General features: G+C 43.2%; 2 protein-coding genes, 1 long non-coding RNA gene and 1 pseudogene across 13 annotated transcripts in view; 3 read left to right on the forward strand and 1 right to left on the reverse strand.

Moving 5' to 3' along the window:
• The first annotated feature begins 6030 nt into the window (after nucleotides 1-6030).
• LOC105040740 (ethylene-responsive transcription factor CRF1-like) lies at nucleotides 6031-7810 on the forward strand. Its single transcript, XM_010917408.4, has 2 exons — nucleotides 6031-6238; nucleotides 6542-7810. The coding sequence occupies exon 2, from the start codon at nucleotides 6597-6599 to the stop codon at nucleotides 7605-7607; it is 1011 nt and encodes a 336-aa protein (XP_010915710.1). The 5' UTR covers nucleotides 6031-6238; nucleotides 6542-6596; the 3' UTR covers nucleotides 7608-7810.
• Nucleotides 7811-18356: 10546 nt separating this feature from the next.
• Nucleotides 18357-32497, reverse strand: LOC105041499 (plastid division protein PDV1-like; annotated as a pseudogene).
• Nucleotides 32498-43680: 11183 nt separating this feature from the next.
• Nucleotides 43681-45065, forward strand: LOC105040739 (uncharacterized). Its single transcript, XR_831239.4, has 2 exons — nucleotides 43681-44155; nucleotides 44601-45065. It is a non-coding gene; the product is annotated as an uncharacterized lncRNA (long non-coding RNA).
• Nucleotides 45066-56613: 11548 nt separating this feature from the next.
• LOC105040738 (mitochondrial carrier protein MTM1) overlaps nucleotides 56614-71933 on the forward strand; it is a 16119-nt gene continuing 799 nt past the window's right edge. The window contains exons 1-11 of one of the 11 annotated variants that reach the window (XM_010917397.4): nucleotides 56614-56916; nucleotides 57011-57204; nucleotides 58655-58711; nucleotides 59399-59515; nucleotides 59647-59748; nucleotides 63518-63688; nucleotides 68917-69019; nucleotides 69289-69380; nucleotides 69520-69669; nucleotides 70071-70129; nucleotides 70556-71180. In XM_010917397.4, coding sequence (XP_010915699.1) covers nucleotides 57046-57204; nucleotides 58655-58711; nucleotides 59399-59515; nucleotides 59647-59748; nucleotides 63518-63688; nucleotides 68917-69019; nucleotides 69289-69380; nucleotides 69520-69669; nucleotides 70071-70129; nucleotides 70556-70688 — 1143 coding nt within the window. In that variant the 5' untranslated portion in view covers nucleotides 56614-56916; nucleotides 57011-57045 and the 3' untranslated portion in view covers nucleotides 70689-71180. Of the gene's footprint in view, nucleotides 56970-57010; nucleotides 57205-58654; nucleotides 58712-59398; nucleotides 59516-59646; nucleotides 59749-63517; nucleotides 63689-68916; nucleotides 69020-69288; nucleotides 69381-69519; nucleotides 69670-70070; nucleotides 70130-70555; nucleotides 71181-71933 lie in introns of those variants that run through there. The other 10 variants (XM_010917398.4, XM_073254524.1, XM_010917396.4 and 7 more) reach the window with 10 other exon arrangements.

Genomic DNA, 71933 nt, shown 5'->3' on the forward strand with positions numbered 1-71933 from the left:
TTTTTGATAGCATGCTTTCCTCTGTCATTATTTTAATACCTCTATGATAGACCTAGTGAACAGTAGTGATGTCCCAAAGCTTGCTGTTAATCGCTCATGAGTGAACAGAAATCTGATGAAGAGCATATCCGAAATGTTGTTGATGCACGAAATTGGGACATGACTATGAGTTCTAATTTCTTACTGAGAGCTATTGATCATTTATAAAAACAGAATGATTTAATGGAATTTAATTGGTAGACTACTACGATAACATGGGAGTGACATTTGAGATCAGCCATCGTTGAAAAATCTAGTAGGCCTGAGTGACAGATGTTTGGATTTTTTATCCCCCTTAGTATTTAGCACTCCCTAATTAATTAATAGTTATAAATATGCTTCTAATTATTACTTGTCATGTCCATTTTCTCTTTTAAGTAGCTGTGGAGAGCAAGAACATTATGATAGTGATGTCAGATTAAATTCCCTCATGTTACTAATTAATTTAGTTGAAGGTGATATCATTGGAAATTAAATCATCTAATATTAATCTTTATTCAAGGAATTATTCTTATAAAAAGAGCTCAGTATATGAATGGATTAGCCATTTTTGTTTCACATCCACATGTATCACACAATTAATTTCTTTTCACGTTGAGTGGCTTGTTTGCTTCAAATTGGCATGCACAGTAGTCATCGAGTTTAATAATTAGCATGCACTAAAAGCACCAAATTAATGGCATCTTCATTAAAGCAGGGGAATTCCATCTTCAAGTACAAATAATCAGATTTTTCTTTTTTCTTCTGTAGCTTGGATATATGGCAAACGTTGTTGGATAGTTTATTATTACACTTTTAATCAATATAATACATTGCTAGCCACAGCTGTCCCCCCTCATACAAGAAATATAAAGTTTAATTTATAAATTGAAGATCTAAATCAAAGCTTACTTGGTTGGAAAAAAGAAAAATAATGAAAGTTTCAGTAATTTTTTTGTATATTAAGATCACTAAAGAATATGATCTTATTCAAGAAAACTATGTTATCAGCCACTTTTTAATTCGGATGAATATATGAAACATCATATAGTTGTCACCGTTTAATTAATGGAAACCTACTTCAAAAAAATAAAAGCACCATTTATTTGAAAAAGAAATGAATCATTATACTAACGTGTCTCCCTCAAATTAACCATTTAAAAACTCAAGACCGTGTAATCTCACAAAATGCTAATACAAATGCCTATAAAGTATAGAAAAATGTAGATATTGTCTGATAGCATGTAGAATGATATGATTAATTATTTTTGGAATAAGATTAGTTGATCCAGGATCACAATGAATAAGGACCAATAATCATAAAGAAAAGAACTATAGGAGGAATAGAATTGAGGATGATAAACTTGGAGAGAGTGAATGAAATAAGTTTCTATTAAAAATTTACAAGACTCAAAAGAAAGGAACTATTACACTTGGTTTCAGTGGTTATTTTCTTGCAAGCCTCACAAATCTATTCTCTCTCCCTCATGACTCAAGGCCACAAGTCATAACTAAAGGATACAATGGATAATATTCAATCCTAGGAAAGGATCCATTCCTCTTAAAACTAAGGCACATCTACTGTTTGGCCCTTTTTTTCAAACCAACCACTAACATATACGATAAAACTTGTTGTTTCTACTACAATTAGATTTGCCAACGATAACTATTAGAACTACTGCTACTAATCAATAAAAATGCTTCCAATAATATTAGGACTTGGCAAATGAATCTTAGTACAAAGTACTCTTTTCTAATATTAAAAATTCTAATAATATTAGGTGTTACTTCTTGTCGTGATTTTGAATAGGCAAAGATGAAATTCTATTAATACTGATTTTAAAACCTTCATGCCACTCAAACAGCTTATTGTTTACCATGGTCGAACCATTTGCGATAAAGAATCCTATATGCAAATTGTTGGGATGAATCCTCGGATGATATCTGATTAAACTGACAACCGACTAAGTTGATAACCAATTTTGATACTAGTTGATAATCTAATTTGGATTTAGCTGACTAAATACAGCGTAACTGACTAACAGTTCGACATACAACCAACACCTCTAGGTGATTTTCGGCTAAGGACTTCTTTGATATTTAGCCAACTATTTCAACCCCGAAAAAAATTGGAGCCGAACTGCCTACAATTACAAGATCTAAGATGGGATAACCACCTATTAATGGCCCATTACTCAATTCTTACGATAATTACTAGAATAGCTATCCACTTAAATTTGGTAACACCCATGTTCCCATATTTTAAGGGACAAAGTTACAGAATAATGACAACTTTACCCTATATAAAGGGAGGTAAGCGGGAGATCAAGAATAAATTTTTTTGGATATAATTCATTGCTCTCATGCTTTTGGTACTTTCAACTATTTTCCTTCTCCGATTGACTTAAGTATAAAAAGTCTCTCACTGAATAACTTCTGATGAGAGAACTTCATTTTGTAAGTTTTCTTTTCTTCAAGATTCAGACGTTCCTCCTCGGCTCGACGCTGACTATTTCATCATAGTTTAGCAGTAACACAAATGATCTTCAATCACTAAGTGCCATCAAAGTTAGTGGTATACCATTCAAACGAAAGAAAGATTCATCTTCCTTCGCATAAATCCACCATTAGATGATCCACCGGTCATTTTGATTGAAATATACCCAGACGGATGAAAGAGGATCTTGGAGTGCTTTGAGATCCGTGCAGTGGCTGATCCAGAAGTGGATTCACACAAAGGAAGGCGAATCCTTCTTTCCTACGAAAGACTGAACCCCTCGTGCCACGAGAAGTCTCCAGGATGGGGCGACCCGCAAGCGCGCGGAGGGGGAGGGAAAGCGAAGGCCGGGCGGCTCTCCTTGTTTCATGCGCCGCTGGAGAGGATGTCATTTTTCCCGCTCGGCTTTCATGTCAAGCAACCGAACAAGCCAGCGGTCCTCTATGGGCCCGTCTTCTCGTGGCCCAGCGCCACACTCCCAGGCGGCTGGCTATTAATTATTATTATTTAAATCAAGTAAACACCAACAAAACAGTGAAACGTACTCGTGATTTATTAATTCTCTAGGCCCGTGTTTCTTGCCAAGAAGATTTTCACATTTTTGAAACATTAAGAGCACATTAGCTAGATTAGATGGACGAAAACGCCCTCGTCAGGAAAGCTAGTGATAACGAGATCTAGCTCAGCAGACCATGGGCGTGGTCAGCACGATAATAATAGTAAATTAGATATCACGAGCACGTTTACCATCCCAACGTCAGCCAATCTTGCCAACGGCTCTGATTTGTTTGACGGGTAATATATTGGCCACTCTGAAGCAAGGATTAAATCATCCATATCGGCATGATTGCAAATCCAACAATTTTGTCCATATTGTACTGTCTTGCGTCCATCGCAAGCTCTATAAGCTGGTTTGTATGGTCGATTGAACAAAGCAAGGCATGTAATAAAATGATCTCATTGTCCGTTTACACGCCCATTGTTAATTAGTGAAACTTATTTGTATCAACAACCAAGGGTTTCATTCGATACATTTAAGCAAGCAAAGCACTAGAAAGATCAAATTTCTAAATTGCTACATAATTGGTGAGCATCATCCAAAAAAGATGACCTATCAATCGGGAATCAAACCTAACTCATGCGAATTATTTTTGGGCTCGGTGTTTCAATTGTCTCACCAAGTCATAAAAGAATACCAGGAATTGTATTATGTAAATTACACTGGGTCATTCATGAATTTTATTACCAATCCAATGTTGGAGGGCTTAGCCTGACATAAGCTGGACCCGTTACTTCCCTAGCCTTCAATCTTTGACCATTCATTATACCCTTTTTGGTTCAAAAATAAAAATAAAAATAAAAAAAATCAGTTGCGTCCACCAACTACCTGCCAGCTGGAGGCCGACCCGACCCGGTCATTGGCTCTAAAGGGAGCTAGCCGGGAGAATCCACAGATACCTCGTATCGGACGGCCGAAGATTTCCGGCAACCACGTGTTCCGGTCCGTCCAAGGTGTACAGCTAACGTGTCGCGTTCACCTGGATGAAATATTGTTTTTCTTTTTTTTGGCACCCCTTTTTTTTTCTCCAAGCCCGAATGCGACCCCTGACGTTTATTTTGCCAATTTAGTAAAAAATTCCATATATGGTTCAATCCTGTGGCACTGGATTATCCTCACCATTTTAATTTCTCTGATTTCTTAGGGCCAGAGCCGCTTACGGTAAGTTGCAAGTCAAATTACCCCAATGCCCTCTGCAACACAGTTCAGGAGCCCGGGGGCATGCACCGTATTTTAACGTTTTAACATCTTTATTTGGAGCGATATGTGAAAAAACTGGGAAGCTTGAAGTTAAGAAAAAGAAATTCGATGTTACCTGCACGTCAGCAGAGTCGAAGCAGCGAATGGGAAGTGGAGGGGATGAATCTTGGTTGCAGATCGAAGGCTGGCGTACGAACTAACGGGGGTAAAAAAAAAAAACGGTCGAAGGGGCCCACCCACAGCTGTAAATGATTAAAACAAAAGACTGGGTCAGGTGCACTGAGCCAGTGACATAAGTGACACCGGCTTATAAAATTTGACTATTTATTTTAGCTGTCTCATGCATGTAGGCTTTTTTTTTTTTTTTTCTTTTTCTCTCTCTTTTCTTTTTGATGCTCGAATGTGCTGATTGGATGAGTGCTCCGAGATCCGAATATATTTGCAGAAGTTTGGATCTGGTTGGCTTCTCCTGCAATGAAACACCCGTTATACGTATTCTGTTTAACGAAGACGGATCAACGAAAAAGGCGGCCAATCTAGGGTTCTTTTTGTTGTTGATTTTAATTTAATTGAGTATAATAATATAATAGTTGTTGTTTCAATATATGAATAATTAAAAAAATATAAATGATAAAAAATTTTATATTTTTTAAAAATATAAAAACTAAATGGAATGAGCTTGTAGGTTTGGAGTCTTTCATAGCAGCATCATACTAAATTTAGCTGATGGTGGTCCAATCAATTTTGTTTAAGATAATTTTTGAATAAAAATTTAAATTTTATTAACCAACATTGTCAAGATGTGGATTTCTAATATTGAAATATTTCTAATTTTGTCACCCTTATATTCTCGGCACCTTTAAACTATATAGAATAATATTAAAATTTAATTGTGATTTTGTGATTAAGCAAGTCTGGTAGAGATCAGTTTGCAAAAAAAATTAATTTCTATTATATTACTAGAGTCAATGCTATAGGAAATCAATTCTTCAAGATGTTTTTAATAAACAATTATATTTATTATACGACTTGTTCTTAACGTCTACAATTTGGATGAATATAATTAATGGCCCCATCTATTTAATTCTGTATGAATTTTTGCTGGCACTCGTTGAGGATAGAAGCCGAAGCAGTTAATTTATCTCTCAATCCATGTATGAAAATATGTACAAAATGTAGTTATATGGTTTTATGAATTAGTAATTTTAATTGAATAATTTAAACATGACTTTTTTTTTTTCATGCCAATATACTTAACAATAAATCAACAACATTGTTAATTACCGAATTACATGGTCAAAAGTTGGTGGCCGACGAAATAACCACATAGCGTGCAGGACAACACGTGAGCACACTCCCTCTACCACATGCCTCGAAGTGGAAGGACACTCTCAGTCCGACTCAGCACCCAAACCGCACCTCACCAGTCAGCCCCGGGGCCCAGTGCCAGCTGTCAGCTCACGATACGTCGCTATCCGGATGCTGCGGCTCGTGGCGCGTGACGCTAACGGCGTACCGCCGCCGGCACCGTGGATCGCCGGAATCTCCTTGCCCTCCACGGCGATAGCCAAATTAAATAAAAAATTACAGGAATGGAAATACCAAAATATGCGAGGGGCAAAATTGGAAGATAAAAAACGGGGCCAAATAAAATGGGAAATAAAATAAAAGTTTACCGGGACCGGGATTTCCGATTTCGGCTGTTTGGGATCCTATAAAACAGCGAGTCTCGGTGTCCTCAGCATAAAGCAAAAACACTCTCCACCCCCCCCCCCCCCTCTTTCTCTCTCAACGCTGTGCTCCCTAAGCTCTCTCTCACTCTCTCTATTCCTCTTTCCCCCTTCTTCTCTCTTTTTCTTTTTTCCTTCTCCTATACGGATTGCAGAGGTTGTCTAGACTGGAAGTGCGCTGCTTCTGTGGTGATCTTGCAGCCATAACTAGGAACCGTTTGTTTCCCCTATTAGGTAACAGCTTAATTTTCTTTTGCGTCTCTGCTTTCCTGGAAATTTCTTCTCTTTCCTTACTCTTCTCCACTCTCCGACCTCTCTTTATCTATCTCTTTCCGTGAAGGTTACATGTGATCTATATCCCATCTCTCTCTGCTTAGGCATTTAAGCCGTATTTATTTGTTCCTTTCCTGGAAATTTCAAATCGCTATTTATATTAATTTTAACCCGTTCTCTCCCATCGATGCTTTCTTAATAAGCTTCAATGGAAAAAAAAAATGATTTTTTTGAAAAGACTACTGATTTGTTTTTGTGTTACAGTTCGAATAGCAAATGTGAACAGTGGAATAGAGAACAAAAGATAATATCTGGAGCAATGGACGGGATGCACTGGTCGACGGTCAAGAGAAGCGATCATGTCAACTTGATTCAGAAGCGGTTTGAACCGAACAGGTCGTCGGCGGCGGCAGGGTGGCAGACGGTTAGGATCTTTTGTGACGACTACGAGGCCACCGACTCTTCCGGTGACGAAGAAGAGGGCTGTTACTTCCGCCGCCGTGTGAAGCGCTACGTCCAGGAGATCAGGTTCCAGGACCATTCCGCCAGAGGCGCTGCCGGTGCCGCTTCCACTGGCGACAAGGGGAAAAGCGTGAAGGCAGGTGGAAAGAAGAAGAAACCGCCAGCAGCAGCCGCTGCCGGCAGACCGGGCTCGCCGGCGGCCCGGAAGTTCCGTGGCGTTCGCCGGCGGCCGTGGGGGAAGTATGCCGCGGAGATCCGCGACCCATGGCGTCGCGTCCGTGTGTGGCTCGGCACGTACAACACCGCCGAGGAGGCTGCCAAGGTCTACGACTCCGCCGCCATCCAGCTCCGCGGCCCAGACGCCACCACCAATTTCTCCACCCGCCCGGTCTCCGCCGCCCCGGCCCAACCTCCTCCTCCGCCGAGGAACCTCTCCGATGGCAACCTCCCCTCCATCTCCGGCGGTTACGATTCCGGCGATGAGTCCCACAACCTCTCCTCCCCCACCTCTGTCCTTCGTGGGTTCTCTTCCTCCGCCGAGGTGGAGGAGCCACAGGATCGGCAGAAAACGCCGACCAACGTGTCGGACGAGAAGGGCGGTTTGGTCACCGCCGGTGTGGGCTTGCCGGACGAGTTTCAGGACTTTATGCCTTTCGAGAAGGTGCCGCTGTACAACGACTTTCTCGACTTCAGCTTGTCGGAGCCGAGGATTTTCGAGGATACGACGCAGATCAACTTCTTTGCCAACAACTTGAGTGATGTGATGCTCAGTTCTGATGTAAAACTGGGCCTATCACCATTACAGGGAGACGATTTCTTTCAAGACATCGGCGATTTATTCCCGATCGACCCTCTTTCTGCCATTTAGAAAATTCTAGTAGTGGAAGGGCAAGGGGGATTATTGTTGGCCTTTTGTCTGCCGGATGCCGATTAATCGGCCAATTTTGTAATGCAGGGAGAGGAAGTGATGTTTTTTTTAATTTATTTTGTTTTTTTATTTTTTTAAAGATCGAATGGAAATGAAATTTCTTGAATAAACGGTAAATAAATTTTGCATCACAAATTAAAGAATATTTAGTTGTTGCTCTGGCGCCGCACGAAGTGCCTATATGGCATCAGGGGCAGCTTATTAGTAAACATGCGGGCACATTTGTAGAGCCTTACAGGCATTTTAGAAGTACTTTTGCTCTCTCTCTCTCTCTCTCTCTCGTTTTCCACAAGAGACCGTGATTTGCTCTTTTTAGTTCGGATCTTTCTAACAACTGGGGTGAGATTTGTAATGACTGGTAGAAATGGGCCATTTGGTTTTTAGGCCCAGTAACGTGGCTAGCCTGGCAAAAAAAAAAAAAAAAAGGAAAACGTAAGGTTAGGGTGGGGTTTCACTGTTTAATACGCCGGATGGGGTTATTGTGACAAAAGCTGGCTTTGGGTTGTTATTTTTTCTTGGGAGTTGTTCAGAGCCCATGAATTGGGTGGGGTGCGTCTCGTGCGTGGCATGGCCTGCAAAATTTTCCTTTTGAGGTTTTTTTTTTTTTTTTTTTTTTTTGCCTCTTTGGCTAATCCAGGTGCCCGTGGGGAAGTTCGGCTCCAAAACATCCACTTGCTAATTGCCAAATTAGATAGATTCATATGCCTTTGTTTTTCTTGTGTTTTTTTAAAAAAGATTGCCTCCCCCATCTGTCTATTCTCTTGGATGGAACTTTTGCATCCAGGGCGTGTAGAAAAATATCTGCAGGGCATCACGCACGCGTTTTAATCAGTTAGGGTCCCACTTTTGAGGGAAAGCAAGTTGATCAAGCTGGGAGTGGAGCGCGTGTGAACAGTTCTTGGATGAAGCCAATGGGGTTCGAGTTGTATCTTTTGCACGAAAGAATGGTCGATATTCTTCCACAATATCCACCTTTGCGTCATGCTCTCTCAAAGTATCCGAACTCTTTCATACATCTACCTGCATAGATCCGGAAGAGACCGTTGCACGGTCCAACGGTGGATTTGTGTGAAAGAAGGGAATCATTCTTTCACGCGAAAGAGACGACCCCCATCCAAATCAATCGGGTTATTCTCCTTTCTCCTTCTACACTTGGCAAGGTTACACAAGGTAGTGAAACTAGAAATAAGTGGAAAGTCTACTTGGTCTTGTGGGCCCGCATTGCATCAATTTTTAGACATGACATCAAAACACACTAGGAAGAGGAGATTGGGTAGGTTTGCAGACATGACCTCTTCCTATTTGTCTCTTCAATGCTTGGTGACATTGTCATTTCACAAACATTATTTATAATTAATTGTGGTTAATTTTCGTTGCATGCACATTAACCCTTTCATAAATAACTGTCGCATTTTAGCTTCACCTCGATACTGAGTAGCACTTTATTTGTGATAGTTCGTTCTTCCCCACGCCTACAATGTTTAATCTTTTCTCAGCAATGATTATGTCATTCAGAGGCTAAGGCAGGGCTTGGGCATGTGACTGGTTCCACTCCTTCCCATTAGGAACAATTGTCTTGGTTCAGGATAAATGGCCATAGTTGTGCAAACTTCAGGCTATCCTTTTGCATCATTTGAACGCATTGGATGGGATAAATATTTCTGTACGTTTCCTAAAAGAGTGATCATAGGTCAGCAAGGATAATTATGTCTATGTGTTTGCCAAAAACAGTAATCATGTTTCTCATAAGAGGTTGCCTAATGGAAGCGTCGCAATTAAGCATCACTTATCAAACGAAAGACCTAACAAGATCTTGGATCAATGTGGTGAAACGATAGTGATATTTGTGATTTTGTCTCTGCTTGTCTGTAAGTTTCAGTTGAAACATAGTCCGGTAACATGATTCTAACCAAAGAACAAAAAATGAAGCTTTAGAATGCAACATAATGTTTGTGTAACTTAACAATATTAAAGGAACTATTGCATTATTATTATTATTATTATTCACATCCCTTATCTCTTCTTTTGTTTTTGTTTTTGTTTTTTCTTTTAATTGCTACACTACTTTTATTAATCCACACAAAGTCGGGCCTTAATAATTTGGTGCTTTTTTGTTCTGAGTAAAGTTTCTTTATTAAATGGCATTTGTACCTTGTGTTAGTGTATGCTATCTCTCAGATAAGTTATTTTAAGCAGTTCCGTACATAACAAGATGGTGACCGGTGTTTGTCATAGCATATGAGTTTATGCCTGCCTTGCCATGTGTTACTGGTCAGTGTGGGCCTCTAAGAACCGAAAGATGAGTGTTGGTATTTCTTGGAAAGCTCCTAAGCTTTTTGTAGCACGCTGGCGGATCTATACAGAGCCATACTAATAGTGGAGAGATTATTATGCGGATCAGATCCATCTTAGATCAAGGATGAAATGAATCCATCTAATAATTTAATCCTAGGGTGAAATGAATCTATCTAAAATGATTTCACTCTAAATCCATAGTGGATTTGGTCCACCTAATAGTGGGGGACCGTATATACTCTCAGTGATGTGAGGTTATTATAGCTTGCAACCTTCTCATGAGCCTGGGCATTGATTAATCCTTCAAACATGCTTTGCAAATTTCCATATATTGTCCTCAAGGTTCTTAGGAACCATAATGTCATAAAATTCCATGCTTATCTCTTTCTTCCATTCCAAGCTATCAATGTCTGGGAGGGTTCTGAGATTAATAAAGTATAGGCCCATGAGGTGAAAATTCATACTATTCATTGCATGACTTGAATTAATAGTCTAATAAAGATCCTCACTTGAAAATTAGAAAAAAGTCCTCTTTTTTTTGCTAGTAATATAGGCCTGCTAAATGCCATGAGGACAGAGTCCGAATAATCTAGGATGATGGGTCTTCCAATATGTACATCAAAAAAAAGATAAAAGTAAAAATAGAAATGTTATTGCTGAAATCTATAGGTTCTGTATCATTTATGCCATTCATTTATTGGTTAACCAGAAGGTCCTTAGGTTGGTAACATGAATCTACAGGTTTGAATTGGATGTCTCCGGAATAACTTTATCTATGACATAAAAACTGCAAGAGTGCAACTTGAATTATAAATCAGATGTTGGTATTGTTCATAAAGTTGTTTGTAGAAAAGATTTGCTTTTTATTTTACGCTTTCTTTTATTTGACATACAGTGAACTTCTACAGGAGTTAAAATAGTTCAGATCCTGCAAACCAAGGATTTTATTTCCATAGTTCCCTAAGAAACGAAGTTAATGAGATCAGATTTGTATATATATATAAAAAATGCAGCACATATTCTATAGAGGAAGTTGGCCAATGACAAGAGCACATAATCTAGCTAATAATTGCGAACTATAGTTTAATTTGATAAGCGGTCCTGGTGAGTTAATCATGTTGGAATTTTGGCTAATTATGCCAATCTTTTGGAGCTAACTGATTGCTGTTTTGAATTATTCGCTTATTAGCACTAAGAAATTTCTTATATTTTGTTTTGGAAGTTGAAACAAACCTAGAAACAGTTTTCAATAGTGGTCAGATGTTGGTTTCCCTGAAACCCGAAAGGAGGAACCATTTGAATAAACCCTGGGACCACGAGCACAAATAGTGGTCCCTGAACCTTTTTTGTCCAGCTACTAAGATATTGCCCTTGAAAGAAATTAGAATTAAATTAATTTCCACTGGACAAGAGAACCGGACTCAACTCCGCTACCATGAACAAAAATTAGATGTATGAGTTAATGTTAGGAAACATTTCCATGTCCAAAAAAGGTAAGTTACTGGCTCTTTCTACAAGCCTAATGGAGCTCTTACAGATAGAATTAGCTGCTGTGTAGGTCCAAGAAAGTAGATAATTGCAACATTAAAGAAGGAAAATGCCTTTGTTTTTCCTTGTTTTCTCATTTCTAGATAAAAGGAAATAAATAAACATATATAAGTTCTATTAAACTCGACTTGACTAATTTCTTAAGTTCCATTAAGAGAGAATTTCCCAGAATTATATATATATATATATATATATATATATATATATATATATATATATATATATATATATATATGATGCTTGTTCTGGTTTGAAACATAGCTTTGTTTGACAAAACTTAGAAGCTTTAAAATGTCGAGGTGTTTTGATGATCCAATGGAAACTAACCGGCTAAGTTCACCAAATTTAAAATAGCTACCTAATTCTTTTTTGAGTCATAGGTTGATTGCTATTTGGGTAAGCTTTCTGAAATCCCGAAATCTGATGCAAGGTTTAGATATAGACCTAGAGAGTTTGATGCGACAGAGTCACACAGGAGCATGGATACAGATACAAACATCTGGTTATATGAGGACAAATGAAGATTGGATCATAATATGATATACACCACGAACCCAACTCAGGAATTTTTATTCTTTTTTTGCTTTTTGGACTGGTGTTCCTCCTAAACACAAAAGGAATCATTCTGCACTAATTTGACTTCAACCGAACTCTGGGTTCCACCCGAGATAGTGGCGACCATCTCTCTGAAGAGCTAGTGGAAGGTTTTTTGACCGAAGAAGAGATAGTGGGAGTCAAACACCCTTCTCATTGGTTTCAAGCTCACTTTCTTTAAGGTCTCAGCATTCAGATATGAGTGAAAAGAAAGGCTTGTAAGCTAGAAATAATTCAAGTCAACACTAGTCACCTCCAAAAGAAAGAAAAAAAGGAAAAGAAATGAAAAGCAATCAGGTGTATCTCTATCCTTCCCTAGTCTTTGGCACTATTCATGGGCCAAGGCCTGGCTATAAGGCAACAAACTCAGCCGTGTTCCACAACTGCCATCCTTGCTTGTAGGGTAGCTTTCCCATACTGCCTGCATGACTAAACTACCCCCCAATCCGTCTTTGACAAATTACAGGGCCGCCACCACCCCCTCTAAAGCTCCAAACCTCCTCAACCTTTTTTGGGGTTTCTCACCTCCCCCCTGGCATCTATCCCTCTCATTCACGATCGCATAGAGGTATTACATGTATACTAGTGCAGAATTGAAAGTAGGTCCAACTTTTTTCTCCCTTGTAAAACCACACAGATAGAGGCCAACACAACTCGTTTTTATGATGCTACAGAGGAAGTGTGAAGTATCTACTCCAAACCTTTTTTTTTTGGGTACCTCAATTAGGAGTGGGAGCTACTCAGTCGGACTCTCTTTCCCGATCTGTAGTCTGTACTTGCCCCTATTAAATGCACAGTCGGGCCAGGTCAGGTTCTTTATACGGCGTGGCCGCCGTTGTTGGTGGGCGAGATATGTGAGTTTTTACTGGTTCCAAGGGAGGCGGTACCGAGGGAGGCTCGAAAGCTAGTACTGGCCAAAGCTGGTACACTAGCTTGCGGGTGGGCAATTGGTGTGTCTCGTTCCAATCAAAGCTAAAAGAGAATTGGAGCACCATTGGTGAGGATTGTCTTGGCCCAATGACTCCCATCTTCACCTTTAATAATTACTGTTTCTGCTTAAATCCATCTACTTGCTTGGAACTCTTTCATGAGCTCAGCGACTTCTCTAGTAACTTCTGGAGCAATTTGATTTCAATCTCTTTTTAAGTCAAACCATGTGTCAAGTCTGGATGAAGAGTTTATTTAATGTGATTACCACCATTCGTATCAAATTTTAAAATAAAATCTCTCGTGATATTCAAAAAATATTATACGATACCGTACATATATTGAAACATTCATGAAAAAAAAAAAAAAATGATTATGTGATATTTATCTAAACTATTCAAATACTCTTAAAATTTATTCATTATTCTTTTCTTAGTATTTTAACATGCACGTGTAAGTGTGCACAACCACTCATTTTTCGATGAACGTTTTCGAAGTATGCACAGTATCCTATGGTACTTTTTAAGTACAGCAGAAAATCTATTGCCTCAAACTTTAGTTAGGTATTTAGAGCAATGAAAGCTTTAGTGTGCGGCCAGCCAATTTGCATCATTATGATGGCTGTGTTTGGCATGCAGTTTTTAGGATAATTTTAGTTTATTTAAGCTACAGTATAGTAATATTAATATTTGATGAGAATAGCTTATTCAAGAATTTAAAATCAATAGTTAGTTGTGCATTTTTTACTTTCAAATTTATCTCTTATTATTTTTTAAAATTACTCACGCACTTAACATTTAAGCTTCTTTCCCTTTCCTCTATTCTTCTCGCATCCGCTTCTCCCCTCTCCTCTATTCTTAATTCAAACTTAAAAAATATCACATAATTTTTATTTTTATTATTTTAATATTTATTTATTTTATAATTTAATAAAATTAATTTTTGTTACATCTATTATATTTAATTGAACTGAATATTTGAAGTGATGTTAAAAATAAATAAAATAAAATTATATTTTTTTTATATTATTTTGTATATGACAGTTTATTGATATAATAATTTTTTATTAAATATTTAGACTAACATAACTATAATTATAATTTACAGTTCAGAGATACAGCTCAATATAACTATAGCCGCAGCCATAACTATGAATGCATGTCAAACATAATCGATATCTATAATTCCTGGTGGAGCAGCCAATCGAGTCCAGGCGTGGCAAGATGCATCGCACTGCAAAGGCCACGTGTGGCGCAGAGGAGGTCCCCGCCTCCACAGTAAATGGTGTTGCCGATAGGTAGAAGACCGTTTGGTAAAAAAAGGAGGTGGGTGGGGGAATGGGCTAAAGCTTTCACCTACCGACAGGAACAGTGATACGAGTGCGAGGGTTTAAGATCTCGTGCTGAATCTTTTAGTCATAAAAGCTTGGACTCCGTACTTCCATCTCTCATGGGTTCACGGATCATTCATTCCCCCACCACGGTTTGCATGTGCTCATGCCTTGGCATGTCATGCATGTTTAATTGGTACCTTATCGCATCCATTGCTCGCCTGTTATTCTCCCCCTTTTTTTATTTATTTATTTTTTATTTTTGTTATTTATTATTATTTTTTCAAGTACTCCCACTACCCCGTGGGTTTTCAAACGGAAATCAATGCAGGGCCAACTTGTTCATCAGCATCCTGCTACCATGTACCAGAATTGTTACACCCAAGTGGCCTAATCGCGCAAAGTGTCATGTCTTTCTAACTTAGCAAGAAGCCACAATGTGTACATGCATACGGTAGACATACATAAAATTCGATGAGCATGCAGGAGAGCATTTATGCTGAACACTGGGCATGTACATCTCCGCTTCATGATGCAGAATGTGTTACAGTAAGGGCTATTGATCAATATTATCATATTTAGCACGCTCTGTATGTGATAAAGTGCTTTTTTTTGTTTTTTTTTGGATGTGGTAACTGTGTTTAAGCTTAGGACATTCTTTTGCGACTTTAAAAGTTGAAATTGACAAACTGCCAAAAAGGTTGAAATTTGTCTAGAATATTTAACATTAGAAATATATTATAAAATACTTTAATTAGTCTATATATAGAACTAGAACTCTCTGTGGAATCTTCGTAGCAAAGCTTGTTATCACAAAGGAAAGAAGAAAACTATTTGATATATTCGTTTTCTTAAGACAAACTATTCTGGTTTTATCTGTAAACAATTACAAGCACCTAAAGTAGCTTGCAGCTCCATCACATATGCCAACGAATTTGAATATTTTATCTCTCAAAGTGATATCCCTGAAGTCATTCTCAGACATGATGACAAAATACATGGCTCTTCCTAAGATGATCCAGGGTCTCCTAAAACTTTGCCAATAGTCTCTTTTGTTTGACCAGAGAAAATGAGCCAAGCGGCATTTATTTATTCATTTAGTTGTTTATTTGGTAGAAAAGAAGCTGTAGCTTCATTGCAAAAGGAGAAAATAACACATAGTTTGTAAGTACAACATAGCAAAGAGCACAACACAAATATATACAAAACATCCATCAACAAAATATAATACATAGCTTCATTGCCAATAGTCTATTTTGTTTAATACAAGTAGTCTAAGAAAGCCTAGCCTAATGTTTCACTTGGTCTAGACACAACGTAAAGGAAGAAAATATTTTCTGAGACACCCACCCACTTTCTAAAACACCAGCCATTCGCTACTGCCGCCGGAGCCTAGTGCTCCCCAGAAGTCAGTGGTCATGAAGCTGGGTGAGGTGAATATTCTAGCGTATACGAGTATCACTGCTATAAACGGGTCGGATCCATTGTGAGAGTGGTCTGATTTAAAATTTGTCCCTTTAGCCTCGAGAACATTTTTCTCGGAAACGGGTCGGATCCATTGCGATAGTGGTCCCCCTCAATAGTTGTCCCTCGAGGTTCGAGGGCATTTCTTGCCAGCCGTGCCGGAGAGAGATAACGGGTGAGAGGACCACCAAACGCATCTGTGATACGAGACCCGGACCCACCAGGATTCACCAACCAACAGAGAGTGGCTCACGGGAACAACCATTCGTGAGCTTTTGAAGAAGGGTCAAAAGTCAACATGATGGGAAGAGCCTATTGGGTGATGGATTCAATAGCAGATCAATCCTTACCGTGCTCGAAATCATAAAGTCCGCAGTGACTGATGATGGTTAGGATAATTTGCGAGCAGCACAAAGTTGTCAAATACTGTGGACTTTTTCTTTTTGTTGCTTAAGAAGACACTTTTCCACCCTTTTTATCCTTCTCCTTTTCCATTGAGACTCGAATGAGTCATTGTATACTACTTTGCCCTCCTATGAATTTTGCCAATATATCCCTGCTAATTAGTTGAAGATATCCATTTTAAAAAGTGATGAGTTGCTTGATCCATGGTAAATAGTGTGTGGAGCGAAAAACAATGATACATAAATTAAAAATAATTTTGTTTTCCTCATTGGAGAAACGGGTGGGAGTTTCTCTTTCGTCCATTAAGAAATGGTAGGATTTGTTATTTTCATATACAATTCGTAAACTAGAATGCATGTGAATTATGCTCAAGGTCAAGTATAGTGGAAGAAAGGTCTCTTTCCTAAACCCCCGGTACCAAGAGGCTCTGCCTATCTTGGCACTAAAATAAAGATGCCAAACTTTCTTGCAAAAGATCATATTACTGATAGATCTTTTCACAACTTTGATTTGATGTCTGAATTATGCAAAATTTCAGACAACAAGGAATTTCGCGTGGGATATGACATATAAGCAAGGAATAGTTTACTGTCAACTTTTTCAAGCATACATTGTAACCTTAGAATCTGTCTCCATATGTATGGAACTAACATTAACAGGCCGGGGTGGCGTGGGGGGTGGGGCGCATGCATCTCCCAAAAAAAGAGAAGCAAAAACAAGATTCCACGTTCATATAACTCGCATTCCAGAGGAGTGCACGCACAAAACTCATTTGTACTGGCACTCCGCAACATTATATCGTGTCTGGACCAACCCATTGTTTTAAGAGCCCAGTGTGGAGATTTTTTTTAACAAACCATGGTCAGCCTAAAAGCCGAATATAAACGGGAACGGGCCATGGTCTGCACTCATCGAGAACAATCCAGTGCGTGGACTTCAGATAAATCTGACACATTATTTCTAACGGACACCAACGGAAAGCGAATTCTTGCTGACTGAATTGATTAAGCTATGAAGCCATAGGTGGGAAATGATTGATGGAACTTCCATCGTTATTCTCAGAAGCAATAAATATAGGGTTGAGACGATATCCAGTTACGTACTCCCTAGCCCAAATAACCATAGCCGGCCCACCCTGCCATCGGCCACTACGTGGGCCGCGGAACCGCATGACGTGTTCCTAGCGTGTCAGTGACCGGTCTGGCAAGTCTTACATAAACCAATCGCAACAAGACTGTGTCACTTTATATGACCATTCTTTTTCTATGAAAAAAACACAAAAGTTTATCGCTAATGTGACAGTGAGAATTCTCGTAGGATACTCCGAACCATGAATTCTAGGGATGGAGATAAGTTAATGGAGGTGCGGTGGAATTCTAGAAAAGAGGCAATCCCTGAGAAAACTCAAGTCAGACTTGGTGTGAGGCCAGAGATATAGTTTAGGATCGTACCGTCAGCAATGTTAGCGTTGCAGTTATTCTCTTCCAAAGGCCACTAAAGGAATAATTGCATAAAGTTGGCCTTGGCTTCACGCCTATGTCGTTCTTTCTGTTGGTAAGCAGGCCCACAAAATTCTTCAACAACAGGAATTCGCGTGTTGCATTATCTGCCATCGAGCCATTTCGCAGTGCAGCGTCTTATAAGTGGAATCATGGACGGCAGCGATTACACCTGCTTCAAAGAATTATGCATAAAGATATGTGCAGACAAAAGGAAAAGGCCATATTAATAAAGGAAACTGGAAGAATTCCAAGGCTGAAACTTGTTAGAACAAGAACCGAGAGAGGTGACATTAGGAAAGAATAAAGAGACATGTCCTGGTTGTCCGACTGACGTAAAGAATAAAGCAAGACATAAAGCCTTTACCATACTGTCAAAGTTAAATGCCATTCCAGGAGTAGACGAATCGTATAAAGAAACCTAGAGAACATTGAGAACCGAAATAATAGTCTAAATGCTTTTGAAATTAAGCTGAATCAACACCCAGACTGCAGTACCAGATTGATGATACAACCATGATTGCATGATAACCACACCCTTCGCATCCCCCTCACATCTTATGAAATTAGTTAGCTCCAGTTTTCTTGTTGGGCATAAAACCCACAATAATGGAAAAATGTGGGTGATTAAGCAACAGATTGACATTTTGTGCAGTGTCAGACAAATTATTGACATATAGCCCAACTAAAAATCATAGATCAATGTGGGGCAAATGGTCAGCGCACCAAGGTGACCACAAATCAAACCAATACTAAGCAAAATATATTACACATTTTGTGCTACAACAATTAGAAGGTACCATCCTCGAAAAGATTGTACTCTAACGATTCCACTTAACATCACCAAAACATCATGTATAAGCATTAATCCGCTCAAAATCTTTGCCCTAGCCCCTAGCTGATAACACATCAAAATGTTTCATCTGTCTGGTCTGAGAAGAATTATCCAACTTAGAAATATTCTTTCCATTTCGCCTGTAAAATGCCTGATCTCGTATCTGCAGAGTATCACTCCGGAAAGCCACTTGATGTAGCTGAAGAAAAGCAAGCATACTTACGGCAAACATGGCAGCATTGCCTAACACATTGCCAATCCTTTCCAATCTGAATGACTTGTTGGCTAAAGCCAGACCAGAAATTAACATCTGCATCAAGACAGATGACCTTTTTCCCTCATGAATTTCTAAATTACAACCTGACCGATTCCTTGGAATCTCATAGAGGTTTTCTGGTGAGACAAAATGACCGGTATCATGCACGTAGCCAACAAACTCCATAGCTTCTTCAATGACTTTGTACTTCTTTCCCTGATGACCAGCCAACCTCATTGCAAGGATAATGCGACTTTGATCTAACCTTGCTATTGCAGCATCTCGTTCTGCTCGCTGTTGTGATCGTACAGTCTGTAAGGCAATGATACATGTAAACTTAATGTTAAAGACATCCCTAATATAGTATAAGTGTATAACCATATGCATATGTCTTGCATCAAAATACAAATTGCTCTAAGTGTGACTAATAACTTTAAACAATAATTAGCAATATCATGCCATTTGTCGACACATCTTTGAGAAGGATGGTAGTAAATATTCTAGGCTCAACTTTTTGTGAAATTTGTTCAGAGTCTTTTGAGAAGAAGATCCCTGCCTAAAGGGCTGCTTATTTCAAAACAACAGTAAATTGGATATGCATAAAGAACATCAAGGATTCCTCAAGCAAATATAAGTGATCGATGATGGATATATTAATAATGCTAAACCAAAATTCAAAAAACAATCTTGTTGGTATAAGAGCATATTGTCAGACAGCCGAATTTCAGAAAACAATCTTGTTGGGTATAAAATACCCTCAATCGAAGTTCTCAACCACAAGAAAGACTCCGCCCGGACTCCTACGGGAGCTGGGCTCCGTCACCAACTCCAACTGCGGGAAGATTCCGCCCGGACTCCTACGGGAGCCGGGCTCCATCCACGGCTTCAACCGCAAGAAGGGCTCCGTCCGGACTCCTACGGGAACAGGGCTCCGTCACTGACTTTAATTGCAGGAAGACTCCACCCGGACACCTACGGGAGCCGGGCTCCGTCACCAACTCCAACTGCGGGAAGACTCCGCCCGGACTCCTACGGGAGTCGGGCTCCGTCACTGACTCCAACGGCAGAAAGACTCCGCCCGGACTCCTACGGGAGCCGGGCTCCGTCCACGGCTTCAACCGCAAGAAAGACTCCGCCCGGACTCCTACGGGAGCCGGGCTCCGTCACCAACTCCAACTGCGGGATGATTCCGCCCGGACTCCTACGGGAGCCGGGCTCCGTCACTGACTCCAACAGCAGAAAGACTCCGCCCGGACTCCTACGGGAGCCGGGCTCCGTCCACGGCTTCAACCGCAAGAAAGACTCCGCCCGGACTCCTACGGGAGCCGGGCTCCGTCACCAACTCCAACTGCGGAAAGACTCCGCCCGGACTCCTACGGGAGCCGGGCTCCGTCACCGACTGCAACGGCAGAAAGACTCCGCCCGGCTCCCGTAGGAGTCCGGGCTCCGTCACCGACTCCAACGGCAGAAAGACTCCGCCCGGACTCCTACGGGAGCCGGGCTCCGCCCACGGCTTCAACCACAAGAAAGACTCCGCCCGGACTCCTACGGGAGTCGGGCTCCATCACCAACTCCAACTGCGGGAAGATTCCGCCCGGACTCCTACGGGAGCCGGGCTCCGTCACTGACTTTAATTGCAGAAAGACTCCGCCCGGACTCCTACGGGAGCCGGGCTCCGTCGTCAACTCCAACTGCGGGAAGACTCCGCCCGGACTCCTACGGGAGTCGGGCTCCGTCACTGACTCCAACGGCAGAAAGACTCCGCCCGGACTTTTACGGGAGCCGGGCTCCGTCCACGGCTTCAACCGCAAGAAAGACTCCGCTTGGACTCCTACGGGAGCCGGTCTCCGTCACCAACTCCAACTGCTGGTAAGCTCCGTCCGGACTCCTACGGGAGCCGGACTCCGCACCTGACTTTAATTGCAGGAAGACTCCGCCCGGGCTCCTACGGGAGTCGGGCCTCGTCCTCGATTTCAACTGCCGGTGAGCTCCGCCCAGACCCCTACAGGAGCCGGACTCCACCCCCGGCTGTGACTGAAGGAAGACTCCATCCGAACTCTTGCGAAAGCCGGATTCTGAGCTCCTCTAGGACAGATGGCTAACTACCTCTCTCCGCCAGACACTCCAGCCGGACTTCAGCCGGCAGACCTTCGCCCCCTGGCGCGCTGCAGTAACTGCTGCGATTCTGCTCTATTCCCTACGGCAGATTCTACGCAGCTCCATCACCCCACGACCCTGCTCCACCTCCTGCGACGGATTCCACGCAGCTCCATCACTCCCTGGCAGGCCGTAATAATGGCCACGGTCCTGCTCCACTTCCTGCGACGGATACCGCGCGATTCTTCTATCCTCTGGCAAGTCGCGACAACGGACGCCGCTCCGCTTCTTGTGGCAGACTCCACGTGGCACGCCCCGGTAATAGCCACGGGTCCACCCCACTACTCTCCGCAACAAACTTTTCCTGACTATGGGCGGCCCACTGCCAGACGGTTACAGGCATCACCATCAGTTTGTTGCCCCTTCCGCCTATAAAAGGGGAACCCCAGATACGTTATTTTATAAGCTCTAGTTTTTACCTAGAAACTCTGCTAAAATTTTTGTTCGAGCACTCCATTCTTGTTGAGGCAGAGAACTGACTTGAGCGTCGGAGGGTCTTGCCGGAGCAACTCCACCTCCGGTTTAGACTTCTTTTGCAGGTCCCGGCGGCGACCGCGACTCCCTCGACTCCAGCTTCTCCGGCGCAGGTGGATTTTTGCACCAACATGATTGGCGCTAGAGGAAGGGCACTGTGTCTTCGCAGTATCCTTGTTCTTAAAGGAGTGCTCAACGGGACCGCCCGTGGGCATTTCTTCCGGCGTCCCCTCCTCCTTTCTCCACTTGGTCCTTGCTCGATGCCTCCCCGCAAAGCATCCACGCGACGGTCCACGGCCTCCGCGGCCAGATCTCAGGCTCCGGCCTCACCTCCTGTTTCCCAACCTCCTCCTCCTCCGACGACGGCAGTCGGCGCGGAGCAGTTTGATCTGCTAGCGCAGCAGGTCAGAGGCCTCACTGAAGCTGTGCAGGCTATGCAGCAGCCGCAGGCATCAGTGCGCCTGAAAAGGGTGTCGCCGGAACACCAGAATCCGACGGTGGGGCGGGCCACTTGGGCCAGCCGCCCCGTCTTTCTTGGAAAAACGAACCCGAGGGTAGAGAGCCCTCAATCGGATCACGACTCCACTCCTGGAAGATCCCTGTCCCCATTCTACCAGAGGATCCTCGAGGCTCGAAGTCGAAAGGATTTTCTAGACCGGAGACTCCAAGAGATGAACCGACAGATCGAAGAACTCCGCCATGCTCCCCCCGCTTATGGTGAGGATATTTGCACTGACCCCCCCTTTTCTCAAATGATCATGCAGAAACCGATCCCGCCAAACTTCATGCTCCCCCAGTTCGAAAGCTACGACGGGACTTCGGACCCGATTGATCATCTGGAAGCCTTCCGGACGATGATGCTGCTTCATGGCGCTCCCGACGCCATTCTATGTCGAGCCTTCCCATCCACCTTGAAGGGAGCGGCGAGAAACTAATATTCGGCCCTGAAGTCGGGTACCATCTTTTCCGTCGATCAGATGAGCCACCAATTCTTGGCCCATTTTGTCAGCAACCGGCGCCCCCGGAAGGGTTCGGAGTCCCTCATCAATATCAAGCAGAGGGAAGGGGAGTCCATTCGGGCCCATATCAACCGTTTCAATGTCGCGGCGCTGGAGGTCCGGAACTTGAACCAATCAGTCGCAATGGCCGCTCTGAAGGGCGGCCTTCAGAAGAATGACCTTTTATTCTCCCTGGAGAAGAAGTACCCCAGGAATTTTGCTGATTTGTTGGCTCGGGCTGAAAGGTACGCCCGAGTAGAAGAAGTCTTCAAAATGAAGGATGAGGAGACCGCGAGAGAGCGGCAGGCGGGAGACTCGAGTAAGCCCGCAGTCGAAAAAAGGCCGAGAGAAGCTCGGCCGCGTTCTCGATCCCCTCCTGGGCACAAGCGTGCCCATACTCCACCCCGGGTACGCAGGCAGAGGAGTCCGGATCGCGGGGTTCGATGGGGTTCTCCACCGGGAAGGTTCCGCAACTACGCCCCCCTCAATGCCTCGAAGACCCAGGTGCTGATGGAGGTCAGGGAGCAGCTCCCTAGGCCAGAGAGGATGCGCACACATCCCGGGAAGTGCAACCCCAACAAGTTCTGTCTCTACCACCGAGACCACGGCCACGACACGGAGGAATGCATCCAGCTCCGAGACGAGATCGAGGAGCTCATCCGGCGAGGTCGACTCGACAGGTTCATCCGACGCCGGCCTGAGGGTAGAGAAGATCGGCCAAGAGCCCTGCTGCAACCTGAACCGCTAAGGAGGGAGGAGCAGCCCGGAGATCGGCCTCCAATCGGGACCATCGACTCCATCGCCGGAGGGCCTCAAGGAGGAGCAGACCTTCCGCAACCATGGAACTCGGGAAACCTGTAAATGTATCGCTTACGATTTCGCCTTGAATCTAAATTTCTTTCGATTTGGCATGCTCCTCCCATTTGGCATGGATTTATCACGACTGGGTATAACCCCTTCAAACAATTAAAACAAAGTTATGTTAGGAACGGGAGGAGAACCTCATCCTAACATGACTAAAATGAAAGTCCGATTATCTTGAGATCGGATGGGGGGAGAGGCCTTACAATGCCCTAATGCACCCCCACAGCCATGTCAGGAACAGGAGGAGAACCTCGTCTTGACATGAGCAAAGTCAAAGGCCTGGTTCTCTTAGACCGGATGGGGGAGAGGCCTTACAACGCCCTAATGTGCCCCCACAGCCATGTCAGGAATAGGAGGAGAACCTCGTCCTGACATGAGCAAAGTCGAAGGCCCAGTTCTTTCAGACCGGATGGAAGGAGAGGCCTTACAACGCCCTAATGTGCCCCCACAGCCATGTCAGGAACAGGAGGAGAACCTCGTCCTGACATGAGCAAAGTCAAAGGCCCGGTTTTTTTAGACCGAATGGGGGGAGAGGCCTTACAACGTCCTAATGTGCCCCCACAGCCATGTCAGGAATAGGAGAACATCGTCCTGACATGAGCAAAGTCGAAGGTCCGGTTCTTTTAGATCGGATAGGGGGAGAGACCCTTGCAATGGCACTTATGTGCCCCCGTGGCCCCGTTGGGAACAGGAGGAGAACCTCGTCCTGAAGGTGACAAAACCCGGCCGCCCGACAAGATCAGATGAAGGGGAAAGGCCCCTCAGCGGCACCTTCACACTCCTACGCAACCCCGCAAAAAGCGAGGGGAGGGCCCTCACTCTGAAAAGAGGAGAGAAATTGAAGAGGAAGAGCGACGAGCTACATCGGAAACAGATGAAGGACAAACCACACCAAAGACCTAAGGAACCTCGTCCCAACAAAGACCGGAAGTTCCTACTAAACACCCCCAGCCTCTAAGAAGGCTCTCGACACAGGTCAAGAAGACAGCGACGTCTCCGAAGTAATGCGGAGTTCGGACCACCAAGCTCGAGCCTGCGGCCATGAACGACGAGGAAGGCAAACCAGCGTATCGACGACTGGACACCTCCCAACGACGTCAACGTCAGACAAGTCGAACGACAAGAGAAGTTCGACGGACGATAATTTAATACAATATGCGGACGAGGTAACACAAAATCCCCTTTTCATTCCATTTGCGAAATATACACCACAAAGCCCAAAAGGCCAAAGGAAGAAAAGCAAAACGACAAAAGCAGGACAAAACAACAAAAGGAAAAGTGTATACATGAAAAGACAGAAGGCCAAAAAGAACCCTAGGGAAGCTCTGCTCCTTCCGACCTAGAATTATCTGCTCCACCCCTCATCCAGGACTGACTTAGATTCTCAATTTCTTCTTCTAGCTCTCTCCTTTTCAGCAGCGCATCCTGGAGCGTCCGACGAAGTCACTGACTCTCGGTCTCCGCCTCTCAACGCCTCTTTCTCAGGACCTCAGATTCCGCCTCCGCGTCCGTGACGGCCTGCTGCTCGTATGCCAGCTGGATCTTCAATTGCTGCAGCTCAGCCGTCCTTTCCCCAAGGGCGACAGAAAGCCCTTCGACGGTTCCTCTCAGAGACTAGAGTTCATTAGAATCCCGGACAGAAGTCAGCTGAGCCCTGTCCGCCAGCTGCCTCTGAAGACGTGCGACTTCGTCGGTCGCCACCCTGAGTCTCCCTTTACATTCCTCTACCTGCCTGCGCCAACCGGCCCGATGCACGTCGTAGCTCACCTCGGCGTCCTGAAACTGCTGCTGAAGGTCAGAGACCTTCTTCGACCACTCCCGGTCGCCGTCAGCCCGAGCCAAGAGCCGGGACGAACTTCCTCCCAGCTGGCCGATCTTCTCCATCGCAGCCGACAGTTCCACCCTGAGAACGCTAATCTTGGCGGCTTGAGCCCAAATTCGGTCGCTGGCGCTCTTCTTGCATTCCTCAAGCTCCTTCGCGAAGTCCGCCTTCCTCCGGCTATACTCCATGATCCCCTTCACGTGGAGATTTCGAAAGCGGGTGGCCTCCGCGGTGGCTTCAGAATGACCCTCTCTCAATCTGCGAAGCTCGCCTTCCATCTTCTTTGACTTTTTTGTCAAGTGAAGGACTTTCTTCTTCAGCCGCTGGATCGTCGACTTCAGCGGAATCCCCAGGGGAAGTGCTTCAGCAGGGCACTGCCATCGGAAGGCAAAAGCGTCAAGACACACCTCATCGCAGAAAGAAAAGTAGAGAGAAGAAAGGAAAGAGGGAGAAGCCATCCACGATAAGAAATTCAACTTTATTGATCGGATGATTCTTGAAGACAAAAAGGAAAAGAAAAATTACGGTAAAATAAAAATACAAGGTCGGAGGTCTCAGACCTCAGGGGCAGGAGTTGGAGAGCTCGGCGTTCCTGGAAGGGGGGCTGCGGCAGCAGTGGTAGCGGGAAAGGGACCGGCCTCGTCTTCAGACTCCTCACCCAGGAAGCTGAGGTCGAGCTCCGAAAATTTTCTGGCCACCTTCTCCTGGCAGAGCTCGAACCCCTTGATGAACGCCTCCTAGCCGAATTGGACATTCAGGTCCCTCATCTCTGCGGAAGTCTTGAATTCCTCTACCGCAAGAACCCTGGCCTCCGAGACCAGGACTGAAATCTGCTCAGCCAAGTTGGCGACCTCGGCCTCCGCCTTTCTCACCGTCTCCTCCAAGGTCTGCTTCTCCTCCTCCCGAGCTTGTTTCTCTCTTTCCAGGGCCTCTTGGAGGGCGACTACTTCGGCTGTCTTTTCTTTGAGGCGAGCGACCTCGGCCCGACAATGCTCCTCCACCTGGACGGCGTCCCTCCTCGCCCGGTTCGTCGCCTCGATATTGGTGAGGAGCTGGTGCCCAATCTGCAAGGGCGACAAGGGGATCAGAGCAAGGGTCGAATAGCCGGTTAAATGAAGATTTGTTTACCTCGAGGAAGGACCCTAGGGAGTCCCAAACCCGCTGCTCAGGATCGGCGCGATCGATCCTCTCGACGACTTCGGGCAGGATGCAGCCGTCGATCAACCGCCTGATCAAGTCCCTGTCATTGAAGGGATTCTTCGGCTCCTCTTCAGAACCGAGGGACTCGTCAGCGGTGGCTCGGCGGCTACTCACCCTGCGGGCCACCGACTTCCTTCTCTTCTCCCTCTCGACTACGGGCGCCTCCATGGAGCGGACCCCCGAAACGGGAGCCCCAGTCGGTGGACTCCTCGAAGAAGCCCGGGGGGCCGTAGGTTCGGCGTCCGAGGGAACGTCGATCGCTGGAGCCGCCTGGACGGACGCGGTCAAGCTCGACTCCTCCGCCCTGGCCCTCTTTGCCGATCCGGAGGCCGCGGCACCCTTTCTTTTGTGGGCCTTGAGGCCCTTGGTAAGCATCCGTGCTGCTTCGGCGTCCATTCCTTAAAAAAAAAAAAAGAAGAAGAAAAAAGAGAAAGGGGGGAGAGATCAGAAATCAATGATGGAACGAAAAAGGAGTGGCACAAAAAAAAAGAGAAAAGGAAAAAAAAAAGAGAAAGAAGAAGGACAGAAGAAAAGAAGAGAAAGAAAAAGATGAAGTACTCGCAGGATCTTGGGGGCTCAGGCTGATGTTGAACAAAAATTACTCCCTTAGAAGGTTGGGAAGGGAAGGAGCGAAATAGGCGAGAAGCTTTCGGGCAGCCGGGAGGTCGTCCTCCCCCAGGTTGAGGGCCCGACGGACAGAATCCCTCAGAGAGTCCCAAGGGGGCAGGCCAAGCTCAGGGTCGGGCAGTGGATGAAGAGGTATTTTCCCTTCCAATTGTGGATTGAAGAGGGGGCACCTTTTAGCAACCCCTTCTTGCCGAACTGAGGGGAGAAATACCACCAGTCCTTCGCCGAAGGATGACGCTTGAAAGTATAGAAGTGCCTAAACAGGGAGATGGGACGGTCGGACCTCGACTACGTGGCAAAGGGAGAGAAATCCTATCAAAAACCTAAAAGAATTCGGAGCAACAGAAGCCAAAGAGATGTCTAAGAAGCGAAAGAGGGCGACAACAAAGGACGGAAGCGGAAGTCGGAGTTCGGCACGGAACGCCTCCTGATACAGGCAAAAACGACAGGATGGGGGAGTGCTAGCCCGGTGGGAGGGGCCAGGCAGCTCCAGGTCGTACTCCGGAGGAACTCCATACTGAACCCTTATCAGAAGGAGTTCATCCGGAGTCAGGGAGTATGGGATGGCGCCCAGCGCAAAAATCGGGCGAAGCCCAGCCCCAGATGCGGGTTCATCTACAGAATGAGGGACCTGGGGGGTTGAGGCGGAAGAACTTCCGGAATCGCTGGGAGCGGAAGAGCCGAAAGACATTTCGAATAACTTCGAAAGACAACTCTAAAGATCCCGAAGAAGGCGGACAGGACAAAGGACGAGAGGTCACAGGAGACTAACTCAGAGGAATACAAAAAAAAAATGGTAAAGAAAAGGCCCCTAAGTGGCGGGAAGAAAGACGAAGGTTCTGGGACTAACCTAGATCGCTCTGAGGGATGCAGAGAGGCGAGGACAGGGACGACTCGAAGGGCGCCTATGGCCCGAGAAGACGCCAAGAGAAACAGGGCTCTCGAAGAAAGGGCAGATACTGATAGAACTCTGAAGCGGAATAGGGCCCCTAAAGGTGGAAGGACGGGTTTAAATAGACCCTGGGATCCGGCGCCATAATGATCGCGAATCCCTCCAGGCCGGCCCGCGCTCGACACGTGTCCCACTCGCCACGGCAGGCGGCTAAAAGTGGCTGACGGTTGGCAAGGCCATTAATGTGCCGTATCTGGGCCAGTGTACCAGCGAAAATTTCGAAGGGTCCCTTCGTATCACCCCGATTCGAAAAGACTCTAGCACGCGCACATTTAATGCCAAAATATCTGGGGGCGGTCGTGCGCAGGATTCGAGGGGACAACTTCGGCTATGCCAATCTCTCTGTATTTCCTTCATTCGAAATTCAAACTCGAAAGTAGGGGGACTGGTGTTGGGTATAAAATACCCTCAGCCGAAGTTCTCAACCACAAGAAAGACTCCGCCCGGACTCCTACGGGAGCCGGGCTCCATCACCAACTCGAACTGCGTGAAGATTCCGCCCGGACTCCTACGGGAGTCGGGCTCCATCACTGACTCCAACGGCAGAAAGACTCCGCCCGGACTCCTACGGGAGCCGAGCTCCGTCCACGGCTTCAACCGCAAGAAGGGCTCCGCCCGGGCTCCTACGGGAGCCGGACTCCGTCACTGACTTTAATTGCAGGAAGACTCCACCCGGACTCCTACGGGAGCCGGGCTCCGTCACCAACTCCAACTGCGGGAAGACTCCGCCCGGACTCCTACGGGAGCCGGGCTCCGTCACTGACTCCAACGGCAGAAAGACTCCGCCCGGACTCCTACGGGAGCCGGGCTCCGTCCACGGCTTCAACCGCAAGAAAGACTCCGCCCGGATTCCTACGGGAGCTGGGCTCCGTCACCAACTCCAACTGCGGGAAGATTCCGCCCGGACTCTTACGGGAGCCGGGCTCCGTCACCAACTCCAATGGTAGAAAGACTCCGCCCGGACTCCTACGGGAGCCGGGCTCCGTCCACGGCTCCAACGGCAGAAAGACTCTGCTCGGACTCCTACGGGAGCCGGGCTCCGTCTACGGCTTCAACCGCAAGAAAGACTCCGCCCGGACTCCTACGGGAGCCGGGCTCCGTCACCAACTCCAACTGCGGAGTCTAGGAGTCCGGGCTCTATCTACGGCTTCAACCGCAAGAAAGACTCCGCCCAGACTCCTACGGGAGCCGGGCTCCGTCACCAACTCCAACTGCGGGAAGACTCCGTCCGGACTCCTACGGGAGCCGGGCTCCGTCACTGACTCCAACGGCAGAAAGACTCCGCCCGGACTCCTACGGGAGCCGGGCTCCACCCACGGCTTCAACCACAAGAAAGACTCCGCCCGGACTCCTACGGGAGCCGGGCTCCGTCACTGACTTTAATTGCAGAAAGACTCCGCCCGGACTCCTACGGGAGCCAGGCTCCGTCATCAACTCCAACTGCGGGAAGACTCCGCCCGGACTCCTACGGGAGCCGGGCTCCGTCACTGACTCCAACGGCAGAAAGACTCCGCCCGGACTCCTAGGAGAGCCGGGCTCCGTTCACGGCTTCAACCGCAAGAAAGACTCCGCTCGGACTCCTACAGGAGCCGAGCTCCGTCACCAACTCCAACTGCTGGTAAGCTCCGTCCGAACTCCTACGGGAGCCGGACTCCGCACCTGACTTTAATTGCAGGAAGACTCCGCCCGGGCTCCTACGGGAGTCGGGCCTCGTCCTCGATTTCAACTGCCGGTGAGCTCCGCCCAGACCCCTACAGGAGTCGGAATCCACCCCCGGCTGTGACTGAAGGAAGACTCCATCCGAACTCTTGCGAAAGCCGGATTCCGAGCTCCTCTAGGACAGATGGCTAACTACCTCTCTCCGCCAGACACTCCAGTCGGACTTCAGCCGGCAGACCTTCGCCCCCTGGCGCGCTGCAGTAACGGCCGCGATTCTGCTCCATTCCCTGCGGCAGATTCCACGCGGCTCCATCACCCCACGACCTTGCTCCACCTTCTGCGACGGATTCCACGCGGCTCCATCACTCCCTGGCAGGCCGTAATAATGGCCACGGTCCTGCTCCACTTCCTGCGACGGATACCGCGCGATTCTTCTATCCTCTGGCAAGTCGCGACAACGGACGCCGCTCCACTTCTCGTGGCAGACTCCACGTGGCACGCTCCGGTAATAGCCACGGGTCCACCCCACTACTCTCCGTAACAAACTTTTCCTAACTATGGGCGGCCCACTGTCAGACGGTTACAGGCATCACCATCAGTTTGTTGCCTCCTCCGCCTATAAAAGGGGGAACCCCAGATATGTTATTTTATAAGCTCTCGTTTTTACCTAGAAACTCTGCTAAAATTTTCATTCGAGCATTCCATTCTTGTTGAAGCAGAGAACTGACTTGAACGTCGGAGGGTCTTGCCGGAGCAACCCCACCTCCGGTTTAGACTTCTTTTGCATGTTCCGACGGCGACCGCGACTCCCTCGACTCCAGCTTCTCCGACGCAGGTGGATTTTTGCACCAATAAATCTACTTACATTGTTCACAGTGTTGGTTAAAGAACAGAAGATAACAGCAACTAAACAACAATGAATTTTCTCGTGGACACAACCCCTTTATCCTAAAATGTCTACCGACAATAAACTGTACTCTGTACAAAAAAGCAGCATGTTACAGTTTAAATGAATCACTACCAAGAACACCAGAGTAATCCTGGGGGGAATGTAAAAGAGTGTCTAATGTTCTCCAACTAAAGGTGGAGAAAGGAGACAGAATTCAACAGTCATCATAAAAATGAATATGTAAATTGTGGAGCAAAATGACACAGATAGGAATGAAGATCTCATGCTATTAATTGACCATGAGTATAACGAGATAAGAAGACCTATTTACACAACCTTTATCTGGATCAATACGTCTAGCATATATAACTGGAGGTTAAGAAAGAAAATTCAAAGGAAAAAAACTTGACAGCACCAAGAGGATCATGGAAACTCTCAAAATCTGTGGTTTTTGGTGGAGTAAACATGTGGACAGAAGTTCCTCAGCAGGACACCATTCTTTAGTTTCATCTTCCAAGTCCTACGAATGTATAAGGCCTGTTCCATTTTAGCCTGAGATCCACATCACAGGACTGAACCTCAACCAAATAAGGCCCAGACAATCAGACAAACAGGGTCGCTTTCTTCCTACTATTTTCTTTTTGACTTTATCTTTACAGCAACAAAAGTCTGAACGTTGAACAGTAGTCTAATTATTAAAAAGAAAGAAAAAAGAAAGAAAATTGAGAGTTTCTCTGCTAGGCATTTCCATGAGAGGTCCAACGACTTATTTTAGAAGCTTATAGCGCTTGAAATCTCACCAAAACATATAAATACTTCTGATACCCAGCATATCATTTGATCAAAGGTCCCCTGCATTGTTATTTTCTTCTCCATGAGTAAATTGTTGACATTTTAGTTTCAGATAACACATTCATAAACATCTCTTGAAAAAAGAAATATCTCTTTAAAATAGAGATCATAAAAACATGTAGGAGCTTCGAGCCAAAAAAGTTATATGGATCATGCACAAGTAATGAAGTGAGACAAAAAAAAGAAAAAACTATAAACAAACTTCGGATAACGCATTCATGAACATCTTTCGATAAAAGAAATATAACACATTCATATAGAAATTAGAAAAACATGTAGGAGTTTCTGGCCAAAAATGTTATGTGGACCATGCACAAGTTATGCAATGAGACAAGAAAACATAAACAAATAATACCCCCGTCAATAGAATGTTGAATCAAATATGTCACCTAGTGGATCAATTTCAGCCAAAGGCTTAAAATAACTCAAAATAAGTGTTAGTTTTAATATTGTACAGGCTAAAAATGTTTTCTCAAGTTAGAATTATTCTAGTTCTGAATGCCAATGATCCTTCCAGCACACAAAATAACTTTTATTTTTTCAAAACACTTGTGAATTTGTAAACCCCGACCCAGTGAAAATATGAAAAGAGAAAAATAAAGAATCCATGGATTATGATCGCAAATTTACTCGTCTAAAAATAAGGCAACAGCAAATTTATTCAAAAGTTGATTAGACATAAAAATATAAACCTTTTATTTTCCAACCACCAAACGAATCGAAGCAGGCAAATAAGGAAACGGAACAAAAGAGAATTTCGTAGTAGCTCACATGGAAGAACTCGAGCTGGCGCTCGACGTTCTCGAGGGCGGTCCGTATGGCGTTGAGGCTCCTCGCCTCCGCCATCGCCGCGTCGTCCTCCTCCTCTTGGAAATCCTTCACGTAAACGAACCCGCTCCCGCAGTCACCGTCCCCTCCGGCCGCCGGCAGCGAGTGCTTGTTCTCCCGGGCGGATTGGCTGAGAGCCTTGATGGATTGAGGAAGTGCGCCCGGGAGATGTCGTGGATGGCGTCGCTGATCTGGTCGTGGAGGTCCCCGATCCTCTCCAGCACCGCCTCCATCTCCATGTCCCATCTCATCGAAAGCGATTTCTACGGTTGGAATTAGGGTCGCGGGGTCGTCCTCTTTCCTTCGGTTCGGGAGTCGGAGGACACCTGGGAGACGCTTCCGGAGGGAAGGGAGGGAAAGGAACGAAAACGGACAGTATAATAAAAGCGAGCAAGTTTTTATCTTCATAGGCTGTGACGTGGACCGGGTCAATCAAATATATTTCGCTCATGGCGAGCTTGTGTCCCGCACCCATTCTGGAATTGTGGCAAACACGAACGGGATAAATAATAGATTGGCGTGTTTGGTCCTCGGATAATTTTTAAATTGAAATCGGCGTTATGAGTGTTTGTTGGTTATTATTATTATTATTATTTTTTTTTTTTTTATGAAAACAGTCTTTTTAAACAAATCTTACGGGAATATATCTAAAAACAATTAAAAAACTAAAAAATTTTAAAAATTTAAATATCAATTTCAGATCGGTGCATAAAAAATTATCGATGTGCTGCGCAATATAAGCCGTGATCCAATCAGTTGCGGTGCTAATCTCACAAGAAAGGTGTCTGATAGAATGGCATGCATATCCAGATAATAGAATGAGCATGTTCTATAAAATATGATGAGAAACAGCTTCGTGCATATATTACTAAGTTCAGGACATCATCATAACAAAATTATCCTCAATGGCAATATGATTCATGTACAGAGTCCTCTGAGTATACACAATCTCAGTCCATGCAATTTGGAGCTGTTCGTTGGCTTATTTAGTTGTGCAAATTAAAGCTCGAGATGTTGGAGCAAAATTGAAAATATACTACTTAGCCAATTTGTATTGTTATCTTGGTTGCTGTATCAACGATTTTTATCAAGGACTACCTCCTTTGAGTTAGGGGGGGTCTACACGTACAATAAGAGGACATTATTGTAGGTGCGGAGAAGAAAAACAAAAGTTAAAGAAAAAAAATTTATTTATGGTACATTTGATCAGTCATTAAAAAAATATTTTTTTAATTTTTAAATTTTTAAAAATTAAAAATTTAAAAATAATATTTGAAACATCATAAAAAATTAAAATTAAAATAATTATTTTATATATAAAATAAAAATTTTTTACTTTGCAAAACTTATTTTTCTGCTTTTTTTTTGCTTCCGCATATCTAAAACAGTAAATCAAAAATTAAAGAGCCTGAATCTTTTTCTCTCATCGAGTTCTTCACCTCTCCATCCCTTTCTCCATCCTTTCCTGAATCTTTCTCTCTCGTCAAGCTCTTCACCTTTCATCTCCAAATATTGCTTTTTGCTTTATATCAATGTAGTTATCAAATATATTTTTTATTTTTATATTTTTATTTAATAATAAAAAATAAAAAATATATTTTTAAAAAAATTAAAAATTAAAAATTAAAAAATATAATCAAACGCACTCTCAGTATATTCAGATGTAATCACGGAGGTGGACTCATTAACTGCTAAATTGGTTGTATTGGCTTTACCCAACCGAAAAGTAGAATTTAAACTGAGTCTTCGATTTATCCAACTAAATAAGTCTTTTTCTCTTTCTTTATAAAGAAACAGCTAGAATTAGACTCGGTTAAATCGAGTTGGAATGCATGTAGGACTTCGGGCAGCTTGACCCACCAGGGTGCTTCTTCTGAATCAGCATCATCCACAGCGAGATTTCTCTATTCAGGTATTGAGAGAAATCCTATATTATCGTGTATCTTTAAGGCATATATAATAAGTGTGGACTCTTTTCTTTAATAAAGTTTTACTTCATTTGATATCAAAAAAAAAAAAAAGATATTGAGAGAAATCCTATATTTTCCTTGCCCTTGCATATGTGTCCAGCGCGTGAGCGTTGAAATGCCATCCTGATTAAGTTTCCAAAAGGTAACAAACAGCGTTAAAGATCCAGAATTTGCTTTCATTAATGGGGACTTACCTACACACTAATCAAAACAAAGGTGACCATAAGGGATTTGTTAGAGCTTAAAACATTCGGACATCCCATATAGTCTTTTATATATATATATATATGTGTGTGTGTGTGTGTGTGTGTATGTGTGTGTGTGTTTTAGGGAATAGAGGTGCTATTTTTTGATAAAAATATACGTGCTAGTTGGAAGCCCTCGTAATTTATCTGTGGAATGATAGATGAAATCCGACGATCACGAAAGCGCTCAATTGGGCAATCCCTAAATATTAGGATACAGCATTCTTCTAAAAATAGGATTTTTATTGCACGGACAAGTAGAAATGAGAATTCCCACACAGTGGTATACTCCTTTTCTTGTTGCTTGACTTCTGAAACTCTCGACTTTTCAAACATAAATGGATTAAAACATATCATGTTGCCAGATAAAATGCTTCGGCATCCAATCCTTATTCATCAAAGTAGTATCGATGGACAGATCAATCTGACAGCAACTTAATTCATCATCGCTCTGTCGTGAGATTTGAAATTTGGTTTGTTTGCGTAGTTGAGATCTCTATTCGGGGAAGAGTGACCGACATTCTGTTAGAGCACACGGAAATCAAGTCATGGATTTGAAGTCGATAAATAATTGGTGTCTCGAGACAACGTTAACACACCCAATTTTATGAGGGTAAACTTTCCTTCTATGTGCACATAACTTAAAAAAAGATTAATCATGTCAAAAATCTCTAATTGTTTGGAGGCTTTTAATTTTCTCCTAACCTTAATTTAGTACAATTAGAAATTATCAAATTATCAAATTTTTTTAATTTAAATCTTGATCGTAAATTTTGTTTGCCTGCTGTAACGGAGTGGTCATGTAATATCACACGGCGATATGGTGAAAGAGGATGATGTGGATAAGTTTCTATCGCTCATTTTCATCTCTTCGATTGGGATTAGAATTTTCATTTCCGTCCAAATCTCAATTCTACTTGCTGGTATTTTTCTTTGGTGACAAGCATCAATCAATTGATAATAGTAGAAAAAAGAAAAAATTAAGAAGGAGATCGATTATGTAAGAAAAGATAGTTTAAGTGATTAGATCTAAGTATTTTTATATTTTTTTCTATCTTTGTTTCCCTATTTCTTGATTTCTTGAGATCATAGTTTTTGATTTGAGGAAGAAAAGTTGAATGATTTTGATTTGGAGGAATAGTACATGTTTAACCATTAGCTCTTTTCTTTCACTTTATCCATTGAGAAGTTCAAGAAATTGGATTGATACAAACTAAGGTATGAGATTTTCTTGGATTTACTTGTTAGGATTTGTCATTTCTTATCTTGGATTTCTAGGGTTCCTTATCCTAAAAAAAAAAAAAAAAGAAGAGAGAAATGTTTATAATGAGTTACCACATCATGTGCTTTAAATATTGTCACATGGATTGTCGAGTTAAAAAAAAAAAAAAATCAGCTTTCAAGAGCTCCCATTTAATGGATTGGAACCTATTGTCATTTTTCTCTGACTTTGTTTTTTCTATTCTTAATTTCTTGTTTATATTATTTATATTTTGGATGAGAAGAAGGAAGGATTTTGGTTTGTAGGAATTAAAAACACTATAATAGTTAGTCTTTTACTTCTCCATTCCTTTTCTTTTTCTTTTTCTCACTCTTGCTGCTCGCCTATGGCCATCGCTGGTCTCTAGTAGCTGGATGGGAACAAGTAATGGAACTAGGAAGTGAAACCCTAACCAAAAGAGGGGAGAAAAGGAGATAGAAAGATTTTAGAGTTTTTTTTTTTTGCGTGTCTGCCAAGAGAATGATAAATCAATAATTTTTAATAAGCCACAAAACAGTATGTGATCATACCATCATGATAGTTAAACAAAATTCATAGTCAGGGTATGAATTGCAAAAAATTAAAAGTTTGATGACATTATTGTATTAAATTAAAGTTTATGAGAAAATTGAAAATCCACAAATAGTTCAAGATTTTTTGTGTGACTAATTTCTTAAAAAATAAAAAAGTTTGGCTAGTTATAGCTCTCCATAAAGAAACCAGGACATCTATTGGTCCATTGCCCACCATGTTGAGGATGGCAATTTCTTTTGTCTGGATGGCAGCAGATGGGGTATCCGTAAATTTTGCCCTACCCATATCTAAACTCGTTTAAAATCTAATTATCCGAACCTCTCTCAAATTCGATTATGAAATCAACCACAAATCCCAAACCTGTCCCATTTAAAATTGGCATATCGGTAGGATACTCGAACCCACTCGAGTCAAAGAAAATCCTCTTATCAAAATTCTCCAAACCCTACAAAATATTATGCTTCTTCTACTAAGATTAAGCTCTCAAAACCTCAGGGGACCAATGCCACAACCCCAACAAAATCCCATCCCAGAACCTAAGAAACCCTCTGATCTCTCTTATGTACTCTCCTTTCCCACAAATCTCCGATGAAAGAGAATGAAATGAAAAGAAAAAAAAAAGTAAAATGAAAAAAAATGATCAATCTATGTGGGAAAAGGTCTTAGCTTTCAATTTTTCCCGATGTCCTTTGTTATCCTTGATTTTTCCTTTGTGTTCCCATAGTTTTTCCTCTATTTTTTTTGTCCTCGAGAGTCTCAATTGGGTGGGAGGCTTGGATCCTAAGAGACCCCTCCCTCCTCCCTCAAGTGCTCTCTTTTCCCATTGATCTCCAAAGAAAGAGAATGCAATAAAAAAAATAAGAAGGGAAAAGAAAAAAATAAGCAATCTGTGCGGAAAAAGGTCATATCTTTGTATTTTTTCCTCGATCCCTTTGTTTTCCTTGATATTTCTTTTTTTTCCCGATTTTCCCTCTGTCTTTTCCATCTTGAAGAGTCTCAATCTGCTGGGAGGCTTGGAGCGGCCAATAGAGAAGCTTAGAAGTTGGCTACGGTTAGGATTTTATATTTACATACAAGCAGGTTCGGGTGGCAGGTACCCAAGAGAAAAATTTCAAATCCGTCCCAAATCTAAACAGATTTTATATTAGGATATGCTAAACAAATTCTATTAAGATTTGGGATGGATCAGATATCCGACAATACCAATCCGACTGCCATCCCCATCAGCTAGCTTGATCCTAATAGGGCAAATTTTGCTCGATCTATAGTAGATCTAAGGTAGATACAAATAATGATAAAATCCATCTTAAATCTATCTATGTATATATAACTTTCTATAAATTTTCTTCGTATCGTTTGCCTTAGCTGCTTCACTTGTGAGAAAGATTAGACATATAAATGGTTACATACTATGATGCTTGGTTGTTTATTTTTCAATTGATTTCTTTTTTAGATTAAGGGATATTTGACTCCTTAAAAAATAATATTTTGTTTATTATATTTTTATTGTTGTCAAATTTTAGTTTGTTATATTCTATATCTTTGATTTAATATGTTGTATACCAAGATTTTTTTAATATTCTTTTTATTTGTTAGATTTGTATGCTCAGTAAATATTTTTTGCAACTTTACTTAATCTGATCTATCTAATCTACTTGTCTAACTTTATCCATACCATCCCACCTTGAGATGAGTATAGGGCAAGTACACGTAATGGCCTATCTGATCTATACCGGATCTGTTACCATCCCTATATTATGTTGGCATCAAGTACAAGCTAGTATGCCAAACCAAGGCCCACAATTTTGATACTAGTTTTCTAGTAAAGTATCGGTACAACATAGGTATATATGGTATACATCCCTTATCAAAACAATCTTCCAACTATTTTTCTTATTTTTTTAATTTTGATGCACTTTGGTATAGGTTGATATAGATGTTTTGACCTTTAAGAACTTTCACTACTATCATACCATCTGTAGTGGAAGGAGATTGATAGGATTTGATAGAGCGTACTTAGAACTATGATTAAAGAAACTTACCGTTATTGCTACTCAAGAGTCTTGTTGGCAATCTAAGAGATATATGAAGTAAAAAAAAATAAAAACAATAAAGATAAATCTTATTTATTGACGTATTGAAGATTCTCTTTTTTCAAAGTACAATTCACTTATTTATATTAGAAGACAATGTACATATAACCACCTATCCTCAATTATAGCCAATATCTGGCCTCTATCTCTGGCGGATAGCTATCCTTTCACTACTCACATTCGTCAGAATAATCAAATCCTAATCCATCTGTAAGATTGATAATTATACCTGTTGTTGATGAACTTTGAGGTCAGGTTAAGATTGATAAGGCCAAGGAGATAGTGAGATCGATCTTCACCCAAGATACGATAAACATGATCGCAAAGTCCTCAATTGACAAACAAATCCAAAATAAAGTTTTTTGCTGGAGTTTTGCCAGCAGGAGATTCTTTGATGTTCAAATCGATCAGAATTTAGAGAATAATGAAAAAAAAAATTGAGAGAGTAATAGCTATTTTATGGCTTATTTGAGTATTCTTTATTCATCCCTATTTATAAAGAAAATTCAGTGGTTATCATCGAAATGATGTGATGTGCAATAATTACACAACAACGGCTATAATAATGCATAATAATGGCTATTAACATAATCCTGCAGTTATAGTCATTTTAAAGATATGATAATGGCTGAGTGGATATGATTGCTGTTGATATTCTCCATGATCATACTTTCAATTCATTTATGATTGAGATGAATGGAGCTGGAATTGGCTAGATGGCCCTACTTCTGTTATTATCATGATCAGACAAAACATCCACCATATCAATATCTGATCGGTCTTAACACGTTATTAGTCTTCTCTGGCGTATCTCGTAATAGCTTGCGTTGGCCGTTTCCTTCTGACTGGTATATGATCTTTTTGTACTTAAAAGTGTTTTTGTAGCGATTTGGTCAGTTTCTTCTGTACAGTGTTTGTTCACTTGGGTCTATTTTTTTTCTGCTAATCATCTAAGCGACCACACTGTTCTAGATTTGGGTTCAAAATTTGAGGGTCCTCTTTGATCGCTGCTGTGATGATCGCTGAGATGTCAGGAAATGGTATAGATAGGTTTCCACTGGGCGCGCTACGGTAGGATCCACTTGTCCAATTGGGACAAATCTCGACGCTGCGCACCTAGACCCGCATACTCGCGCAGGAGTGGGACCTGAGGTCTTCCTTCAAACCGCCCCCTGGTTTTCTTCAACCCCAAGTTTACCATCCACTGGTATTTGAATACGGGCAGGCCCAAGTTTACCATCCACTGGAATTTGGAAACGGCACCCGCCGCCTCTTAATCGCGCTTAGGCGGGACTTGGTATGCAGAGGCCACTCCCCAATCTTTTCACCCCATTTCCCTTCGATCGTCTATTTGGATCTCATTTCTTCTTTGATTATCTCTTCCTCACTGCCGTTCGTCGTGAAGTCTTTAGTCATGGAGTCATCGACGACGCCCCAACCCGTCTGCGCGAAGGAAGCCCTGGATCTGCTCAACTGCACCATCGAATCGCCATTCGATCGGGAGAAGTGCCTCCGCTTCTTGGACGCCCTGCGGAATTGCGTGCTCGAAAAGGTCTCAGTCGAACTTTCTCTTGATTATTTTTAGTACGAATATTCTTTAGCCGAATCGATGTTTATTTGCGGCTTCTTTTATCGTGGTTCAACAAGTTGTATCATGCTTTTTTTTTTTTTTCTTGCGAAATTCCTTGGTGCATTTGAATCCATGGCTGGCTCGTTCCTGCTTTTCTTGTTAATCCGATGCTATCACATCATGAATGCGCTTCCCAGCTAATCCGTATGACATCTAATGATGATTTTGATGCAAAGTAATTGAAGTAATTCGTTACATGGATTTTTCTTTGTTTTCTTTAATGTTTTAAGGATTTTTCTGATGTTCTTTCCGATAAAATAGTGGCTTGCTAGTATTGGAGAGAGAGTTGGGACGATCAGGTAATCTAGGGTTTTGTCTAAAATCGAGCTGTGTTGCTCTATGGATCTATAGACATCTGTGTTTCTGCATTAAAAGATATGTTATTGTTACTGCACATCTGCATCTCAGTGATGCAAGGGATAGATAATTAAGGAGTCGAAACTTGAAAATGATCTATAAGATTCGAAATGTAGCTTAGTTGTGTTCATGGTTGTTTGGATTAGTAGCTTATTGGTGGAATTGATGTTCTTAGTCCCTGCAGTGTTTTGGTATTTAGTTGATCAAGCGTATAGGGGAAAGTCTAGGGACGAATGTGCTCCTTTAAGTAACCCATTAAAGCCATGCTTATTAGTAGTCTCATTATTTCTATTACCTGTGCCAATAGAAGATTGATGTTCCCAATTTTTTGTTCATGGATGATAAGAAAATAGCTGATTAACCTCTGGGTGCTTGGGCGTGCTTTCTCCCACATATGTCATGCCAGAACTGATAAACTGAAATAAAGAGATGATAGGAAATTTCATTGCGAGGCTAAACGTTGGTAAAAAAAAAAAAGGCTGTTTGTGAAACTGTTTCCTCACAATTGAAAATTAAAAGATATCATCAAATTTTAACCTATGTCTAACATTTGTTGAAAAGTAGCTGTTGGGAAAGCAGCTTGTCTCTGAAAGTCGCAACATATGGGAAATTGTTACCCAAAGAGTTCAAAGGTGGATTCAATATGTTTTGGTTGAAGCTCTCAGCCTTTCCCTGGAACATTACGTAAACATGGGAAGTCGATGACCATCACCTCTCCTCCACATTTCAAAGCTATAAATAATGGTCCCTCATCAAAGAAGAGGTTTTGAAAAATCATTTCATAGCACAAGCTCACTCTGCTAATCCATTGTGTTCTGCTTCTAGTATAGTAAATTTGTTTGTGATATTAGTTGACGGGGTGGGGGTGCCATTGCTCTTGATGTAGGTTCAGTATTTAAGCCCTATATCGTGCATATTTGTAGAATAGGATTCAACGTGTCTTGGTTAAAGCTACCAGCACCTGACCGCATGTAATATTCTTTCCAAAGTACAATTTCAATATGGTTGCTACTTGCTAGATCCTTTTGCTCCATTCTCTCCTACTGGTATCATTTTTGTTGTAATAGTCATAACTGAACTAATCCTGTCACCTGAGTCCTTTGTCCCAGTGGTTTTATGCTGATGCATTACAGTTATGTGCTTTATATGTTTGTCATTTTGGCCAAAAGTGAATGTGTAAAGATTATTATTGAGTATTCATCTGATGAACTTTGGAAAAATGCTACTTGTCGCCAAAATATGAAACTTTTTTTGCATTCTAGCTTATAGTTAAGATATTTTTGTGCATCCTTGCTTATTAGTGATGTTCAGTTCTTTTTACTTGATTGTTCATATTATGTGCACTCTTTCTTACGTTGTACTTGGAATCATTATCTTTATTATATGAGTAAAATGTTACCATTTGTGCTTATATGATAAACCCATCCTCTTCTTTCCATCAAGGATCATTGCCTGATACTCTTTGTATGGGAAACCTTATCCCAAGTCGTCTAATGTCCTTCCCTGGGGGGTTTATCTCTCATAATCCTAACTTCCCCCTGTTTGGTCAATTTTTGGTGACCATTAACTCTTGTAACTCTGGTATTTGCTATGTCTCACTTGACTTATCACTAAATGTCCTTGATGCATTTATGATGCATAATTTTTTTCCCTCAACATCTAGAACTTTTATTATTGCTGACTGTAGGTTAAGATGCATAAAATTCAGTGGACTTCATAGCATACCAGCGATCATTTTCATATTACTTGAGGAAATGCAGGCTCTCTAGCTGTCTCTTAATTAATAAGACTAAATTAAGTGCTTCTAGTGTGAGGAGGCTGCTTGAGTTAACCTATTCATTCCAGACTTAGATGAAGTTGACATTCTTCCAATCACCTACTGGCGTGGTTGTGAATGCTTATTGTTTTTGGCAAGTCTGATAATCGTTTTAGGCTGATATAATAACAGTAGTTGGGAACAGGAACATTTTGAAGATATTGCCTCCTCAGTGTCATGAGATGAAACCAAGCTAAGCCGATAAAAAGAGCAAAATTATGTTTCATGTTCTATATTTTGCTTCATGCATGGAATTGGCTGTTTTCTTATATGTGTAATTTGATAAAGTTACAGAACATGAAGATAGATTGTTGATGACACTAAGCAGGGATTATTGGAGCAGAGAAAGTGAAGTGCTCATTCTCAGCAAGTTGTTGTCATGAGTTTGCCACTGCAGTTCTTTTTAGTAGATAGTTGAGGGGACTTGGTGACTCATTAATCAAGCTTGTTTAATTATAATCATACCCATTATTTGGTAACCAGAAACTTGTTTTGGTGCAATTAAGTGAGAAATATTATTACAACTAGCTTATAACCCTAGCGATGCATGGGATGCGATTTTTTTAAAACAATATTTGATTTTATTTATCGATTTTGTTATATATATTTTATATGCTTTTTAAAAATAGTTAAAATAATTTTAAAAAAAATGTATTTTGTGCGTAGCGTGCATTATAAGCTATCGGATAATTTTGTGAAGATCCGACGATTCTGATTCCACAAAGCTCCTTCCTAAATCCATCATTTCCCTATTGGGCAGCTCCAATCCTCTTACTCGATTGAGACTCTTGAATGGAAAAAAATAGAGGAAGCACTGGGGGGAAACATAGGAAAAATAAACGAAAACGAAGGAAAGATTGAAAAAATTAAAAGGTAAGACCTTTTCCATTGTCTAAACTTCCCTATTCAGCTGCTCTAAGCCTCCCACCCGATTGAGACTTCTAAGAATGGAAAAAACATAGGAAGCACCGGGGGAACATAGAAAAAATCATTTATTTGTTCAAAGTTAATCTGACAGAAAGACAAAGAAAAGTCAATCAAAAGACAGTAGGGATTAAACATAAAAACTTCACTTGTTCTGCAATCTCTATACTATGCGTTAATGCATACTCCAACATTAATCTCTTCTGAATACTTAAAATTTAATATATTCTTCTGTATCCTACTTCACCAAAAATTGCTAGGATTTAATTTTTCTAACAACTATAAGCCCAAAATAAAAACATAAAATCAATCATTCATTGTTTGAACAAAACAACTTTTTTTTGAGAGAAAGAGTACATAGAGTCACCTAAAATTTAATTTCTCTGACAATATAAAATCCTAACAAAACCTTCAATTCTCTTCTTTAGTTGTTGAATCAAAATTATATCTTGAAAATATACAAGTAGCCATAAGCGGCAATCTTAAGGCCACAGAACTTCATCACTCAGAATCCAATTCTTGAAACTTCATCACAAGTGAGACAAATGCCAATAACCATCAAATCCAAAACTTATTTTTGGTTTCAGAGCACTTACTCAAAGCAGGAATCAAGAAGGCGGTTGATGTCATCATTGGGATTGGAGTCCCCCAGCTTTACCTCCATCTTCTTGATCTCCTTCATCCAAAGCCCGGCATGAATCCTCTACTTTCGGACCCTATAATCATCTCCGGCCTTTTTGCTATTCTTCTTGACCTGCTCTAAGGCGGTACCCCCTTGCTGGAGCTTCTTGGCGGCTTGCCTCTCGCTCCGTCGCTCATCCATCTTGGTGACAAAGGCCTTGGCATCGATGTCCGAGGGGAGGTTGGTGGTGATGGCGGCTGGGGAGGTAGGGTTGGGCTCCTATGGGGTGCAATCTCTGGTGGAGGGGTACTCCGGGAGGCAAGCCATTTTCCAGGTGTTGTTCCACTCATCATTGCCAGTGGTGGTGGAAGGCGAGGAGGGTGGCAGCACAGCCTCGATGTCTGCCTCAAATCTCTCCTTGCCCAACGGCCCAACCTTGATTGCTAGCTCTTCTCCCTCCACCGCTCCTCCCACCTTCTTGACCTTGCCTGCTCCGATGCTGGTCTCCTCATCTCTTCCATCCACTCCACCGTCGACCTTGCTGATCAGGTTAGCCAAAAGGTCTGCGAGCTCGATCTTGTCCAGCCCCGCGTCCACTACACACGCCAAACGGAGGCTCTGCCAACGCAGAAGCCTCCGTTTTATATATATATATATATATATATTAGATTTGGTGATTCATCCTTAAAATTACTATGGCTTGTGGTTGGAGAAATTCAAAATTGATGCCTTGATACTCCAAGCACCAGTCATTTCTTTTTCTTATTTTACACTGCAAATGGTGTTGATTTAATTGACACGTGAATCTGATATGATAAACATGAATGCTTTTTCTTTAGTGAACTTCTCCATGATTTTTTTTTTAGCTTTATACATTTACATTATATGGTGCAAATTAATTTACCGTGTGTTGCTGATTCTTTAATCCAAACTTATGTTTTTCCAGTTTTGCTATTAATTGAACTATATGTTTGCTTATATCTATATATTTTTTTCTTTTGTCCAGAAAGTGAAGAAGTTTTCATTGGTTGGACAGAGCCATGCAGCGGAAGTTCCAAAAAGCAAGGAGAACCGCTGAACATCTCTGATAGTACCAACAATAGATAATCTTGTTGTTTTTTGCTTCCTGGGACTGATTTTGTTGTCATATCATGAGCGCTGGCTGAGGTGTATTGGTGGGTTTGTTGCCACCAAAGGGAAAATAAAGATAAAGAGAAATTTCGTAGTTGTACTGCAAATCTCTTTCTTCGGACTTATTTCAGTTAGTTCCATTTTTTGATCAGGAAGATATTGCTGTCTCAGCAGTAATAGCTCTAAAACTTGGATACCTTGTAATGCTCAGTAATGATTTTGGTTTAGGGCATCAGTTGTGAATTTGGTTGCTAATTTTTCTGTATTTTAATTTGCTCGCGAGGGACAACAGGGGCTGGTCTAAATTCAGGTGATAATGGACAAACATGTGGTCTTGGAAGGTAATCATCCTAACCGTGGATTTTTTTTTTTTTGTCTTCTTCATCTTCTTTTTCTAAAGGAAAAGGCATTTTGTTTTCCCCTCTTTTGATAAGCAAACATGTAGCCTTCTGAGGGTTTGTTTGGATGCCCGGCAACTTGATGTCAATTGCCTCAGATTCCCTTGATACCAAAAAATTGCCGCAGATTCTCTAGTGATACTGGAATTCACTTAAAAGATGAGTTCAGTATGCTGATTGTTGCGGTCAATTCCTTCGTCATCTGGTCGTCGGGAACGAGCACCTGCAAGAGAAGTCCACACTGATCGGAGATGCCTCCGGCGGAGATCCTCCGACGGTCAAGTTAGAGAGAAGACTAGACAACAGTAGAAAAGAATCAGGGAGATTCAGTGAGAGAGTTAGAGAGAGAGAGAGAGTCCAGGGGCTTCGAAAGAACCTCTGCAGTACTGTTGCCTTCTCCGTTTTATAGTAGAGCGCGGCGTGGTGCTGCCATTAATGGCGCAGATAACTGAGGAAGTTGTCAAATCGTCGGAGGCTGTCAGAGTCGTCGTGGACTGTCAAATCACCGTGGGCTGTCAAATCGCTGGGATTAATCTATGTCCTTGGCAGGACAATGCCTCAGGGCGGCTACGCCGCACGCCCTTGTCAGGACAGCGGCCCACAGCAGTCGTACGACGTTTGGGGGAACCGACCGACCGTACGTCGGCATTTGGTTGCGGGATGTTGGACGAAGATCCGGAGACACCATCGGCTGGTCTGGCGCATGGCGGAAGTCGGTAGAGTCGGGCTCCGCTATTCGGCTAGTCGGAAACGGAATGGGTCTGCCTGACCGACATACCTTCGGTCGGATGGTGTCGGCAGTCGTCGGTCGGTACGGTCGGTAGAGTCGGGCGTCGGTCGGACAGGCCCAAGGATGAGTCGGTGTGAAAGGGGTCGGTCGGTATGTCCCAACAGTTGCCCCCCCACTCCTGAGTCAGATGTCATGCTGGCCAGCGTCTTCGCGTGGGTGATGGCTTCGGATGAAAGGAGTGGATATCCATCGCATCATGCTCCGACTCTGACGATCGTACCAATGATCGGTCCGGCGTCAGATGTCCTATTGGTGTCAGGCGTCCCATCGGTGTCAGACGTCCCATTGGGAACAGGAACCGCCATTTCTGTCATCTCCTTGGGAGTACAAACCACCGTCGGTTAGTGAATCCTGAGGCGCGGTTCTTCCACCATGTGGCAGGGTGCCATTGGGTCGAATCCGTTCAAGCGGAGGGAGGTGACGTGGCTTGATCTGGGGCAGGTGCGTCGAATCGTCGAACCGAAGGAAGGCCCAGATGCTGCCACGTGTCAGAATCTGGGAGACCCTCGTTGGGCGTGCCCTCATTCCGATCGTCGAGGGGCACTATATATGTAGGGTCACCTGCGTCCATAACTCCACTTTTCGTATCCTGTTGCCGAGACTCTGATCGAGTGGTCCCTCTTGTCTCAGGTAGTTGTCCCTGCCTTCCTCCTTGAAAAGTTTTCTCGAAGCCTTTGTCTTTGTCTCCTCATTTTTTCTTTGCTTCCTTGAAATTTTCTTCCTTCTTCTTCTTCTTCATCCTTCGACCTTGGTTCTAGCATCATGGCTAGAACCTCCCCACGAGGAAGTCAGTCGGGGAACCCGACCGATGATTCTCGATCGACCCTGGAGGTGGAGGTTTCTTCACTTTCGGGGTCGAACGTCGATCGGCTCCGGGAGCAGTACAGCATCCCGAAGCAATTTCGGCTGTTCGCCTCTGGGGCCGACGGTCGGGTTAACAACTCACCCCTGGGCCAGGTGACTTTCTATATTGAGGACCTCCGGGCCGATCTTCGTTTTTCGGTTTTGGAGTTTGTTCGAAACATCTTGGATTATTACGGACTTTGTCCGGCGCAACTGGCACCGAACTCAGTCCGGCTGATAGTCAGTTTTGCCTTGTTGTGTCGACTTTTGCCGACCAATCCTCGTATTTCTCTCTTCCGAGCATTCTTTGTTCTCTGACCCCACCCTAAAGCCCGAAGGTGGTGGTTTTTCAACCCTCGAAAGGGTCTTTCCTTCATCACTGATCTTCCATCGTCAATCATTTCCATCGTCAATCCTTGGATGGAAGAACCGGTTCTTCTTTGCTTCTTCTCCGCTTTCTTGGGGGTTCTCTTCCCGCTGGGGGGACCCTCGAATTTAGCCGAATGAGAACAGTCGGGTGGAGGACGAAAATCGAGAGGATTTTCACCATCTGAAGGACATCTCGGTGCCGAAGCAGAGGGAGCTCGTCATCGAGCAAGCTCTGTACGATGCCGGTCTGAGCTCGGTTCCTTGTCTAGGTACATCTCGGTCTGTCATTCTTTTTTTTTTTTGGGCTGGTGCTGATCCTCTATTGAAATTACAGGCATGCCGTCGAGGGTGAGGCTGACGGAAGCCGATGTTCGGCAACATGCGACGCGGAAGAGGCCAGCGCACGGAGTTGAACTATCGCGGCCTCCCAAAAGGCCTCAGGTAGCACTGCCGAGCGAGCCTGCGGCGACGGGAGCGCAGTCCGACTCCGAACGAGCATCGGATCGTGAGCCGATCATTGCGCTGTCGGTGCCTCCCGAAGCCCCATCCGAGGAACAGGCGGTCGAAGGAGCAGCCCCGTCCGAGGAACGGGCGGTCGAGGAAGCAGTCGAAGATGTGTCGGCTGCACAGCTGGCTGAAGAGGTTCGGACAGAGACACGCGAGCCCGAACGACCTGCGTCGGTGGCCGTCACGGCCTCGAGAGGGACCCAGTCGGGCTCGAGCCTCCCTTCTTTTTCTGACGTCAGGGCCTGGGTGTCCGAATGAGGGAAGGCCCCGATGGTGCCAGGAGACGACAGAAGGTCAGCCGACCGTGGCGCGTTGTCTGACGCCCAGCTTCCCGAAGGAGCATCGGCCCTGGCCAACCATGATTTGGCCAGGAGGTTATGCCAGGCGACTATCCTTCCGGCCGACCATGAGATCATGAAGAATCAGCGGGTGTCCGACATGCTTTCTTCCTTCTACCCGATCATGATCTGGGTGAGCCTCTCTCCTTCACTTTTCATTTTCGTCGTTGCTTTCTATCAGTTTGGTCTTCTGACAGTCGGTCCGTTATTTGCAGCTAATCTACAATATGTCCGAGCTGGAGGTCGGATATCGGAGGTTCAGTGATCTCCGGGTGGCTTGGAAGGATAGGGCCACGGCCGTCGAGGCCAAGAAGGCGATAATGGTCGAGCAGCTGAAACAATCGGTCGACCGTGAGGCCCGGCTCGAAGAGGAGATCTCCCACCTTACCGAGGAGGTCTCCCGCCTTACCAATGCCCTGGCTGCCTCGGGGGTCGAGCTGCAGTCGGCTCGCGAGGAAGCCAAACGAAAGTCCTGCACCCTTCGCCGGCTGTGCCGCGAGCGGGATGACTACGTCGGTGAACTCAAAGCCGAATGCGAGCAGCTCTAGATAAGTTTGGAAAATCTCACCAAGATCGAGGAGAATTTATCCTCCGCTCAAGTCGATGCAGACATAACGAGGGCGGAGGCAGAGTCGGCGAAAGAGGCAATAAGTCGGGCCGTGGAGGACTTCCGCGGCTCCGACGAATATCGGGAGGAGCTCTTGGAGAGCGGTTTCATCTCATACCGAGTGGGGTACGAGGACACCCGGGGTGCAGTCCAGGGTCTGTATCCGGAGCTTGATCTCAGTAGCGTCGTTCCCCCAGGGTCGGAGGACCAAGTCATGAAAGAAGTGGCCGATCCGTTGTCGGGAGATCACACTGCCATGGAGGAAGCCGTCCCGGACCAGGTTGCCGAAGGCGAGGCGGCTCCGACCCCCGATGCTACTTCGGCCCGTGTGGACACGCTGATCGCCCCCGAACTTCTCTCGATAGAGGAAGCCGACTCCGGCGAGTAGTCGGAGCATCTTTTGTTTTTGCTTTTATTTAGCGTACTTATAATCGGGCTTCGGTCCAATTTTATAAACTCAGTTCATGTTTGAATGAAATTGAAAACTTTTCAACTTTTTATTTTTCTTAATGTATCCTGAAATGTATCTTGGAATGTATGTTTCGCCGAAACGCCCTCGAGCGTATGAGTCGTAGGCCCGACGTACCTAGCTAGGACGTTCGATAAGATTCCGGATAGCTAACCGAGACAGTTGGTAGTGCGCACCACGGTAAAGGCAGAGCGAGCTTCGATTTTAAGTCAACGTCCCCACTGTCGTATGATCCGACAGTTGAGAGTTTAAGTCGAGCATCCGTCGCCCGAACCTGAGTCGGACATACTTGTCGAGTCGGGTGTCGTCTTTGACCCGATCATCCCGTAGAGTCTGATAGTTGAGTAGTGTTTGATGCATTTGGTGATGATAAGTCGGTCATCCGTTGCCCGGTGTTTTGTCGGATGTAAGCGTCGCGACGTGTGATAAATAGTGGTAAGCCGAATACCCTTCGATCGATCGTGATCTGGTCGGTATGTCGCGAACGCAACGTTGGTCACGTTGGCATTTTGCCTTTCTTGGCCGGAGCCAAGTCGGCAAGTTAGCCAGTCGTCTTGCTCGAGAGTTGATCATGGAAGGAGCGTGGCTTCAACTTAAGGGGGTTTCATCGCCATCGCCGGCCTTCCACCAGCGTAAATAAGTCGGTCCTCGTAAGAGTCCGACGTGTCATCGTAGATTCCTGACGGAACGTCGGGTCCAGGTCGGGGCGTCGGGGCTCGTACTACTGGTGAGCGTTGGCCCACAATCGGAGGGCCGAGATTCTAGACTCTGGGGTTTTGAAACTGAGTTTGTATTCTGAACGAGGGTACACAGGGTTCACTGGTAGTACAATCTCAGGTTGTCGGCATTCCAAGTTCGAAAAATGGTCATTCCTTCTAGAGTCTCCAATCGGTAGGCTCCCGGCCTGTAGGTGTCCACTATCTTGTAGGGTCCTTCCCAGTTCGGAGTCAATTTTTCTTGGTCTAGAGGCTTCGAAACTCCCGCCTTTCTTAAGACCAGATCTCCGGGCCTGAAAAACTTCGACTTAACCTTAGCATTGTAGTATCGGGCCACTCTTTATCAGTAGGAAGCCATGCGGAATTGAGCCTCTCGTCAGAGTTCGGGTAGGAGGTCTAAGTCGGCTCTCCGACACTCGGAGTTGCCCGACTCGCAGTATTGCTCGACTCTAGTCGATGGTAGCCCAATCTCGAGCAGGATCATCACCTCCGTCCCATAGGCCAAGCTGAAAGGAGATTCTCCAGTCGGGATACGGGGTGTCGTTCGATACGCCCACAGGACGGAATTTAATTTCTCGACCCAGAGGCCTTTGGCTTCGTTCAATCGGATCTTTAGTCCATGCAGAATGGTTCGGTTGGTCACTTCGACCTCGCCGTTGGATTGTGGGTGTCCGACCGAGATCAGTCTGTGCGTGATATGAAATCTCGCACAGAACTCTCGGAAGTCTCGGTTGTCGAATTATCGTCCATTGTCGGTGATAATGGTGTGCGGTAGTCCGAACCTGAAGATGATGGACTTCTGGATGAAGTCTTCCATCTTTTGCTCGGTGATTTGTACCAGAGGTTTGGCTTCTACCCACTTAGTGAAGTAGTCGATTGCGACGACCATGAACTTTCTTTGACCAGACGTCGGAGGGAAAGGACCGAGTATGTCGATTCCCCACTGGGCGAAGGGCCACGGGACGACAATGGGAGTGATTTGGTTGGCTGGTCGGTGTTGTATGTTAGCGTACCTCTGACATGGTTCATACCTCCGAACCAACTCAGCCACATCCTTTCTTATGGTGGGCTAGTAGTAACCCCGCCGTAGGACTTTGTAGGCCAAAGATTTGCCCCCCAAGTGATTTCCGCAGATCCCTTCATGTACTTGTCTGAGAGCGTAGTCCGCGTCAGTCGGTCCCAGGCACCTCAGCAAGAGAAGGGAGAACGATCTTTTGTAGAGTCGGTCATCCATCATTACGTATTGGGAGGCCACCCATCAGAGTCGTTTGGCTTCCGCGGGGTCTTTAGGGCTGGTTCCGTCGGTCAGATACTGAACGATCGAATCCATCCAGTTTGGCTCGGCCATCAGTTGCAGTACCTCCTCGGCCCTGTCGATGCTCGACTGCTCGAGACTCTCCATAAATGTCCGACCCAAGGCATCGTAGGCTGATGTCGCAAGCGTGGAGAGTGCATCGGCCCGAGCGTTCTCCGACTTGAAAATGTGGGAGATCTCGAAATACTTAAGGCGTGACATGAGGTCTCTCACCTTTCGAAAATATTTTGCTATGGTCGGGTCTCGCGCCTCAAATTCGCCTTTGACTTGTCCCACGATCAGCTGGAAGTCGGAGAAGACTCTGAGGCTATCGATCCCGAACTCCTTTACTACTCTCAAACTAGCGAGGAGCGCTTCATACTCGGCTTGATTATTGGAGGCTTTGAAGTCAAACCGGAGGGCGTACTCGGTAACCACTCCCTCTGAGTTGGTGAGCAGGAACCCGGCCCCACTCTCTCGAGCGTTGGAAGCTCCATCGATGTGCAACACCCAGGTGGACCCGGGGTCAGGTTCGGAGATTACAGCCTCTTTGGAGCTCCTGTCTTCCGATCTTTGGTCGGTTGTCGGACACTCCGCAATAAAGTCGATCAAGATCTGAGCTTTCAAGACAGGTCGCGGTCGGTACTGAATGTCGAACTCACTCAGTCTCACCGTCCATTTCGTCAGTCGTTCCGATGTATCAGGGCGACGCAAAATCGCTCTCAGAGGCTGGTCGGTGAGGACCACGATAGCGTGCGCTTGAAAATACGGACGGAGTCGTTGTGCAGACACGATCAAGGCGAATATTATTTTCTCCGTCTTTGAGTACCGAGCTTCAGCTTCGTGGAGCACTTTGCTGGTGTAGTATATGGGTTGGTGAATTCGGCTCTCGTTCTCCCAGACGAGCACCGAGCTAACCACTTCTGGGGAGGTTGCCAAGTAGAGGTACAGCATTTCTTCGACTTCCGGCTTTACAAGTAGTGGCGGGGAGGCCAGATATCTTTTCAGATCCTCGAAGGCCTGCCGGCACTCATCCGGCTAAGAGAAGTCCTTCGCCTGCCTCAGGGTTTTGAAGAATGGGAGGCATCTCTCTGCCGACCGAGAGATGAATCGGTTGAGCGCGATGATCCTTCCGTTAAGCTGCTGTACTTCTTTTTTGGTGCTCGGATGCCGCATGTCGATGATTGCCTTTATCTTCTTAGGGTTAGCCTCAATTTCTCGTTGAGAAACGAAAAACCCGAGAAACTTCTTCGAAGTCACCCCGAAGGTGTACTTAGTCGGATTCAACCTCATCCGATGTCGTCAAAGGGTGCGAAAAGTTTTTTCGAGGTCTTGGACATGATCTGAAGTCTGCGCGCTCTTCACCAGTATGTCATCCATGTACACCTTCATATTGCACCCGATTTGGTCTTTGAAGATCTTATTGACGAGTCGCTGGTAGGTGGCTCCGGTATTTTTCAGTCCGAAGGGCATTACTCTGTAGCAGTAAAGGCCCTTGGCGGTCATGAAGACTGTGTACTCCTTATCTTCGGACACCATCCGGATCTGATTGTATTCGGCGAAGGCGTCCATGAAGCTGAGCAGTCGATGGCCGGACGTCGCGTCTACCAGCTGATCGATTTTTGAGAGTGGGAAGCTATCCTTCGGGCAGGCACGATTTAGGTTGGTATAGTCGATGCAGATCCTCCACCTCCCGTTGGCTTTTTTCATCATGACAATATTGGCGAGCCAATCGAGGTACGTGGTTTCTCTGATGAAGCCCGCCTCGAGTAGCTTGTCCACTTCCTCGTCGATGGTCTTCTGTCTTTCAGGAGCGAAAGACCGCTTCTTCTGCCTCACCGGTCTCATTCCAAGGTCGATGTTGAGTCGGTGAGTCATCGTCTCTGGGGGGATGCTGGACATATCCACTACCGACCAAGCGAATACGTCGGCATTGGCCCTCAACAGCTCTATTAGCTGCCGTTGCTCAGGGTCAGGTCATTGGGATCCGACCCAGACCACTCGTTCGGGATTCTCCGCTATCGGGACGGAAACCAACTGTTCGGCCGGTTCGCCCCATTCTTCCTTTCCCCGCTGGTCCAACTTGTCGGCCGTCAGGGAGTCTTTTGTTTCGTTACTTCGGGCAGAGATTTGGAAGCATCGCCGAGCGAGCTGTTGATCCCCGCGCATCTCCCTGACTCTATTTTTGGTCGGAAACCGAACCAGCAGGTGGTAGGTCGAGACTATTGCTTTGAGGGTGTTTAGTTTGGATCTTCCAAGTATGGCGTTGTAGGCTGAAGGCACTTGGACGATCGCAAAGGTCAGATGGATGGTGCTTTGTCGCGGTCCAATTTCAGCTGTTACGGGAAGAGTAATTTTTCCTTCCACTGTGACAGCTTCCCCGATGAAACCCACCAGGGATGTGGAGACTCTCTCGAGCCGATCAGCCGACAGTCACATTCGAGAGAAGGTCGAGTAAAACAAAATATTAGTCGAACTTCCATTGTCAACAAAAATCCTTCTTACATCATAATTCGCTATTGTCGCCGAGACAACAACAGCGTCGTCATGGAGAATTTGGATTCTCCGAGCATCTTCATCTGTAAAAGTGATTACATCATCTTGGAGCAGCTTCTTCGTTGACTCCCCTCCAGTGGTCGTCCCCCGATCCAGTCGTTTGGAGATCATGTTGATGACCCCGACCGTGGGCTGATTGTTCGCTACCTCCTCAGTCGGTTGGGGTCGTCGGTCGGGGATGGGTCGAGTCGGCGGGTTCTTTCGAAATTTTTCGAGATACCCTCGGCATATGAGGGCCTCGATTTCATCTTTAAGTTGGATGCACTGCTCGGTGTTGTGGCCGTGGCCCCGATGAAATCGACAGTACTTTCATCGGTCGAGGCCCTTTGCCTTCAAAGGCAGAGGCCGTCGTAGATATTCCTCTCCTTCGATCTCCATCAAAATCTGCGCACGAGGAGCAAAGAGAGGAGTATAGGAGTCATACCTGTGACGCATCGACCTCGGACTTCACCGTCGAGGTGATCTCGAGCTCCATCGCTGGGGTGAGATCTGTTTGTCAGTCGGGAGCCTGCTAGGCTCGACAGGAGCCCGACCTTTCTTTCGCTTCTCCTTCGGGCCCTTGATCTCGGTCAGACGCCGGTCGAAAGCTCCTTCATCTGCGTGCATGTATTTGTACGTGCGCTCCAGCAGTTTGACGTATGTCCGGTGGAGGGTCTTGCCTAAGGAGTATGTAAATCAGGACCCCCTTAACCCCCTCTTCATGGCTGGGATAGCCATATCTTCGTTGAGGTCCCGAACCTCAAGCGTGGCTGCGTTGAATCGCGTCACGAAGTGTTGGAGCATCTCATTTTCTTCCTGCTTGAGGGAAAAAAGACTGTCCGAGGTTCGTGGTGGCTTCCGACTGGTGCTGAAATGGGCCACGAAAGCATGTTCGAGCTGTCCGAAGGAGTGGATGCTTCCTAAGTGGAGGCCGGAGTACCAGGCCCTAGCGGCCTTGCGGAGTGTGGCGGGGGAGTCGATGCAGAGAAGGGCATCGGTTGCCCCCTGGATCGTCATGAGAGCCTTGTAGCTCACCAGATGGTCAACTGGGTCGGTGGAGCCGTCGTAGGGCTCCACATGAGGTATCTTGAACCGACTAGAGATTGGCTCGTCGAGGATGAGTCGGGAGAGAGGTTGGGCGGTCTGGAAGTCGACGTCGTTCGAAGACTTCTGTCCGTCCACCTGGAGCTGGGCAAGCCGACGGTCGATTTCTTCGAACCTACGTTCGTAGTCGTCGGCTCGTCGGTGCTGGGAGACCCCGGGGGTCGAGTCTCCCGACGAATCTGAGGGGGAGGCGGACGGTGTCCGCGGTCGCTTCTCCTTCCTTGCTCGTTCCAACTGGGAAGGAGAGGGTCGTCGAGACTGGTGGGTGTCACGCCGTGGCCGCCTCTCCTCCTCTCGGTGGGAGTGCTGTGATGGCTGCTCCTGAGGAGGAGACGGAGACCGATGCGGGCATCGGCGGCTGCTCCTGGACGGCATCGGGTGCGCCGTCGGTTGCCCCACCGGCGAGTGCGGCAACCGGGTTGGTTGTTGTTGAAGGCTCTTGACTGCATCCGTCAGTACAGTCATCTGCCGCACAATCGCCACGATTTGCGCCTCCGTGGTCACCACAGGATGCGGAGAGCTGGGCTCCGCCATGGAGGGTGGAGGAGAGGTCTCTTTCCGACGGGAAGAGTGCCTCGCCGATCCAGTGGCCCTCGATCACTGAGCCTTGGTTCTTGTCATCTCGAAAGGATTTTTTCAAGCTCTGTGGAGGTCGTGATCCTCCCCTACCTGGCGCGCCAAACCTGTTGCGACCAATCCTCTCGCCGTCTGGTCGTCGAGAATGAGCACCTGCAAGAGAAGTCCACACTGACCGGAGATGTCTCCGGTGGGGACCCTCCGACGGTCAAGTCAGAGAGGAAACTAGTCAACATTAGAAAAGAATCATGGGGACTCAGCGAGAAAGTTAGAGAGAGAGAGAAAGTGAGTCCAGAGGCTTCGAAAGAACATCTGCAGCACTATTGCCTTCTCCATTTTATAGTGGAGCGCGGCGTGGTGCCGCCATTAATAGCGCAGACAACTGGGGAAGTTGTCAAATCGTCGGAGGCTGTCAGAGTCGTTGTGGACTGTCAAATCACCGTGGGCTGTCACATCGCTGGGATTAATCTATGTTCTTGGCAAGACAATGCCCCAGGGTGGCTACGCCGTACATCCTTGTCAGGACAGTGGCCCACAGCAGTCGTACGGTATTTGAGAGAGCCGACCGACCGTACGTCGGCATTTGGTTGCGGGACGTTGGGCGAAGATCCGGGGACACCATCGGTTGGTCTGGCGCATGGTGGGAGTCGGTAGAGTCGGGCTCCACCGTTCGGCTAGTCGGGAACGGAACGGGTCTGCCTGACCGACATACCTTCGGTCGGACGGTGTCGGCAGTCGTTGGTCGGTGCGGTCAGTAGAGTCAGGCGTCGGTCGGACAGACCTAAGGGTGAGTCGACGTGAAAGAGGTCGGTTGGTATGTCGCAACACTGATGATCTTACGTTTGTTAGATATTTTGTAACGATTACTAATGCATTTTATAAGTTAAAGCATAAACGAGAATTTGTCAGAGTGAAACATACAATGTTACAACTCTCTGAATGTATCGTGAACGTTTCTACCAAAAAAAGAAAGAAAGAAAGAAAGAAAGAAACAAATTGTATCGTGAACGCGTGCGCTTTTTAACGACGGTTATCCCTTAATCGAGCCTTCTAAAGCAGTAGGCCTCGATGCAAGTGCCGGACCGTCTGCCACGCTCCTATTATGGTTGTCTTTGTCAGTTGGTCTATGGATGCGATGGCATGTACGCCCCGCAATAGGAGTCGGATCAGGATGGTTCTCATAGAATCGCGTTAGAGAGCTAACTCCCCCATCACTTGGTTATCCGACTCTCAAGACGGTGCCTCCTGTGTGAATGGATGGTGTCTTCATCCAAGATCACAGTTCATCTCCTCTCGCTTTGCCTTCCCTTCCCCCCTATCTCAAAGCAAATTTGACCGGCATTCGTTACTCCCAGAAAGAACAAACCACCTTGGGTCCCGAGAAGAAGAGGCGTCATTAATCTTGGATTCTTTCCTTCCTCCTCCCTCCCCCTTTTATACCAAAAGTTTGGTAGGTCCAACACGAAAGTCGTGTCACCATTAGCCGCGCCCACCTTCGCTCCCATCCTTCTCCCAGATCATTCCACGACTCCCAAAGGATTAGCTGGGCTCTCAAATAACAACAAAATATTCCCTCGCAGCGCCTTCAGAGAAAGCGGAGAAAAATATTCCCAGCCGCACCAACATATTTATTCGTATGCCGAGTGTGAGGGTTCCCTTACTCGTCTCATTCCCCTTCTTTGCTTTCTGGTTCGAAACGTAAGCCCTTTCTTTCTTTCTTCTTTGATTTCTTTGATCAGCTTGGTACTGTGAAGCAGTTGATGAAGCGGCGAACATGTCGATTTCCGAGGCTTCGTCTTCCTCCTCTTCCTCTTTGTCCACTCACCGCTGGTCGTCCTCCGACATCGACCTGGGCTTCGGCGAGCGAGCATTCTCTGCTGCTGGAGCTGCCGTCCTCTCCGCGATCCTCGTGAATCCTCTTGATGTCGCTAAGGTATCCCACATGTTACTTGAGTTCTCATAATTACCATTTTCTTCTTTTATAAGCTTTATCTTCTTGCATCTTATTTTTAAAGTTCTTGTGCACACAATCACCAATAATTTTGCATTCTTGGATCCTTTTTCTGAGATACAAAGAAAAGTTCTTGAATCTTTGACGACGTGGATTGCTTCACTTGCTACGTCTTATCATAGAGCCAATCGATCTCTACTTGCGATGTGCTTATTGTCGTAAAGTACTTATTCTCGTGACAGTTCACAGGGATCGAGATTTTCTTGTTGAAAAAGTTTTATCTTCTTGATGAATTCTTTGTTTTAAGACATCTTGATTGCTAATTTAATATTCTTGAATCTTGAAACATCCAAAACGTAGATTGTGTTACTCGATACGTTGATGTTTATGAGGTATGCTTGTTGGGATATCCGGGTGTTCTTTTATTGTCCATAGTTTTATACATCATCGTGCCTTGCAAAGACCGTAAAGATCCATATGATAACCCTTCGAATTACAGGCCTTTACAAAAACTTGAATTGAAATTCTGTCAAAGCTCTGGAAAAATGAAACGAAAAGAAAAATATGTTTACCACTACCCAGATTGTTGTGATGATGATGAAGCTGGTGGTTGTTGGATTGTGGTTGGGTCTGACCCTCTTCTTGTGAGCAGTGTTTATCAGGATATTTATTACAAGATGAGATGTTCAGAGTCAACAATGAGGTCCATGGTGGCGATGCTCATGATAATTAATTTATATGGATGTATGAAACAGTTGTGTTTGTATTCATCGGAACTGGTAGTTAAACTGGGGAAAGAGGTGTGTGGGGTGGGTAATTATTATAGAAACAATTTAACAATTTCTCAGGAAATAGAATTTCTTAAAACATGCTACTTGCCAAAAGCAATTTCTCAGTAAATAGAATCTAAGAATAAATTCTTTAATTAAATAGATTATACTGAAGTCAGGTTTAAAGATTTTGCTCTATTTTTCAGATCTGCAACTGCATGCAACCAAATGCATTTGTATTAAAACAAATTTCTGGCTGCATGGTCCTTGAGCTTTCTACAGTAACTTTTAAGGATCCAACCGTGCACCATGGGGAGCCTCAGAAGAGTAGTATTTTGTTTTTCTATTACTATTTATTTAGCTTCCAGAACACAGGATCTTGCTAGTAGGTATATGGAATGGAACCTTTTCTTTTTTTTCAAGAGGCTAATTAGTAAATTACTAGATCTTGCATTTTTGCAGGAATATTTATGGAGTCTCATTTATTTGACTGCCATATCAGGGTCGTTTTGTGATAAATAAGTGTTGCAAGTCGTATATTCTCTTCTATTTCTTGTTTTGTTCTTACAATTCATTGAATATAAGATTTTATGCTTCGAGTATACTCTATAGATGTAATGTTTCTGCTGGATTCTGATGGATTACTTGCCTCTTTGTTACAGACAAGATTGCAGGCACAAGCAGCTGGATTGCCATATGACCTTTCACAACAACATGCTGTAAGCCGTATGTTATCCCTTGGCTAAATTAATGTGCTGAATTGATTTTGTTTTTTTTCCATTTGTATATGTAATAGAGTAGTTTCAAAGATTTATTGGTGACGAGTTAACAAGGAAAATGTAATTTCAAGTTTTTAAATTAGGAACAAAAACATAATGATTTGGACTATGTCCATAGTTGTTGATGCATAAATTGTGGTGGCTTTAGGATTTACTGGCAAAACAAGGAACACCAATACATACCCTCTTACCTCCCATCCCCTTTGTTGAGGTTTTAAAATATGCTTCTGTTATTATTTTTGACAAAGTTACTTTGTTGAAAATGTCCTGTCCCCCAATATTCTAAGAAAGTTGTTCAATGCTCATGAATGGTCCTTGTTTGAAACTATAGACATTTTGTATGAAATCTTTTATGCTGTTTGGAAATGTTATCAGCTTCATTTTTGCTATTATTAGTATTTCACTGCTATCACGTGGAACCTTTCTGTAAATAATAACTTGGCCATTATGTCTGTGCTGTGCTTGCATGCCACTTATTTGTCATTGCACTTTTTGATGCTTTTTCAAATTGTCTATTTACATTTACTGCCTGATCTGTTTTTCACCTTTCAATTAGACCTACAGGTCGTGCCTTTCCTCTGAGGCATATAGTTTAATTGAAACCAAGTTTTGAAATATTTTGTTCAGATTAGGTGTTACCCATCATGCAACCCAGGGGGAATCCATGGTTCAGGATCAGTTTGTCCTCCCGATTGTTTTCATTACAGGGGAACACTGGATGTATTCTACAAGGTCGTCAGACAGGTAAGTCAGGCTATTTGTATTTTGTAGTCTTAGCTAGTTGCATGAAATATCTTTTGTTTTTTCCTTTAATGGGCTTTAGGTGCAAGTCTCTTTGGTTATATTTTTGAACAAAGTTATATATAATCATGCAGTTCTTGTATGTTTCACATCAATCAATTGGGAAACTTTTACAGGAAGGATTTGCTAGATTGTGGAGAGGTACAAATGCAAGCCTAGCTTTGGCTGTGCCAACCGTAAATTCCTCTTTCTGATTCTGAGTAATTGCATAGCTTTTCATTTTGAATTCATTTGACTTAAGAAATGCTGGTACTTAAGAAACATTTGTGTGCATACATTATAATATCCTGAAGTTTTCCCCCTTTTCTACTGCAAAATTTTAAGGATTTTGGACCACAAGTCTGTGTTAAAGGTTCTATATGTCAGTATATTTGATGTATCATTGATGCAGAGGATGAGGATATCTACTTCCTAAATCCAGATAGATGCTAGTGTTTTCTTTTTTTTTGGGTAGAATTTACAAAAAAAACATGCTGAGAAGACCATCAAACAAAAGCAACAGAACAAGAGAAGAACCAAGCAAACTACAAGAGCAATCAAAATTCCCTAATATAAGGTCCTCCCCAGGAATCTCCTTGCAAAATAGAAACCAAATTTGGAGGCAGAATAGAGAAGCTGTCAAGTGAAATGGACTGATGTTGTGAAGCTAGCCAATCTGCTGCTGCATTCCATTCTCTAAACACATGTTGGGCCTAAAAATGTTCCAGCAATGAGCAAAGGTAAAGAAGATCAGCTGGAAGAGAATTCCTTACCCAGTCATTTGAAATTTTCTGAATCCAGTTTATTACTGTCGTGGAGTTCCCTTCTAGAACCCAATGAAAGGATAGCCACTGAAAGACCCTCCCAATCTGTCCAGTTGCTTTTATAAATTTTTGACTGACTTAATAGGTAGTAACCATGCATAATGAGAAAAACAAATTTTTAACTCCTGTATGCATGATTACGCTGATAGAGGCCTGTTGTCTAAACTTCTGTTACTTTACACATGTATTAACTTTACTTATCTATTACTACAGTTTCACATACATGACAATTGAGCTCATCCTCCAAATTTTCTTGTGGAAGGGTGGGAGAGAGCCAGAAACAGATGTCATTTTCTGAACTGCAAAAGAGCAGGCAAAACTAGAGGGAAGATGGTTTAATGGTGTAGGATCATGGATTTAAACTTTTCTACATCAGGAAAGGCTTTGCTGGATTCGAAATTTGAGGAGGTGAATGAGCAATATAACAGAGTTCTCATAGGAGTCTAGAATGTTAGATATGGTATATGAGCTAACATGTGCATCTGTAAAGGTTGTGGAAAGTGACCATTGAAAGTGTAAGGACATTCCATAAGTTGGAAAAGAAAGGAGCTTTATCTATTGACTAATGTTGTTGAGTTGTTCTCTTGAGATACAAACACCCAAAAGACCAAAATAGCTTTTTTCGCTTTGAAATGATTTAGCAACACCAGCTGAATGCCCCAAGAAAGTGTGTTTGAATTTATTTGGTGCCTAAATCACTGATTATAATATTTAGAGAAAGATAGCTGATCCAAGGTCTGGAGTTCCATTGAGAGCTAAATCATGCATTTGGTGGATTTGGCCATGAGTCATTTTCTAGTCAAATATTGGGGTCAGGTCTGCAGCTAAGAATGAGGAACAGGACTGTGGCATACTGCCTGCACTGCTTAGCGTCTCATAGTTTGATGTTCTTCTCACTCTTAAGAAAGCATTTTTTTCATCTTCACTTATGAAAATGTTACATGCCTATGTATGATCAAGGAATATTTAGCACCACAATGTTCTTTTCTAACAAGAAGGGATTTTCCATGTCCTATGTATGCGTAAGCAAAGTTGGCTTTTGCTGCAACTTCCAGTTTCTGTAAAAGAAAACTGAAGACAAATTGTGCGCTGCCATGCTATCTCTTCTATCCTTCCTCTTTGTTATGCATAACCATATCCACATGTTACTATTCTGATACAAGAGAATACTTGTTCCCTGTCCCAAACCTCTCTTTTTGCTCTTATCAAGATCTTTATCATCACCATCTTATTATCCACCACTTTGCAGGAGCTTGAGATCATTCCTGCATTGCTTGTTGAGAAAATTATTATGATAATCCTTTCATTTGTAAAGACCGTAAACTTTCATAGTCCTTGTGTCTTTCAATCTATGATCATCCGCTTCCATCATAAGAAAAGAGACATCCCCCCCACCCCAAAGTCTCTTATCTTAGAATGTTACAACATGAACCCCATTCCCTTACTGTTATATTTTGTTTCTTTATGATGCACTACTAGGGGATCCTATATCATCTTCTTTTACATGCTCATCTATTGTCATGCATGCTTAGTATTAATATCCGCATACTTACCACACACACACACACACACACACACACACACATATATTGAAGTTTGGATAGAGGAAAGATTTTCTCAGGAATATCTTTTAGCAAAAACTGCAGAACACTAGTTGTTATGCTGCATTAAATTAATTTCATTATTATGTATATTTCTCAAGTTTTCTAATATGTATCTATACCAACATTTGTAGAATCGGTACTGGGAATCGTACCATTCAGCAGCCGGTTCAGCTTGATACCGGGTGAATCTGGCGGTTCGGTCTAGTTTAGTAGATCAAGTCAAATAATTTTTCTCTAATTTTAATCTCAATACAGGTCGTTACACTCCGGTTCGGTATGGTACAGGGGCGGTACATCTTAGTACGGATAGTTTAGGGATGGTTGCGAAGAATAGGACTGAATCGACCTGGCCCAACACCAGTTTGGCTTGATACGAAGTGAACCGGGTGGTTCGGCCCGGTTCAATGAACCATGATTTGTACCAATGCACAAGTTATGTTTGATAAATTAGCATTGCAATTTTCTAATGGCTTTGGCTTCTGACTTATATGTCCCATATTTGGAAAGATGCTTGAGTCAGGATTTTGTTCTCTTTGGTTTTGTCCGTCAGGCTTCTGAATCCTGCATAACTTTACGTGACCTTCTATGCATCCTGCTAGGCATGTGTGTCCATCCACATCAAGCTTAGTGATTTCTCTTTTCTCTAACAGTGTCTCGTCATAGAAAATGATGTTTTATTTGTATAAATTAGATACCATCATGGTATCCATGATTGGTTTTGTTTTATGAAGATACTTAATAATGATGTCATAAAAATGGATAATACAGTATATTATATCAGCAATAGATGCATAACAGTGTTACCTTGATTAGACAAAATACTTGACCACCCCCACCCCATCCTCTGGTCTTTCTTCCCCAGTTCCAAGTAAACGTCTATTCATCAGACATTATGTTTGTACTAAATCTACTTAACAATGACACCACAATAATGGATACTACAACATGTTTACATTATTGTATATACATAACAGTGTTTCCTTGGTATTACAAAATTATTATATTTAGAACATATAGGTAGAATTATCTGCTCTGTATTTTTCTGCCGTTGTCCCTTTTCCTGTTCTTGGTGGTGATTAGCCATCTCAAGGGTAATTATTTATGCTGAAGTTCTCAAAACATATTAATTTAAAAGACTTTTTTCTATATAACCTAGTAAAGCAGTTCAGTTCCTGTTATATATTTGCAGCCATATTCATTTTTTTTTTCCTGGTTTGTTTTTGAATCTTGCTTGTTTCAGTACAGTTTACTGCAATTACAAGGATAAACTCTCTGGTCACCATGTGCATCAACCGGTAGAATGATTTTCAAAGCTTTTAGATGATGGAACTTTGCATGCTACCATATCCAGGATCTTTTTGAGTATATGTTGAACGAATAGATATCTTATTTGGTTTCTGGAAGTGTTTACTTTTCAAAACAGCTTTATTTTGGGGTTACCACATGCGACTATGCCTGTTTAACTATATATCTTGTCTTAATGCTGTGGATACAACTATACAAGTCTTTTTTCATATTCTTTCCTGATCTGCTAACAGGTGGGGATATATTTGCCATGTTATGATATATTGCGCAACTGGATTGAAGAGTTTACAATCCACAGTTGTCCTAACTTAACACCTTATGCTCCCCTAGTTGCTGGCTCGATTTCACGCTCGCTAGCATGCCTAGCTTGTTCTCCCATTGAGCTGGCAAGGACACGCATGCAGGTACCTTTCACATGTTTGCAAATTCTTTCCCTGATGGAGGATTTCTTAAAGCTTACATTAACTAGCCAATTTTGCATAATTGATGCTTGGTAGTTTTATGTACTTTAGCATATGCTGTTGAAAACTTAGAGGGTGACATCCTTCTGTTTGTCCTTCAAATCTTACTTTCTTGAAGGTCTTACTTGAAAAGGTTCCACAAGTTTTCAGTGCTGATTTTTCTTGCTTGTTTGTCTTACACCTTGGATTGTAAAAGAGTATTTTCTTCATTAGGAAGGAAAGCATATAGGGTGTACTTGCTTTTATTCCAGCCAGAAATGAAAACTCTCCTTGCACTAAGTGGAGCAAGTTTACTAGCAATGCTAAACTTCGGCAAATGCAACAAGAGAAACAACATAATCTCTATGCATACAACTTCATGGATAACATAATATAGCAGGCTGTTGTTGTGCCTCTGAAATCATCATTTTGAGTGCCTAAAATTATGACTAAAATTGAGGACGGGTATAGTAAAATACTATGCATCGTAATTAAAAGCATAACCATCAAGCCTTGGCCTAACTATTTGTGATTGGCTTTGTGAATCATCATTGCAGAGTATCCTATTTAGGGTGACCTCATGTCTTTTCTTCCCAAATGTTTTGACATCCTTTCTTGCAACTCCCAGTAAAGCAACTCATTTTATTAGCAAGCACTTTATGGCATGATCTTTTCCCCCAACATTAGCTTTTGGAGGAATTTGAGCTAGGATTATAAAAATTGAATTTAGCTAATTTCATTGTAATGAACCATGTTTTTAATATCAAGTAGCCTAATGATTGCCTATAATATGCTTATTCATGCTACATCCTCTTATCTTAAATAAGGGGTTTTAGTTGGCCAATAATTAAATTTAATTCGTTAAATTTGCTTTGGAACCCTCCCTGTCTCCTTGTGTGGCATCCTTGAGTTTGAGGCCCTTTGACATGTCAGACTATAATTCACTTTAAATGCAGGTTTCTTCAGGCCAAGTGCTAGTTGCAGCATTTCAGGGCATGAATTTTGTGTTTGGAGGCAATGCATCTAATATGAATTGCCTGATACATGGATGCAAACCTTGGCATAGAGCCCTTGTAACCAGCATCCACACTTCCCAACCAAAACCCTCAAAACCCACATCACAATACCATGGATGCTGGTGAACCCTATTATTTTGTCTTTGCGGTTAAGAAACTCTTGATGGGTTCAAACTTCTGTTTAAGATTTGAGAGATGTAGGTGCGGTTGTCTCTCATCATCTAAGTCTTTTTTCATCGAAGTGGAGCTGGTTATCCCTCTAAGAAATGGTACTAAATAATCGGCTTAGGTAAATGTAGGCAAAAGGGCCTGCCATGCGGTCTAAAAACACTGCTTTTGCTGACATGGAGATCTGCCATATTGTTGTACTTTGGCAACCCTCCAAAGTTCCCATAGACTTGCAAGGAGCTAACAAAGGAGCAAGATGACAAGTTTTGGAATAAGCTGTGTTCGTCTTGGGCAGAACTAAGACAAAGTCAAAAAGAAACATAATGACATTGCTTCTATTGTGGTTAAATAGTTATGATGCTCATATGACATATCTGTCTTGAAGGTTAAACAACAAGCTTATCTGTCTTATGGAGCTATAGGGATCCTCCTTTTTTGGCCTATTGATTTATATTATAATGAAATCTTTACCCTTTTCATATGTTCTTACAATCTGTGCTGCTTTGTATAGATATCTTTCTTCCTTATTCAATATAACTTGTGCCCATGTTGCTACTAGCACGCTTTGTGTTTGATGAATAAATGCCATGTTTAGCCTTGTGGAACTTCTAGGTATCATCTGATGTTGTCAATCTTAGATCTATAACTTATAGTTTTATGACTGCTCTTACTTAACATTCTTATTTTACATGCTTAAGCCCCTTATTTCCAACATATTGGGGGTAACATGATGAAGCACCGTCCAAAATATTTGGGCTCAGTTTTTGTCATCCTTATTCGCCTATCATTCTTATTTTTGGCTACCTCTCTGCTTGTATGTTTTCTCAAATCTTTTCTCACAACTTTCATTTACCTAGGGTTCTCTATATCTTCACCTTTAATATGGATCAAATATCCCATTTTGGGGCCTCATGTTTTTGGTCTGCACACCCATAGCATGTTAATCAATTCCTCATCATAATTTTTTAGCACAGCCATACAATATTAGTTGTTTTTTCATTACTTGATTGCCAGTCAATATAACTCCTATACTTTCTTTGACATTCTTGTCCTCTTCTCATTCCTAGTTTCATCACACATCCATCTGGACATTCTCATAGCTCATCTTATTTACTTGGATACTCTTTATTGTCGAAAATTCTAAACCATATAAAAATTAGGTATCGTAACTGCCATTATGATATGTCTTTGCTTGAGTGATCAAGGAACATGTTCATCATATAACACTCTAGAAGCACCTCTTTAATTCATTCATCCAATTCTAATTCTAAACGTCTTCATTTATCTAACCATTTTGTCGTATGATAGATTATATATGATGAAACCAATTGCACTGTTGTGCCTGGTGTACATCAATTCTTTTCCTGGCCTCCATTTTACTTTTGTTTCCATGGAAATTGCATTCATGCTGTTTTTCATTTTAATTTCTGGGTGATTACTCTATAATATTTCTTTATAATTCCAACATTGCTGCATCCTCATTTCGTCAATTACAAACTAAATTCTGTGCACCATGAAATCTATATCACAGCAATCATGGAGATATGAACTTTGTGGCAACTCTTCATACAAGCCTTTGCAACGGAAAATTCACTTGTCTCCCCACCATTGCTGATTCTTGTCATTGCTTCAGTATTCATGTCCTTAATGATTTCCATGTATATTTTATGCACACCTTTCTATTTCAGTGCCCACCAAATTCTCTCTCCTAGAACCCTATGTTCTGTGTGGGCTGTTTCTTTTTTTCTTGATATCTTTCTACTAATTGCCTCCTTCGAGATTTCGCCAAATTTCTAATCTCCCATCCATTTTAATCTTAATCATGAGCTACAACAACAACCATACCATGCTTCTCTCGCCCCAGATCATGCCTTGTGCTGAAACTGGATGCTAGTATTCAGTTTTGGCCCATGTACCAGATTTGACCACGAATGATAGTTATTGCTTCCGACCCAAGCTAGATCTTGCCATTGGTGGCCCACGGGTACTAACTACCAACTTTTTTTGGTAAGTGCTAGCTACCATCTTCACCTATTGAAAGTAGCTACAAACATTTGTTGCTCTCTCCCTCTGCCTCCCTCCCCTTTCACTTCCTTTGGATGGACTTGGGCCTCACTCTTGTACGCTAGTTTGGGCCCAGAGATAGGCCTCTGAGCAGTCTTGGACCAGTCCAGGCCAAGCTTGGCTTGGGTGGCCTGGACTGCTAGAAGTCCCAACTCTAAACAAATTGTTTGGTCTATAAAACATGTTATGGAGTAGTTTAAATCATTGCGTACATTGAAAAGAGATCCTACTTATTAAATTGTTTTATTACTAATACACAGCATGTAATAGAGAAAAAAGAAGGCTTTAAATCAGCAGCCTACTTAGGCAGGTAAAGGGAGCAAGAAATAAATGAGAGGTAGGGATAGGGATTTAAAAGAGAGGAGGGGAAGGAAGCTGCTATTTGGTCTATTTAACTTTAAAAGATGGATAACAGTATGACCTTTTAACACAGGATATATAAATATTATGTGCATCTAATGGTGAATATATTCCCATGATGAATATAAGCCATGATATTTCTTTTTTAAAAAAATAAAAATAAAAAATTGCAAGATCATGGTGAATTAAACAAAAAAAACTGACATTTGGTGTCATTTGTTCACTAGATAGAAACATCATTTTCCCGTCAGGCAAGACGAGTGTCAACCTTTGGCAGAAAACATCTTCTTAAAGCTACATGTAATGTCATCCTGAACTAGGGGAGAACATATACTCCTAAATCCTAATCTTAATGTGTGCTTTTCCTTTTAAGTTTATATAGACTGACATTGCTGTTGAAGTTGTTGGCCACGTGAAAATTTCAAGGCCACTGAAAGATTTGACTGAATATTTCCTATTAGCATTTCTCCTTGAATCTTGCTTAATCTCCACATTTACGACCCCAATTGCAGCCAAATAAGGGAATGAAAAATTCACTTGTCATCAACAAGTTCCTTATGAAATCAGGACCCGATCCCCTCCCATCAGTGTTCCCATGCAATGCTGAACAACCTTTGAAAACTAGTGGAGATCTTAATCTACCTAATCCATGTCTTTCACTAGATAGCCTTATGATACAGTCGACAGATTTGAGATTGCCCTCAAGTTATAGACTTCCTGTCTAGCATATACCCCTCATCAGCTCAGGGTTATGTTTTAGACGGACATATCTTGTGTCAGCTATTTCATATCTTGATTTGGTCCACTTTAATTGGCTGTCCATTTTCTTTCAATTTGTGTGATCTACAAGTCAATGCAACTTCTTGGTTTCAAGAGAAAAATGCAATTAAGTTCTGATCAAGGTTTTAAATCCTGTGAGATGGAGGTGTTCTAGTTTCTTCATGAAATGGGACACCATGCTGTCTTGTCCCAAATGTCCTCCATCTCTCTTCCCTTCTTTTAGTTCTTTCTTTTTTCTTTCTTTCCTTCTTTTCTTTCTTTTTCCTTTACCTTTCTTTGTTTCATTTTTCTTCCTTTCTTTTCTTATCTCTTCCTTTCCTTACTTTTTCCCTTTTTCCTCTTCTTTCTCTTTCCTTTCTTCCTTCTTTTGTTCTTTTCTTTTCTTCTCTCTTCCTTTCTTTTTTTCTTTCGTTCATGTTTCTTCTCTTTTTCCTTTCACTTTTTCCTTCCTTTCTTTCTTTTCTCTTTCTTCTTCTCTCCCCGCAGGTGGATGGATTTCAGAGTCTCGACCCCTTTCGGGTCTGTTTTCCACACCCCCCCACCCCCTGCGCACGCACACACATCTCAGAGCAACTTGCACTAATAATCTTCCAATTTGTTCTCATGATCTGAATCTATCAAAAGGTCTAAGACAGTCTTTCCATTTCTTGGCGAAGGTTCTATTTTGAATTTTAACATGAAACTAGTGATTTTGTTGCTGGTGCAGAGTCATGATTTTCATGTCTATTATCTCTTTAAACTAATAACATTCCTTTCTACCATGATTCTTTCTTATTAGAGGATCTACAAACCTGTTCTTCTTAGCAGGCATTTAAAGAATCTCGAACTGGAGCAAGGCCACTAGGGATGTGGAGAACTTTACTTGGCGTCCTTTCACCACACAGAAGTACAAATTACATTGAGAACTGTATGTTCCATCTTTCTACCTTGCAGTTATTGTTAAGATACCTCCAGGATACTGTTAGAAAGGAAGATGCGAGCTTGGCTCCACCTTTCCCTAATAAGTATAAGCAATTCTCCCTTTGCCATGGTATCAGAAATATCAAGTCAATGCAGGTTTTTTTTTTTGGCAAATTCATTGTTGTTTGATGATATTTTCTTCTCCATTTTCAGTTCATATGAAAGATGTCATCTTAAAATTATGTTATCGATGAACTTATGAAACAAAATAATCAGTGCAAGGTTATTGTGTGCTTTGGACGGGTGTGGGAGCACAACTTGCCCGTGATGTTCCTTTTTCTGCTATTTGCTGGTCAACTCTTGAACCGGTGCGCTTTCACTATCATATGCATTGTCGCGGTGGTGCTACTTTATTTATCTTTGTAGAATTTATAGATACCAAGGATGAAAATCTGCATAGCAGCATGACATGGTTCATTGTTATGTTCTGGAGTGCTTTTGATGCAGATAAGAAGAAGCTTACTTGGCCTAGTTGGCGAGGAAGGGAATGCAGCTAGTGTTATAGGGGCCAACTTCTCAGCAGGTTTTGTTGCAGGTAGTTTTGCTGCTGCTGCTACGTGTCCTCTCGATGTAGCAAAAACACGACGTCAGATAGAGGTAAGTTCCTGTACTCAGAACATAACTGACACAATGTTATATCATTCTTCTATCACAAAGCATGTGTTGCATCAGGATTTATGGTTTTCAACAAAACTGACCCAGTCAACAAATTATTAATTTGCAACTTCACAGATCAGAATCAATCTCTTGTTTTACTGTTTGGCCTGATCCCACGTTTTTCCAGCTTAATCAGCGTCTCATTTTTTTTTTTTTGAATTGAATAGTTTTAGTGAATGAATTTTTGGCCAATCTCTTGTTTTACTGTTTGGCCTGATCCCACGTTTTTCCAGCTTAATCAGCGTCTCATTTTTTTTTTTTTGAATTGAATAGTTTTAGTGAATGAATTTTTGGCAGTTTTTGAGTTATCTAAGGTAGTTAGTTTGGGATGCTGATTGCAGAAGGATCCAGCAAAAGTGCTGAAAATGACCACAAGGCGAACACTAGCTGAGATTTGGAGGTATGTACTAAAAATGATCTATGCTGCTTTGTGTATGCATCAAAAATGCTCTGACCATGCACAATTTAACTAGTTGCCATGACATAATAACATAAGCAACTTAGTTAATCTAGATTAGAAATTTAGGTTCTTTTCCTGGATGAGGTTCTCGCAATGGGCAGGAATTTTATTGGGAGTGATGCATTCACTGGGTTCTTTCAAGATACTGCTATTGCTATTATAGTATTGCTATTCATGTCAGCAGTTGCAGAGTAATGGTAATGACAAATTGGATTTTCCTAGCACGTGGACCATTGTAGATGGGGTTGATGGTATACAATCTTCATTCCAAATATATCAGCATGGTTGAAGTGAAATTTGCAGTAATTTCAACATATCAGAGTGCTTGGCTTAGAGCTTCACAATATCTTAAAACATGATATGCAGGAAGGAAGGGGTGAAGGGGCTTTTTACGGGTGTAGGGCCGCGTGTTGGACGTGCAGGCCCTTCTGTTGGAATTGTTGTATCTTTCTATGAAATTGTCAAGTATGCCCTACATAGAAGGCATGCAAATGTGTGAGAAGAAGAGCCGGCTATCTGTGGAAACTCCACCTTCCCTAACCCAGCAGCCCTGAAGGGGGCTGTTCCTTGATGAAGACAGATGCGCTAAAGATTTTGAAGGAATGTGGGCTTAGCAAAACAAATATCTTGACCGAGGAGGTATGAGGAGCCTTAAACAGCTTAACCTATGTTAGTTAATGCAGTTTTCCCTGCAGAAAGCTGCAAGCTATTTTTGAGGAGAAAAAACGCACCTCAATCAAGCTCAGCATCACTTCGTCAAGATCACATCTAATAGTTTTCTTAAACAAAAAGTGCATTGATTTTTTTTTTTTTAAATTTCTATAGGTGGTTTTGTGAATGTGTTTTTTTTCTTTTCTTTTTTTTTTTTCATATGTAGTGCTGTTTCTCATTTCCATTTTTTCATGTTCTTCGACTGCATGATATATAATGTTGACAGAGGCATCTAATCTAATGGAATAAAGGTGAAACCCGATTGCATCTATTTCGCACTTGTGACATGGGTCTGCGGATGAGTGGGCCTTTGTCTTAGGCCTTTAAAGTCACCTGATGTAGATCGTTATTGGGCTGCAGATGTTGCACTAAAAGGTGTATGTGTTGTTTCTTAGTATCGATGCCTTGTTAGTGTACACCGACCTCGTGCCATCTACAGGCGTTCATTCATACTCCTTGTTTTGAATAATTTTGGGTTGTATTTGGTTGACAACCGAAATCAGAATTGGAATGGTCCAAAAGGTTTCTGTGGGGTTGCGCAATTAGGAGGGGCCATGCGCTTCTTTGTGAGTGCGGGCATGGCTGTGATCAACTAGTATTTGTGTCCATAGCAGTGGTAATTGCTGTGATCATCTTACTGTTTTTGTATGGTCCCATTGTTGGAGATGGCCGCGATGTTCCATGAATGTTATAGAGCATCCTAGCACTAATTTCAGCAACAAGAAACAGGTAAAATTGCTTAATTGTGGAAACCAGCGGAAGCCGTCCCTACTGGATGACCAATTTATAAATCTAAACTAGGTAATTGATTGTAGTAGTATTTGATATCGGCTTAAGTTGGTCTGACAGATGTCTGTTTTCGTCATCTTTGCTTCAATTGAAAAAACGATTAAAGTCAATAAAAGATAAATTAAATCGTTTAAGTATAAAAGCATTTCCTGCAGAAATGACAATTTTTCTTAATTTTATCATATCATTTCCCTGTAGTAGGGCCTACAACCCTCAAAACAACCATTTAAACATTATCTCAGTA

The sequence above is a fragment of the Elaeis guineensis genome, chromosome 3 (assembly GCF_000442705.2).
Source record: "Elaeis guineensis isolate ETL-2024a chromosome 3, EG11, whole genome shotgun sequence".
In the NCBI taxonomy this organism is placed as follows: Eukaryota; Viridiplantae; Streptophyta; class Magnoliopsida; order Arecales; family Arecaceae; genus Elaeis; species Elaeis guineensis.

What these genes read in the sequence shown, in the direction of transcription:
- LOC105040740 (XM_010917408.4), top strand. Translation starts at nt 6,597, where the DNA reads ATGGACGGGATGCACTGGTCGACGGTCAAGAGAAGCGATCATGTCAAC.